Source organism: Pseudochaenichthys georgianus, chromosome 16, assembly GCF_902827115.2.
Source record: "Pseudochaenichthys georgianus chromosome 16, fPseGeo1.2, whole genome shotgun sequence".
NCBI lineage: Eukaryota > Metazoa > Chordata > Actinopteri > Perciformes > Channichthyidae > Pseudochaenichthys > Pseudochaenichthys georgianus.
The window spans coordinates 11030895-11102983 of NC_047518.2; the positions used below are offsets into that span (position 1 = coordinate 11030895).

At 42.0% G+C, this 72089-nt stretch overlaps 4 protein-coding genes across 6 annotated transcripts in view; 3 read left to right on the plus strand and 1 right to left on the minus strand.

Annotated features, from left to right (window-relative positions):
* The first annotated feature begins 8443 nt into the window (after positions 1–8443).
* dyrk1b (dual-specificity tyrosine-(Y)-phosphorylation regulated kinase 1B) lies at positions 8444–30571 on the plus strand. Its single transcript, XM_071206040.1, has 13 exons — positions 8444–10512; positions 22729–22941; positions 23369–23463; positions 24407–24595; positions 25060–25207; positions 25727–25876; positions 26048–26184; positions 26999–27145; positions 27264–27404; positions 27647–27767; positions 28316–28498; positions 28605–28708; positions 29154–30571. Exons 1-13 carry the CDS (start codon positions 10401–10403, stop codon positions 29667–29669), a joined length of 2256 nt encoding a protein of 751 aa, XP_071062141.1. The 5' UTR covers positions 8444–10400; the 3' UTR covers positions 29670–30571.
* Positions 30572–34509: 3938 nt separating this feature from the next.
* Positions 34510–46365, plus strand: ppox (protoporphyrinogen oxidase). Of its 3 annotated transcripts, none has more exons than XM_034103463.1 (13): positions 34510–34597; positions 35799–35942; positions 36295–36429; positions 36587–36702; positions 38806–38938; positions 39106–39250; positions 39439–39632; positions 40418–40478; positions 42528–42646; positions 42867–42980; positions 45280–45429; positions 45580–45622; positions 45717–46365. In XM_034103463.1, exons 2-13 carry the CDS (start codon positions 35859–35861, stop codon positions 45851–45853), a joined length of 1431 nt encoding a protein of 476 aa, XP_033959354.1. In that variant the 5' UTR covers positions 34510–34597; positions 35799–35858; the 3' UTR covers positions 45854–46365. The 3 variants fall into 3 exon arrangements, with proteins under 3 accessions (XP_033959354.1, XP_033959355.1, XP_033959356.1); XM_034103464.1 differs by having other exon boundaries at positions 35853–35942; XM_034103465.1 differs by having other exon boundaries at positions 35856–35942.
* A 96-nt stretch (positions 46366–46461) lies between these two features.
* On the minus strand, positions 46462–52671 carry rbm42 (RNA binding motif protein 42). Its single transcript, XM_034102494.2, has 12 exons — positions 52311–52671; positions 52014–52070; positions 51175–51304; positions 50919–50985; positions 49227–49289; positions 48914–49068; positions 48617–48787; positions 48363–48497; positions 47852–47969; positions 47286–47383; positions 46769–46865; positions 46462–46683 (listed from the first exon to the last, which is right to left on the minus strand). Exons 2-12 carry the CDS (start codon positions 52067–52069, stop codon positions 46571–46573), a joined length of 1203 nt encoding a protein of 400 aa, XP_033958385.1. The 5' UTR covers position 52070; positions 52311–52671; the 3' UTR covers positions 46462–46570.
* Positions 52672–63676: 11005 nt separating this feature from the next.
* Positions 63677–72089, plus strand: part of LOC117460601 (aldehyde dehydrogenase, mitochondrial-like) — a 41799-nt gene continuing 33386 nt past the window's right edge. Inside the window, exons 1-4 of the mRNA XM_071205803.1 lie at positions 63677–63892; positions 66375–66479; positions 67947–68087; positions 68616–68695. Coding sequence (XP_071061904.1) covers positions 63776–63892; positions 66375–66479; positions 67947–68087; positions 68616–68695 — 443 coding nt within the window. The 5' untranslated portion in view covers positions 63677–63775. The remainder of the gene's footprint in view (positions 63893–66374; positions 66480–67946; positions 68088–68615; positions 68696–72089) is intronic.

Below are 72089 nucleotides of genomic sequence, written 5' to 3' on the forward strand. Positions count from 1 at the left end.
GGGGGGATTCCCCGATCATTTCTAACAGTCTCTCATCAAGGGGGGGTCTCCTGTCCCCGGTACAAACACACTGCCTGAGGAAGGCTATGTGTATTCTTTTTGTCATTAACCTTTTTCGGACCACTTATTTATTTATTTTGGTGACGATCCGACCTCCATGCTGCTACTCGGTTCAAACTGCATCCACCAAACAATATGATTTATCTCCACCTCCCCAAAATAACCAAAATCTGACACGGTGTGAGATGTCTTTTTTAGCTGTTCTGTCGTCATTTCCTGCGATCTTCTTCATGCAGTCAGTCAGAATGAATATTAATACGGGGCGTTTCTTTGACTATTTATAGGCAAATATGGGCGTTACGTGAAGCCCGCAAAAGCTGCACCGCATTTCGAGTCGGTTGTGATTTATAAAGGGAAACCGGCGTAGGAAGTGCCGTACGCACTTTCCTCGCCGGTACGCAATGTTTGGTGAATCGGAAAATGTCTGTACCTATTTTTTGGATTTCTACTACGTAAGCAACCTTCCCACGTGAATCCTACGCACGGCGTTATAAATGAGGCCCCTGGTCTGTTAAAGAAGTAACGCAAACCATTGGCTGGCCACTGTGCGTCGCAATGTGAGTGAAATAAGACAATAACATTTAGTAAGTTGGACTTTGTACACGTAAACCTCATCAACACATCAGAGAATGACTTAATTCTCACTGAAATAGGTATATCTTTTGTGGTGGAACCTCCTCATATGTTCTTATTAGGTACACATGTTACTACGAACTGCTTTGCTTTTGCAAACTGACTTCTTATAAACTAACCAACACACAAAAATGTGTATGTCGTTAAAGGTTCAGCTATTATTGATGTGTATTTTTTAATGGATGTATTCTGGTCACTGGTTTAATTTCATGATAGCCACAAATAATACACTAATTATTACTATCACCTGTCAGTCAGATCTACTGCACCATCTTCCATTCATGTCACGTGATTGCTAAATCAAGAATACTTTTTTTTCCATGTCTCTTCTTTTTTCTTTCCTCAAGTATTTTTTGTTTGTATGTGTGAGACCCTGTTTATGTCCAATTTGTTTGACTTTTCATTTAGCTAGCACCAGCTGCTCACCTGGTGTGGTCAACGTAAGAGAGACAAGAACTAACCAAAACACTTTTTTTTAGTTGTATTTTGTTTCTGTCCAGTGTGAATGCAACGTTTTACGGTTTGATTTGTCTCTTAAATAAAGAGAATAGGTGTAAGAATATTTCCTTTCTTGATATTTTGTGGGTTGAGTTTTTTTTTTATATATACGTAAGAAGCTAAAACAGCTTATGGAACTTTAGTGGATGTGTGGCACAAACAGCTAAAACTGCACGAAAGTAGGGAGTGGGGGGCGCCGACACAACATTTAGATTTAACTTTGGAACAGTTCAAATTGTTTTTACGGAGGATAACGCAAGAGCCGATCTACCAAAATAACCCGGTAAAAGGTCGTATTGAAGCTTGTGCAGTCAAACAATACCTGCATTAAACCAATTCTATTTGTTTGGTTTTGCTGGCCGCCGATCAACACTTTGATGCTTGCTTTGATTCAATACGTGTGATTGGCCCACTACAGCAGCAGCTTTGGGAGAAGTGTTCGTGTTAACTTATTTTACGCCACTGAATACTTCTATTCACATGATGGGTATTGAAAAAAGCTAAAAAACAAGTATCAAATGATGAACTCTTTTGGTATTGGTATATCTCTTAGCATACTAGTACTGTTATGGTAATTTTCTAGTACTGATTTGGTCCTTTTTATAGTACTGATATGGTCATTTTCTAAACGATACCCAGTCCTACTCTCTTTGAATATTTTAACATAATTATTTTATAGAAAGTGTAACAGTAAAAGTGTTTCTGGAATATGGTCACTTTATGTGCAACCTGGATAAATGAATGGAACTCATGTTGTTCCAAATGTTCCAGGACCCTGCGTTTGGTGTGGATTTGGTTTCAACAGTCTTCCATCATTTGATTGTGTGAGGAGTAAGAGAACTTGTCAGAACTTGTCATAGATGCCTGGAGAAAGATCATTGAATACATTATCCCCCCCTCCACCTGTTATCATGTAAACAAAGTCCATTAACGGCATGAAGGCTGTGGGATGCAGTTGATGGCTTGTCAGTCGGTCTTTTAGCTTTGATTATTTTGTTACAGATACTGTTCCCGAAGGTGAAGAATGAACGTCAAGGCTCAAGAACAATGTTTTTACTGGCTAACTTTGTACATGATGCTTAGATGATAATAAACGTAACATTAACGTGTGCTGTAGATTCTATGTGTATGTCCTTTCCTTATTGTTGAACATATATCCTTTCGTTGACATCTATTACATAGTTACATTTTGTGTTGTGCACTTAATTACTAGATAGACTACATGTTGTTTATATTAATATGTTCGTGCACAATAAATGTTCTACAACTGCAGACATTATTGGTTAAAGTGAACTGCAATTAGTTTTTTTATGAAACATAGTACCATTATTTAATAATCTTAAATTACATTAAAAAGCCTTGGTATTGGCAGAAAAACTGTAAAATTCAAAGTTATACTTAGTTAATGTCTTGACATTACACTGAAGTAAAAATAGGTTGGTATTTTCATCACTTCGTGCACACTATTTGTGTCCGAAAGATTTACAAATCTGTTCACCAGGAAGAGACTCTCTGTCCTTAGACCCTTGCAGCAGCCAAGAAAAAAACTCCCTAAAAAATATGTATGAAATGTGAAATACCAAATAAACTTGACTTAAAAGTTATAGCACTGGCCTCTGCCAAAATCGTTATGTTATGCATTTTATTATTGACCTATTGTTACTAAATGCATTCATATCACTGGGGCTGCCTTCTGATAGTCTACCAAAGGTTAGTCTATTAAAAAAGTCTTAGTGTAGCCATTTTGTTGCCAAGTCGATGAAAAAAAGTAAATAGAAATTGTCATTCCTTAAAGAGGGCTTAGTGCTCGTAGTGTTTATACACACATTAAGAACCATTACCATACTTAATCATTTTATATGTTGCCACTAGTTACATTTTTAGGGCAGCCCTACACATCATGCAGCTTTTTGTTGTTGCTTTTTGTTCAAGTATTTTAAATACTTTTAGTTTAATGTACTAAATAACTCTGCATCATATTTGATATGCATATTATAGGATCTAGAAATGTGATCTGCAAACACTTGCTAACTGTAATGTGTCAGGGTTATAGTCGGACTTTCTTTTAAAATAATACATTTGAAAGGGTGTGGTCTGATGGGTGGTGGTTTCGCAAAAAAATAGAATTTGTCAATTGCAGCCCCCACAATTGGGACATGGAGAGAGTGTGTTCTGTTGAATTAAACTGGCTCCTTTAGGGTTTAAAAGGATGAACTACAGTAAACGGTACTTGAGTAAATGTACTTACCCATAATTACATTTTCCAATGCACAGTGATAAACAAAGTCTGATATGAATTTGTCAAAATTAAGATTTTCTTTTCTTCTTCGCTACTGTCCACATGTCTACTTGGATCCTTTTGGAGTCACCATCTTCTTATTCTCACTTATCACTAAGGATGTTCAACAAGAGTCTGTACTGTGTGTGTGTGTGATCACATCGCCTTGACTTTATAACTACACGCTGTATACACATAAGGATGTTTAGTAAGCTGCCCCAGTCCTCCAGGCCATTGTCTTTTGGTAATCCAACAATCATGATTGCTGCTATCAACACAAATTGGCATTTGATTCTAAACGTGTGTGTGTGTGTGTGTGTGTGTGTGTGTGTGTGTGTGTGTGTGTGTGTGTGTGTGTGTGTGTGTGTGTGTGTGTGTGTGTGTGTGTGTGTGTGTGTGTGTGTGTGTGTGTGTGTGTGTGTGTGTGTGTGTTAAAATACTACATATATATACTGTATATAATTTAAATAAACAATATTACTTACATGGGATAAAAAAATGATGTCTTACTTTTGAGCCCATGGGAATTAGGATCCTGAAATTGAGGTCATTGGCAGTTAAGGTTAAGAAACTGTAACCTACAGTTCAGACAGCATATTGAAATATGTTTTGGTCTGATAAGAGCCTGTCTCTGAAATCCTGAATAATATCTTATCTGAACAATAATCAAAACATCAGCTCATGAACAGGGAATTTGAAAACACAGTTACAAAGGAGGGTCATCCATACAATGCACTGTGTTTAGTGCTGATGCTGCTGACTAACTGAAATAAATGACTAGAGACTTTATGTCCTTTGCATTTGGTTGTTTAAACTATATGATTTTGATAAGTTGTTAATATGTATTTATTTACATTATTAGGTCATTTTGTTTTAACTGTGTTGACTCAGTTATAGTTTAGACACAGCATAATTCAAACCTTTATTTAATTTAAATTAAGTGTCTCAATAAATCATAATATCAATAACCATTATTTGGGGAAATTAATGGCAAATTGGTTGCTCATGACCCTACTGGCTCTCTTCTTCTACATAAATGGCATTTGTTTGTCAAGAACTACCATTGGCTGGAGCATTCCAACAGGCTTTAACCAAGTCTTCTATTTTATTCCTCTTTGCCTGTGTCATTCCTGCTTCATTTTGTTTTTGTCTCTCTGGCACCGCCAAGTGAGAAGGGTATCTCCTAGTGTGAAGTGCTCCCTCCCTCCTCCACTCTTTGCTGAAAGCACCCTGCAGTAGCAGCATGGTAATTCTCCTCCTCTATCTTTCCTCTGCATCATGTTTACCTAGCAACAAGCATCACCCGCGGCTGGCCATCCCATTGGTCATTTGAAAACGCACCGGGGACCAATGGCAGAGCTGTTGCCATGGTACAGTGTATAGTTGCCGGGTGGAATTTTGCTGCAAGGCACGTGAGTCTCAGAGTCTGCTTGCCTCCTCGCACTGCCGTTGTAATCTCCGCTGTCTGGTCGTTAGTACAGCTGAACGTGATTTGGTGGAAGCTTGTCAGTAATTCTGTGATGGGAAATGCTAATCAGTCAAATAGGCATAGCAATGCGATTCAGAACTATCAACAGACAAAGAAAGACAACAGGAAACGGCTGTAATAAATTCCACAGCCTGTTAAAGTCTGCTAATGCAATGTGCTGTATCACTACCTACGAATGAACTGAAGCAGTTTTCAAGCTATCAGAACGATCTTTAGTAGGCTTATTTCAAATCAAACAAAACCCAAGTAAAAAAATATATATGAAAAAATACAAATATGAAACTACTTTAATTCAGAATACATTTTAAAAAGACAAAGCATCAGAAATGCACAATGATTTATCTTGTGGCGGCACAAAAGAGCTTTAAACACGAGGGGATATTAATTTAATGCATATTCATTATCATATGGGATAATATATTCATTATTGTAGATGCTATTCATTTTTAAATCCAGGTTTAAAGTTTATCATTACAATTTGAATGTGAATTACAGTAAATCATTTGAAATTATTTCTGTTGTGTTGTTAAACCGGTAACTCAAGAAATCCATTCAAGAAAATATATTTTCTTATTATCTTTTAAATACATTTAATAAGTGGCCTATTTGTTTCGACTTCTATACTAGATATGTTGCTTTATTCTCTCCCGGACAATGTAGTTTCAGTCCTATTTCTTTGTCCTCTTGATGAAATCACTTTGATACTTTGCAAATTATTTGTTTTAAAGGGTATGTGGCTGGTAACAGAGAATCATTTTAGTGAACAAACCAAATCTCTTTAACAGACACATAGTTGTATCTGTTGCTTATCTCTGTGTTATTGTGTCGTACTGTAGGTTATTGTATGAACTAGTGTTGTATTGGAGCTGAGATAATTGTGTCGTTTGCGAGGCATGATGACAGCAGAAATGTGGTAAACAACATGTTTTTCCTGAGTGCAAACAGACATATGAACACAGTAAACCAGCGAACATTTGACAGAATACAGTTAAGCTTCTGTAGTTCCACGGCACCCTCTTGCACCCTCTTGGTTGTGTATTTTATGGCATGCAGAAATATATTTTGACATCAAATCAAAATGACGAAATGATCCTTTTATGGCCTTAATGGCGTGTCAGCTTGTCTTCACTCACTGCAAAGTCAGTTTAGTTAAATTGGCACAGCTTTGGCACTTTGAACTGTTTTTTTGTTGCAAAACTCCTTTACCTTTATAACACATAATTTCCAGTTGATTTTCCATTGTATTCACTGTCCTTTCTGTGTACATTCCCTGTGATATTTTTGATGAAAACAATAATTTTTTCATTCTTGTATTTGCACATTTTCTGAACTCAAAATGATATGGTGAACACGATGTACAGTAGCAGGCACTGCATATGGTCATGAAGTCCATTAAGTAAAAATACTTCTTAGAAAATGACTCCTATGGTCTCGTGGTTGTAGTGCTTGTTCGTGTATAGTCAAGGTATGGGCCAGTGCCTATTGGGCTTTAATTTATACACCATGCATTGTCTTTCTATGGATCTGTGTGTGTGGCGTGCACTGCTCTTTGCAACATGCTTTACATTATCCTGGCACCCTCTACAGACCCAGTCAATCTGAACTGGTAATTAGGTATTTTTAAAGCAGACCACCTGTAGTGATACATCTGCATTTGATTACCATGCATAGCCTACATTACTGCTGTGCTGTTATGTATATAAAGTTAAGTTCTGCTTGCTTGTGTCTTATCTCTTTGAATGCAAGCCCTATAATTATAGCATGTTATTAGGCCATGCTATCTTATTTTAGCTGTGGCTGGTCAGCTGTGGCTGGTCAGCTGTTTTCAGTGTGTGGGAGTGTAGTGATTTGAACCATGGTTTTCTGGAGCAGGGTTTCCAAATAATTTAGCTAACACTATACTAACAATACATTTGTGTATACCAAAAAAAGATTTCTCAATTATTTTGTACAGCATTTTTAAACAAATGTGTTGCGATTGCAGCTTGCCATTATAGCGCTTTATAAACAGTATTTGCTTGGCACAGTTTGAAAGTGTACTGCTGTACAGTACATAATTATCAGGGGAGACCTTACATTTATCCAGTACATTATGACAGTGAGCACACGTTTTTTATTTTATGTAACTGAGTGTTTATTTTGTAAAGGATAAAGATAAAAATCACATTAATAAGAACTGCAGTGACACAGTTCAGTATGAGTTGTATTTTCCTTTAAGGAGCTGCTTTATGATATTGTGTGTGTATGTGTGTAGCTGTTCCCAGGCAGCCTTGTGCCTGATTTAGCCGGAATGTTCGGATAGCAACAGTAACAACTTTTAGCTGGAGAAGTGAGTCGCACATCTCAGCTGTAGAGTCACTCAGTGACCATGTTCTGCCCCCTCTCCCTCCCTCCCTCCCTCCCTCTCTCCATTTCTACCTGACATCTTCAAACTATTTCCGCGTCATTCCTGCCTCGCGCCGTTTGAAGAGACACTGTGAAACTAAGCCGACCGCCCCGCCCACAAACTCGGCCGCTACCCAATCACAGCCAAGTATGGGACTTTATATAGCCAATTGCAGTGCAGCTGCCATCGCGTCGGGTAGCAACAGAGCCCATAGAGGGTGCTTGCTGAGTGAGGATAGAGCTGCATTTACCCAAGTACCCAGAAGTTCTATCATTTAGAAGCACTGAATGAACAAAATGTAGCCTTTCGGTCTAACATGGTGACAACAATAAAACCTAGTTTAAAACCTTAGCTTATTATAAATGCAGCTCTGTCATATGTGCCTCAGTCACATACATTATTGTAAAAACGTTCATAATCATAGTCATCTGTGTGAAACCTTGTCCACTTTGGGAGGCATTAATCAACCCACTGTCAACTCGTCCCTTTCTCCATGCCCCTGTATCCAGGCAGGTCTTCCATGAACATTACAAATTGCATTTGTTAGAAGAATACCACATATATATTTTTTGAGATCCTGAACTGTATATAATATGACATCAAAGCTATCATTTTGAAAACCATTGTTTTGTGAAAGTGATGATACCATTTTCAGACTAATACATACAGAAAAGTAATATGCGCCTAATAGGAAGTGGTTATAAGTAGGCTATGTAGCAACCCATTTTGATTTTGGCCACGCTTTATCTATAAAACTGTGTAACGGATTTAAGTAAAGGTTGTCTATGTATGCGTGAATATAAAGTTCCAGTATATATATCCCGCTGTTACTATAAATGGCCAGGACAGCAGAGGTCTGCTGGAACAGACTAAGTGGTCAGAGGGAAGGTTACTGTCCCACTAACTCACGTTGGTTGTTGATAACGTGCATTAAAATCAGCATCTGAGTGGTGGTTTAGGTGGACATCCACGTGAAATATCGCAAATGTCGTGTTATCACACTGTGTGTGTATGTAGCGGTTTCACCGGTACAAAGTGAAGCTGCGCCAGACTGAGCAGCCCCGACCCCCACTCTAGGCACATGGTACAGTCCATATCGCAGGGTGGGGGAGCTGTAAGGGAGAGGGACACAGATTCTTTCTAACGGAGAAGCACGAAAAGGGAAACGGGCGAGAAACATGAGTCGAAATCGCCCTTGTGAAGGTTTCCACCTTGAAGAATTAAAACAATTATCCCTAAATTGTGAGAAGGACATGTAAAGGAGGACGTTTAATGTGAGAAAAGAGAGCGGAAGCAGACAGAAGAAGAGGCGCGTCATGAAGCTATGTACGTCGTCTGACAACAAGCTCAGGAACTTTACCGGATCTGCTTTCTTTACTTTGACACGACTTTAAAGTGTTGCTTTGTTGTTGTTCTGACGCTGTTAGTATTTTTGTTTTAGTGGGATTACCTCAGAGGCTGACATTTTTCTGGATCGAGTTCTGCTTTGGTGAACAGAGGGGACTGTGGGAGTTTGAAAGTACAATGCAGGCCCACAGCGGCTTATTTTTTCTATTTCTTCAACACGGATACTGGATTTAAACTTTTGTTCCCGGATTTATTCCCTTGCATTCCCCACAACGGAAAACAGTACACTGTCCCTGTTTGTATTGGTGCGTCATTTTGTTCCTGTTAGCCCGTGAGTGTGGATCTCTAGCCAGCAGAACTTTCTCTGGAGCTGCACGTCTCTCTGAAATCAACACGTTGCACTGGAACTGTTTGTTTACATGTGTCTGTGCATTTGATTGTTGTAACAGAGGCATCCCGTCCAGTGTATGGGGATTATATTATTGTCTGGCCTTTTAAAAGGGCTCCTTTTCACCCTGGCAGAGGCCAGCCACCTTCTGCTGTAGGTGGGTGAAGGGGAGGCTCCTGAAGCTGGCTGGACAGGCTCTGTGACATTGGCAGCGGAGGGCTTTGTGTGTCACTGGATTAATCTGAGTGGTAACATCACTCTACACTGCCCTACTCTGTCCAGTGACCAGTCCCCCTGAAAGCGCCTGTAATTGGAGCTATATTTAGCTTAAGGGATGGGGTAAAAGCGGTCAACTGGAAACCCAACTCCCCTCCACCTCCTTCTCTTCCTATAACACTACCTCGCCCAGCCCACCTGTCAGCATGCTGGGCGAGCCTGGTTAGCACACACTTGACTTTCAGCTAGTTAATGTGTTTTACTATCTTATCTTATCTTACTAATAGTGTGGGAGAATAACAAGTGGATTCATTTATTCTGCTGAATAACATGAGATCAGTTGGGAATTTACTGACCAGAGAATACTAGCTGTACTGTATTCCCCTGGTTAAGGATTTACTGGACACACAAACCTGTACTGGATTACTATTAAGATGTCTGAAGAACTATTAGCTGTGTACTTTTGGTTCGAACTGCTAGGGCTTAGTAAACCTATCATAAGCGACTAGAGTTTATGCCTTTACCCCTCAGACATTTAGCTCAAACTATTCATTATAGTGGCTACTTGTTCACAAACTGTAAGAAAGCTCTACTTTTGACTTCTTCAAATAAAAGTCACCAGCCACCTGGAGCACTACAAATCTCCAGCACACAGAAAGAATGCATGATACTGCCGAAACCAACAAAACAAAAAGCTAACCTGACTAACCAAATATTCTATATTTCCCCATTCCCCAAACCTACAGAGGAAAATAATATATATGTAAAATGAGAGATCTATATCTATAGTTAACTCCACAGAAGAAAGAGATTACATCCTTTATATTTTTACTTCAGAGAGACAAGCTGCCTGTACACCAGTTGGTTGCCTTAGAAACCACAGTCACAAAAAAAGAAACAAGCCAGAGAAGACGGTGCCTTTTGATTGGTTGGTCGGTTTCCCACCATTTCAACATTCATTGATTTAGTTGGATGTAAACTGTTGAAACGAACTCTGGGATTGAAGACACGTCTCATGAGGGACTAAACCCCCACACGCCCACCTGTCAAAGTGTTTTGATTGACAGTTTTTCCCTGCTGGATTGAACTATTGCCAAGCATTTCCATGGTGATCACATCATCATCATCATCATCCGTGGAGGACAAGCCTGTGCCCTCTTGCAGGATGGTCCAAACAGAACCCTGGATCGCCACCGGCCTGCTGCGCAAGAACAAGAGTCAGTACACACACACATACTCACCTGAACATAGAACCACACACTCACAATCCCAAGTCATAGTGTAAACTCTCTTCCTTAATTGACAGATCAGCCACAAGTGTGTAAGTCTCAGAGTTGATACCTGTGTTTTTTGTGTCTGCAGTTTGTCATCATAGGATTCTTATTATTTAGTTTCTGTCAGTCATTTGGCAGAGATGCTATGTGTGTACAGTATGTGTGTGTTTGTGTTGCTGTTGAGTGGTGATGCTGACGTTTTTCTATCCCTGTCAGTGTGAGCTGCAGCAGGAAGCTTTGCTGTGTCAGACAGTTTGACGTGGTCAGTCAGGCAGTGGGACACTGAGCTGAGAGACGGGATGTGAGGATGCTGAACAATCCACACTGTGATTAGATGTGTTGTCACCTCACACATGTTGGATTATAATTTGGTACTCTTTACCCATTATTTCATTTACAATATGAACCGTGGCCAAAGGTTAAAACTGGTGTGCCATAGCCCAAAAGTGCTATGGATCAGCTTGTCAACTTGTGAATTTCCAGGACAGCTATTACTTGGCGCCACAAGTGCAACAAGTGGTCTGTCAGGGCTGGCCTGCGTGTCCATTGGCTGTCTTCAGTAGTTTACCATTCTCAAAGTACAGGATAAAAGAGCTAGCTTGCTCCACAACATAACCAAACACAAGTTTACAGAGAATACAATAATTTCAGTTTTACGTACTGTGAATACTACACATAATTGCTGACCTAACCTGAAACCAAGCTCGTAAATCAGTTTTCTATATTATTCTTCGCTAAGCAGCTGTGTTTATCTTCTTTTTTAATCCGGACCATTAACGTCGTAAGATTTAATACTTTTTTAAGAATGTTTAATGTTGTTTTTAAACCCGACACTTTTATCTAAAGCGACAATAAGTGCAATCAACAATGAGGATACATGGTCGGAACAACAGGAATCCTGGAAGTACATTAGCTCCAAATAAGCCAATCTATTTCAAGTCCTACAGACAGAGATATGTTTTTCTTTATTGGACAAGGTGCAGATGAAACAGCTGGGTTTTGAGTCTGCGAGATAAGATGTGTAGAGTTTCTGCTCAATGGGGGAGCTGGTTACATCTTTTTTATTGCCATGATAGCAATCAGGGGTGTTCTTGCTAAGGGATACCTCGGTCCCAACTGCAGTAGGGAAGGAGCAACCGATAGGGTGTATGGTTTAACCGTGTTCTGGATGTAGGAAGGGTCTGATCCATTCACGGAACGGTAGGCCAGTGTCTTGTAGTGGATTCGCGCAGCTACTGGCAGCCAGTGAAGGGAGCTGAAGAGCGTCGTAGTGTGGGAGAACTTAGGAAGTTTGAAGAACAGTTGGGCTGCTGTATCCTGGATGAGCTACAGAGGTCGGATGGCACCTGCAGGTAGGCCAGCCAGGAGGGAGTTGCAGTAGTCAGGGCGTGAAATGACAAGAGCCTGGAAGCTGTGCCACCTTCTGAGTCAGTAGTATCCCCTTGATGTTGGGAAGAGTGTATTTGCAGGGCGGTTAGTCGTCCAGCGTCACAACGAAATTCCTTGCAGTTTGAGTCGGGGACATAACATAGGTGCCCGTCTTGATAGTCAGGTTACAGATGGGGGTGTCCTTTGCTGAATGGAAAAGCATTTCTGTCTTGTGAACGTTGAGCTTCAAGTGGTGTGTAGACATCCACTGAGAGATGAAAGCCAGACAAGCAGATATTTCTGCAGCCACCTGGGGGAAATATTCAGTTGTGTATAATCTGCGTAGCTGTTGTAGGAGAAGCTATGAGAGCAAGTGAAAGAGCCAAGTTAATTGGTGTAAATCGAAAGAAGGAGGGGACCAATGACAGAGCCCTGAGGGACCCCGTTGTTGGGTTGACAAGGGCCGGACACAGACCCTCTCAAAGTTACCCTGAAGGTCTTTGAGGTAGGATTTGAGGTGTACCACAAGGCTTATAGAAGAGGTTTCTTCAAGTCAAAGAAGTCAAGGCTGCTTAGTATAATTGTGCCCTCCACCGGACGTAATGTTAAGATTCGCATCTCTTTACTCGCTCGAGTTTCAAACTAGACGTGCTGACGAGGAGGCGGGGCTTATCTCCATGTAGATACTATGGAATATACCAATTGCAACAAAATTAACACATTTTACCGTGAATTAATTATAATACATGTATCAAAACGATGCCAAAATAACTTCAAACTGATACAGATTAGTAAGAAAACATGAATTATTGCTTTGACAACTGTGCTTACAAGATGGCAGGCGAAACACTTTTAAAATGTGTGTTTTCTGAATGGAGATCGGAATGATCAGGCTAGGCTAAGCTAACATGTAGTTGCTCTGTCCACACTCACAACAACGTCATACAGACATAATTAAATCAGCGATGCCATAGACAGTCTGGTTTGTACATTTATAACTATTCTCCAGTTTCTGAACAGATATGAAGAGCTGTGAGCTCTGTCTGCTGTCGCCCAGCGACAACAGCTACTGTTTGGTTTTCTTTTCAACGTCAGTGACGGCAGGCTGAGATCTGCTCCGTGGATTGGCTAACGCGAGACAGTGTCACGCAAATTTGACGCTTAAGTTGAAAAATGTTAACTCGTGAAGCCGCGGCAATCGCATCATTTGCATCTATCCGCGTCTTTGCATTGGCTTGACATGTAATTGCGACGCGCTAAAAATCACTTTACGTCCGGTGTGAACATACCATAAGTAAGTGATCTCAACAACTTTTAGTGCTTCATGAAAATGTATGTGAAAATGCAACACTGTTAATGCAAATAATTAACAGCAGTTGAAGCGCCCCTGTGTCTTGGAGAAGATAATACGATATTGACACATTCTGTGCCGCTTTGCTAAGGTAAACTTTCAAAAGATATTTACATATCTGTTAAAACATTAATTTGTCCTTGTTAATCAGTTGTTTTCATTTGTATTTTTTGATTATATTAGTAAATTCAGCTTGAAATAGTGTAATAATAATTATATGCAAAAAGAATTAACATATGTAACATTATGTTACAGACAAATCTAGATGTATAGTATAATTAAATGTTATTGTTTTCAAGAATCCCGTGGTCCAGTTCCAACTGTTCCTCCTAAATCCTGAACCCACATAGACTTTATCAATGTAGCTTGAGGGCTACCAATGTCGTATAATGAATGGTACATAACTAAGTGAAATCCTGCTTCCTGGACATGCAAATCTTACACTGTATTATGTTTAATGAAGTGATGTTTTTGCTGATATGTTATAAAGTTCTGTCAGACTAAAACAAATTTGATGTCAAATCTGACTATTGTAAGAGAGATATTTAACACATAGTTCTGGTACACTACATGTACGATTAAGTTTAGAAGGAAAACATCTTGCCGACCTCATCAATGATTTATTCTAAACACTTAAAAAGTCTGTGACGTCGTCCTCAAACTCTGATTCCACGATGAGACGGCCCTGAGCCCTCACAGGAGTGAAAGTCTGTGAGTTCACAAGGAGGCACATGGGGACCAGCCCCATCTGTTACTCATGAGGGTCTATCACAGCAGCTGTCCCATCATGTTTGCTGTGGTAAACTACTGTTTGTATATAAAGCAACTGGTTGTCAGCTCTGTTCCATCTACATCATCACTACATTGAAATACATATAAAAAGTGTCAGGTTCACCTTTTTTTTTTTTTTTTTAATGTACGTAACTAACTTGTCATACTAGTAATTATATTTTCATTCTGTTGAATATGCTGATCACAGATCAGAATAACACTTCTTTTTTATTGACTCAAAGCACTCATGTCAACGGCTGGGGTTGGATTAATTCAACTGTTAGTTTATGTTTAGTTTAGTTTTATGAGTCCTACATGGTCAGTATTGGTCTCCATTGTGTCACTCATTTTCTAATTCCTTAAACATAGTATTTTGAAAAAGAAATTTATTCAGTCAATATCCTTCGACTGCATCAATGTATTGACTGTTACCTGTGATTTACTATGGCCTACAGAGTGTGCAGTGCTCAACAGAGCCCGGGACTTTTATCAAAGCCAAGAGGTGTGACCATAGAACACTTGTTTAATCTTTACACTGGCTAAGGAAGGGTAAAGGCCATATGATCGTATATGTGCAGCAGTAAATCAGTTCCTTTGTTATAAGAAGAAAAAATAAATCCCCCAGATGACGTAAATGCATCAAATGACAACCAGCATAGTCAATGCATTATATGGAAACCAGCATTATATAGAAACCAGCTACAATGATTTATCGATCCATCAGTCGGAGCAGTGATGGATGCGGGCGCAGTTTAACTCGTATCAATTATGATAAGGGTTATTTTCCTGCACAGAAAAGTGTGTTGTTTCTATATATAAAATAGCTGAACGACACGTCTGTAGTAAATGGTCTTACTCTTTATTTTCCATAAAAGCGAGTTTGTTAATAGCAACATAAGAAGGACATTTATAACCGTAAATGACGTGGCTTTATCTAAAAACCGGACAGCACAAGTAGTCACAGGCCTACGGAAAATTAATACCCAATTTCTCTGGTCCCCTTTTAACATAATTTCCAGAATATGGAGAAAACTGGGATACATTTCATAACCGTATTCTCCCTAAAATATAAAAAAAATATTGCAAGCTGAAATCATCATATCTAATCTGAGTGACTACTGTGAATACTGATACTCCCAAACTGTCGGCTGTAGTTATAACGTGTCAGTAGTTAAAGCTGTGACTTGGGTCAGTCTGGCCTTCAGGGTTGCAGACAGCACAGGGAAGAGCACTGTCAGACCAGGACCAACCAATACTGTCAAAACTAAGAGGGGTAGCAGTGCCCTCTTCATACATAGACCAATCCTGGCTCTGACTTAATGTGATTGGCTGAGTCGTTTTCAGTTTGTATTTTTTTATTTCATATTGAAAAACATGATGTATCTGAGTGTGTGTGTGAATGTGCGAGCAAGTGTAACTATTTTAGCACTCTAATGTATGACTGCACGTTTTGCAAGTAAACTGTGACTTAGTGTTTTTGTCTGGCGGGGCTTGTTTTGATTCAGTGCGGCGGTAAGGTGGCTGGTGTCAGCATGACACCCTAACTAAAAAACAGTTTTATGTTGAAACTACTGCCAAAATATATTGGGCCTCTCAGTCCTGGGTTGCATTTTAGTCCCAGTATATCCCTTTTCGCTGCTCATGGCCCAAAAACTTCATTAACATTACAATGTGTGTTAATGGCCCCTCGGCCATATTTATATACACAGCACTCCCTCCCTTTCCCTTTGAGTGTGAAGCTGCTGTAAAGTCAATGTTTTATGTCTCTTCAGTAAATGTAGCAAATTATAGTTCAAAATACTTCATTCAAAATATTGCTTAACAAAAATTGCAACGGCATAGGGATCAAAATGTACCAAAGCAAACATTTTCATTATGTAAAAGACCCATTACAAAAAAAAAAAAAAAAGTATAATATATATTATTAAATTATACTTAGGGACATTCGTGTGTTCGTCACTTTATGGTTGCAGCTGGTTAGATTAAGGTTATCTTAATTACATTATTCACTGCTGAATTGCTTAAAGCCCCTGTCACACTGTCCCGAAATTGACACCCGATGGACACACGATAAAGGAAATGTTCAAAGTCGGCTCTGGTCGTAACAACATCGGGCCATTCGTGAGGGCATCTTAAGCCATCGTATGACGACCGGTGGAGTTTCTCAGGCTCCGGCAGCAACTTCGTGAGCGGTTGCAAAATCTTTGGCATGACAAAAAATTGCCGAAGGACCTTGCGAAGGTTCATTTTCGTGTTGAATTTGTGTGTCCATTTTGCCCTTCGTAAGGCACTCGTCAGGGCATCTTGTCAAATCGTGTCATCTTCGTCTTTACTTCGTCTGATCATCGGTGCCATCGGGCATTTTTCGCCTCACGAAGACAATACGAAGGAAAGAAGAAGCTGCCCGATTGTCTTAGGAAGGCAACACGACTACGTGAAGCCCTCGCAATGCCGTCGTGTAGCCATCGTATTATAGTACGATGACATCGAGATTGCTTTTATTGCACAACAAAATCATGTAAACATATTATGTAAATAACCCAATTTGTGTTCTGTGAAACTGAAAAGGATATTACATTGTTTTTCTTACTTTCGTTGCAGTTGTATGTCTTAAATGTAATTTAGGTTAACTTCCTGTTTTATTTAGATGCTTTTATTTTGAAGGCGAGTTTACGCTGTTGACAGGAAATTGTTGTTGCTATGGAAACAACATGACGGAGATAAGTAATATCTTAAAATCTACATATAAAGACGGAGAAAGTAAAGAACAAAGTGTATGTTTAAATGTTAGCACCCCCCGAAGAGGTACAAGCTCTTACGTTGAGTCTGGATACATTCTAAATCATCAGTAACGTCTACGACCATATTTCTGTGTGTGGTTCGGGTGCCATCGTGTGGCCTTCTGTAGGCATCGTACTTGCTTCGGCTGTTGCTTGGCTGTTGACCAACTTCGGGACCAACTTCGGGACCAACTTCGTGCGAAATTCACAATTCCATATTCGTGTGTCCATCTGGTGTCAATTTCGGGACAGTGTGACAGGGGCTTAACCTGAACCCTTTTCATTTGACTCATTTGACAACAAAAAAATAAACATTGATAGAAGACTAGAAAAAGTTAAATCTAAGAGTCCAAATGCTAAATGAACTTGCTAAAAATGATTGTGCTACAATTACAACTGAGGGGCCACAAACATAATTGAAGTTTCAGCAACTAATGTCTGTCTAGAAAACATCATGTGAGAAAAATGGCCTAAACTTAGCTGGTTTATCTGTTTTTGTAGAGGAAGCGCTCTCTTTTTGTGAAACCCTGCAAATAAATAAACAGGCGTGTTAGCAGTGGAATCAAGACCCGACCTATCGGGAAATGGGGAGTCTGGGATTTATGAGGCATTCAGCTGTCAGCTGGCTGGCCCACGGCTGGGAGCGAGAAACCTATCTGGCTGTATGTGATTACCAGCCTTTTGCACAGTATGTTGTTAGATTTTAACAAAATAATAACAAAACCTGCAGAAAAAGTCCATCCCTCATTCCCTCCACATCTGACATAACAAATATACTCTATTTGTGATCAATAGAGGTGTGTTCACCAGGTGTAAAGGCTGTAGTTGTACTCGCACTACACATTCATGAACAGGATCTCCAAAGCATGTAATTGTGCACCCTTTTTTATATCAGAAATGTTCAGCTTGTGCATAAAACTGATCCAAAAGTCTTTCATTGTGTAGCCTTACTGACACTAACCAGAGAAAACACCAAATTCAGACAATTTAACAAAAAGGAAAACTTGTAGTTGACACACGTAAACAATGTCAAGTAGTAGTTTACACTACATACTAGCAATATCTTTTTTCTTGGATGTATATTGCTTTATGAGAAAGAAAAAAAATGGCACAAACTGGCATTAATCCGAGAGCAACACCGCAATAAATACTGTATGTATTTATATCATATTACATACTACCAATAAATGTGTTCTCTAATACACCAACATAGGTAGTTAATTGTACCTATACCTTTTACGTGGTGATTTAACCTTCCCTTAAGGCCCCTCCAATCAAAATGTGTTCTTACGGGTACCTCCCTTTTTATATGTTTGTGTCTCAGTGAACACAAACAGCCTGTGTACCAACAGTACACATGTTTGCTGTTAACTAACTGTGTTTATACGATAGCTACGTCTCTGACTTGCTGCATCAAGTATCAGGTTTAGAACAAGTGGGAACATTTGGATGAAGATGAAATGTTTTCAATGCTCAGGTGCATCTTGGGCTCACTCCACGCCTAGTGTGTATCCATGTGCATTTGGATCTTTGCCCTTCCTTGTATGCACCTGCTGTTTACTCTGACCATATCTTTAGATTGCAGCTCCATGTCACTCTTTACCAAGAACTGTCTTACTGAGTATGTTTATATGGGAACTAGTGTCTTTGTTTTGATCTGGATTATTTACATATGCAATCTGGTTATTCATTACCCTGGATACTTCATTCTAACTGTATCCATCTTTCTGATCACTTTTGTCTAGTTTTCCCTTCAAGTACACCAGGTCATTTAACAAATGCAGGTTCCTAAATTACAGTATCCAAATAATTTAGAGCCTTACGGGGGGAACATGTTATCAAGTTTAAAGTTGAATGCATCAGTTGGCCTTTGAGAGCTCAATTAAGAAGTTCCACCTTTTGCTCTTAGAAAATGCAGGTTAACATTTTGGGCTTTATATACAGTTGTAAACACATTGGTTGTGTTCTGTATAATGCACCTATGTAAAAAATATCCCTAGTTTTGTTTATTAGTTTTGTTGTAAGCTGTCCATTGTTCTATGAAAGGAAACAAAAATGTTTCCTTATATAGAGACTAGAGTTCAGAGTCAAGAATGTCATTGTACAGGGAAACTTGATTTAACTGTGCATATGACAATTAGCGTTTACCCTTGATAGGAATGGTGATTACCTGATCAAAAACAGTCACAGCCACAAAGGAATGAAATACAACATATATATGCCTTAATTATAATGTCCTGAAGAGTCAGAGTTAAAGCATATTGTCACCACATTGATCAAGCTATTATTATCTCAATTAGCACCGTTTTTTAATGATGGACGCAAGCTTGGGCTGAAGTGGTATTGCATTTGAGTTGGACACACCAGTAGTAAAGAGACCCTTCTTTGTGGCAGTGTTGCACAACTGTTGGTCCCCTCTGTTGGCTCAGCATTGTTTTTCCTCGTCTAACATCATGTGAGCAGGCAGTATTAGTTTGTAGCAATACTCTGCTGCCTGGAGTGACTCCTAACTGTTGCCCTAAATATTGTTGCATAATAATGTAACAATATTTAGCATTTAACATTGATGGAGATGTGACAGTCTGCAGAAAACGAGAAACATGTATCTTATAAAGACATACTGAGCAGTCATCTGATTAAAGTCAGGAAAGATGGGAATAAGGGATGATGAATAGAGGAGAGAATGATTTTGAGGGGTTGAGGGGTTTGAGATGGGAGGAAGGATGATGAAGGAAAGGGGGAGGAGAGAGTGGCTGGTAGGGTGGGTTGGGTTGCTAGGGGAGAGTATGTCAGACTGCTGCTGCTGAGAGCCTGCCTGCTATTGGAAGCTACTTGCTTAGCAGGAGAGAGGCGGAAGAGGAGAGAGAGAAGTAGCTAATGAGTATTGTAGGCTGGTTGCTGAGACAGCACTGGGTTTATTTATAGAGTGCTGGCCAGCCAGCCCTTAGATACCAACAGCGAATCAGCTGACAGAGAAAGAGGGGGCCCCGGCCAATGGCAGCGCAAGAAGGGGGATGCCAGATTGAGGAAGTGCTGTGAGTGCCTCTCAGTCTCTTAAAGAGGCGGTGCAGATTTCTCAGTACTAGGCAGATATTCTCTCTCCAGCAGTGTCATATCTCTGAGCAGGCCAAGACCGGAGCACCACAACAGGCCCAGAGACAGTGATTGGTCTACCCTCTCTATCTTATCACAACACACAAATACATCTCCATTTAGCCACAGAGCTCTTAAATTAAATTCATGTGTGGCAAAAGCTATTGAATACTGAATAGGAACCTATAATACGTGTTAAATGTAATGTTAAGATTGATAAAATATAGCCCTGAAAATGTCTTTTCCGTAGACTGTTCTAATCGATCTATTTACATCTACAAAAACCCAGTTTTGCCATGTAGGGCTTTCCACAAGAGACCCAGTACAGCAAGTGTTATCTGCTCTGATGTTGTCAACCAGCTTGTTAGCAGGGCCCATCCATGCTGGATTCTCCATGCTGCCTCTCAATACAATCTTAATCCACATAGATATAGATTTACTGTAATGACAAATTGAGCAATGCCCTCTAGTCTTCCCCTGCAACTGCACCCCTGTACATGGTTTAAGCACGGTTACCAAGTGTGAAAATGACAGCAATGTGTTTCCTGGCACTTAATACCAACAAGACAAAGGATCTTATTCATATTGGAACTGAGCTTTAGCGTGTTGCCAGCATCAAGTCGTCCACATCTCCAAGAACCTCTGTTGAAGCCTCAACACCTTAAACCTGGTCACCCTCAAATTCTGCTTTACCACTTTTTGCACTGGTTCGATCCCTTATTCATTTTGAGTCGTAGTACTTGTATTATGGCTGGTTGGTGCCAATTACAACATGTAGTTTCAGATTTTGCATTGCTTTGAGACAACCAGTTTCCATTCCTCACTTTAAACACCTCTTCCAAATGGATTTGTGAAATTCATCATCTTACCTTGGTGTAATGCTTAAGGCATTTGATCAGATACAAATGATGAGATGAGTTGTTGCTGATAACCAGTTGTATCATTGTGCCATTCCACACAACACCATACTACTACACTGCTATGTTGCACATCAGTCTATATATCCAGAATCATGTAACCGTTCAGCATAAACTAGTTCAAAGTGAGTGCCATATTAGAAGTTGATATTTAGGCACATTTATAAATATTGTTTTTCCCATTTGTTGTTGGTATTTCCCAGCTGCCAGAATGGAACCATCACGCCTTGAAGCCTTTAACAGTAATTCACAGGTTGCTCATTCAGACAGAGGCTGCCACCTCCATCACTCCTCCCAGTCCAGCAGCTGAACTGGAGGAAGAGAAGTGGTCAGCAGCTCAGCCACTCCCTGTCCACTGTAAATCAAAGCATCATTCATTATGCAGTAAGCCTCTCTGTATTCTTACTCACGCATGTCCTCTTTTGGTTGCTAGCTCACTTGCTACGTGAGGTTGCAGAAAGTGCTTGCATTGGCTGATGCATTTAAATAAACAGATAACATATCAATCCTTATCATATCATCTGCTCACTTGCCCTTGAGCCATGATGCTCACACAAACTGCGTTACACATCCACCGTCCACCAGCATATGCTTACGTTGAAAGGTCAAAGAGCAGCTGATACTGCTCACTGATTGGCTGTAGGAATGTGTTGATTTTCCACCTCTTTCCTGAGAAAGATGCAGACTTGTGGTGTTTGCTTTACAAGAAGAGACACAAGAGACACACAACTCAACCACTATCATGTGGTTTTGTTGACCACATGTAGCTTTGGGAGTGGTTCTCTTTGCTCGGCCCAGTTGTGGCCCAGCATGTTGAGGGGCTGAACTCGCATAAGAAGCCGGTAGAGATCACTTTGATTGGTTGTTGTGAATCACTGTTTCAGAAGTCTTACATTTCAGGGATATGGGATAATGGTGCAGACTGGTGTGGCTGCCTTTTTGGTGTGCTTAAATGCAACTTTTCATTTACAGTATTATTTGCCACCTCGTAGCACCCGCAAGATTAATCTTAATACCATCCAGATCTTGAATAAAATGTTACGAAACAACAATTCTGCCATGTCCGTGTTAGAGGGATGACCTGTTTACTATACTGGTACTCTTTTGCTGTTCCCTTTAGTGTTCACTTCCTGTCTGTCTTTTTCTGCTGTTCCCTTTGAATGTTTTCTGACAACTGTTTGTTTACCACAGTCCAAATAGACCAATTAGAATCAAGCCATTTAAAAAGAAGCGGAGAGAAGCTAATTATCATATTATTAAAACAATTAAATTGCCTAAATAAATATATAGGGCTCTAGAGCCGTTATCTCTCAGATTTGGGATCCTCCTGTGCTTGTTTTAAATCTGTAGAAAAAAACCTGAAAGCAAAATACATTTATGGATTTGGGAATTGAACCATCGGATATTCATTTGTTGTTTTAGCTTCGAAGTCTTCAAAGATGTATCAGTAGTGTATGCCGTCTGTTGGCTGCGTAACGGGAGAGGTCAGTACAGAAAGGTCAAATGTGTGTTAGGTGTCATTTTAAATATCACTTTGCAGTTTTTTTGATGACCAGACTAACAACGTTCATATTATGTGATGATATAAAAGCAAATCAACTCAGATGTTGTAGCTGCCAGTATCGGCTGGAGCTTTAACAACTTCTCCTCGCTTTGATTTTGTTACGTTTTTTGATAAATGTGTTGTGCCCTTTTGGAACCTTGGAGCTTTTGGATTTGTGTTGTGGAGTATGTATTGCCAAAATGTCAAATATTAGCGAGTGACTTTTTCTGATTGGCTGTGGGGAAAACAGAACAGCTACGTGTCAACGATGGAGGCAAATGATTAGAATGTCTGAGGTTTCCCTCTCTAATCATCTCTCTCTCTCCCCCCCCTCAGGTGTTAGCAGCTCAGGATGTCCGCCCACCTCCTCCTCCTCCTCCTCCTCCTCCTCCTCCTCCACTGCCCAGGGATTCTCCCTCGCTGAGCCAGCCATGACCAGCCAGCACACACATACACACCCCTCCTTCAGCTCCATCCACTCCATGGCCGAGCAGCAGCAGGTAACACTCACACAGACACACACTCACACAGTGACTACCTGTTTCACCTGTTGATCGTCATGGCAGCACTGCAGCAAGAGCGATGTGTTTCAATTATTTTGCATGTTTTTGATATAGAATTTGTTGCCAAGCTACTGACAAGAGACTGCTGCAGTAAGATCCTCAAGGGAAAAGGGCTAGATGTCATATCTTTCATTCATTTACTCTGCTAAAGAACGACTGTTGTACTGGCAGAACGTTTGCAAAGACGATAGCCTCTACTAGTTAACCGGATATATCTATATACATAAGTGTTACTAAAAAAGGCCAAAATACTTCTTGAATTTGCCTAAAACAGTCGTAGTAATCTCAGAAACGTGATCAAACCATATGATATGTAAATAAAAGTATGTATTAGTATAAAGCCATCCTTGGTTGTTCCATAACAGTGGAAGTAAAGTCCCAATGAAGTATCTATGTACACATGGTTCACTCAGATGTGAAGCTCATGGAGAACAAGAGGAGCAGAGCGACTTCTTGTCCTCTCAAAGATAATCCAGGAGTCATGGGAATTTGCTTATCCCATCAACATGTGACCTTTGGATTGGAGCATGTTCCACCAGCTGCAGGCGCAGGGGCTGCAAGCATTTGACTCCAACAAGGTCTCATCTTGGTACCTCTTGTGGTTGCTGCAAAGTGTGTATGGCCAGGACCGGAGGAGCAGCTTTGATCTGGAGAGGAGACATGTGTGTGGCATTATGGTGGTGTCAGCACCTCTAAGATATAAAACCACAGCATGCTCTCAGAGGAACACGTGACTTCTGATCAGGTTGGGGGGGTGCACGAGGGGCTCTAAGGAGCAGATGAAGAGGGGTGCAGGCCCTGAGCTGACAAAAACACACACACACACACACACACACACACACACACACACACACACACACACACACACACACACACACACACACACACACACACACACACCACCACACACACACACACACACACACACACACACACACACACACACACACACACACACACACACACACACACACACACACACACACACACACACACACACACACTTTTCTGGGTTTAAACAATTTTAGGTATTGAAAGTATTTACCTTTTTTTTTGTGCCATACGAAATGAGTGCCTGCCAGATATTGTATATGTTGGCTATGGGATGAAAAAAATGCAGGTCCCTGCCACCTTGGGTTTTCTTTATCTAAGGAAATATATATATATTTTTTAAGTAATTCTTAAGTCAACTATCGAAAGCAGACCTTTACAAATGCTATTCCCTTAAAAAGTAGAAAATGATCCTTGTTTCCATCACAAATTGTTTCGGTTGTTCCGCGGCCCATGCTACACGCCTACATCATTTCCATGAAAATTGGGACAGTCATTTTCTCAACTCAGCTGATTTAACCGGCTCCTAGTCCCTGAGAAGAATGATGGTAGTTGGAGGTTTGGGGTCTTTTAGATGGACTATGAAGCAGAACAGGGTCCTGATCTGTTCTAATCCCCAGGTGTACTATACTAAGAAGAAGCGACGGGCCCAGCAGGTCCCTCCAGAGGACAGCAGCACCAAGAAGGAGAGGAAAGTCTACAACGATGGCTATGACGACGACAACTACGACTACATTGTCAAAAATGGAGAAAAGTGGCTGGACCGCTATGAGATAGACTCGCTGATCGGGAAGGGCTCCTTCGGACAGGTGAGGCGAACATCTATCTGAAGTCAACAGTATTGGCAGCAGAATAAACTTAAAGTAGCAAAAATAAAAGTACTCGTGCGTAAAAGCCCATATTGAAATCATATTTATTCTATATATCATATCATATTTTGACTATTGATGCATCAATGTGCTCATCAAAGCTAACAATTCCGGCTAGGAGCTACATTTGATTACTTTCGATACAGCTGCTGGATATTTGAACCTATAATTATACACCATCATTTGTATTGTGAAAACCAATACAAATGAAATCAATAACAACTTCAATTAATAATAAAAAACCCCGCCCTGCTAAATTGTTATGTTAAACAAAGGAATTGTTGGCACAGTGGAGAGTGGGACCATTCACTGTAGTTGAATACAAGGCAGGCTCCAGTTTTGCTGCATGAAGGAAATGCACGATTCTGGCATGGCGTGACGAACGTGTTGATGTGTGTCTGCAGGTGGTGAAGGCCTACGACCACCATGAGCAGGAATGGGTCGCCATCAAGATCATCAAGAACAAGAAGGCATTTCTAAACCAGGCTCAGATTGAACTACGCCTGCTGGAGCTCATGAACAAGCATGACACTGAGATGAAATATTACATAGGTAAGAAGGACAAAACAAAGGGTTCAGGGGTCAGGAAAGCGCTGTCGGACCCCAAGCAGAACTTTGAAGAAGGAAGCTCAGCAATATATTATAGAAGTACGCAAAACAATAAAGCGATATCAAGGCTTGTGTACTGTAGTCGGATGACGTGTTTCTCAAATGCACCTCAATAACTTTGACCCGCTGATAAGGACTGCTTATATAAGATGTTAGTTATACAGAATCCCAACATTGGAATCAGGGAGGCCCTATTTGGCTTTTTGGTATTCCCTTTCCTGTAGTGTGGTATATAGACCATTTATTGAACACATACTATGACAGCACCACATACTGGTTGGGGTCAAATGTATTATGAAAGAAAACATTCCATGACCCCTTACCTCACCTTACTTGGAAATTAGGAATTCAAATAGCATTTATATATAAAAGCCAACACTCCAAAAGTCTGTGTTGATTTCAAAGTTGTCCTGTACTCGTGCTAACCTCCTTCTTTGTCTCCCTTCTCCTGTCTGGGTGCAGTCCACCTGAAGCGTCACTTTATGTTTAGGAACCATCTCTGTTTGGTGTTTGAGTTGTTGAGCTACAACCTGTACGATCTGCTGAGGAACACCAACTTCAGAGGCGTCTCCCTCAACCTCACCAGGAAGTTTGCACAGCAGCTGTGTACAGGTGGGGGGCCTCCACACACTCATGAGTCACATGTGCTTTTAGCTTCTCGTTGTCTGCCCCCGAGTGGCGGAAGAAAAGAATGCACTTCTTCATCAAATCATAAAGAAAGACTGTTGCAAATCACATTCGGTAGGTAATAATCAAATGACTTTGGGTTTCTTTTATCCGCAGCATTATTATTCCTGGCCACTCCAGAGCTGTCAATCATCCACTGCGACCTGAAGCCTGAGAACATCCTGCTGTGTAACCCCAAGAGATCTGCCATCAAGATTGTGGACTTTGGATCCTCTTGCCAGTTGGGGCAGAGGGTGAGCAGCGTTCATTTGTCAAAGTGCATTTATTAAAGTCGATGTATTAAATCGCCGTTATTCCCTATGGCGCGTGCTTGCTGGGGGAAGCTCCGCCCCCCGGTGATACTCATCATTTGGGTTAGAAAGATCAATGACTTCAAGTAACACTACAATACCTATGTCAGTATACAATCAAACATCTGTTATGGTTTGGTACAAAATCACTTCACCTTTTTTTGGTCTAATGTGTTTTAAAATTCTGCATTTCGGTCATTTGTATTTGAGTTAATCAGCAGTATTTTGTGTCTATGGAAAAGTTCAATGCACAAACCAAACAAAAAATGAACTAAGCTCTAATATGAAGAGTTCAAGAGGCAGCAACAGACTTCACTGTCGCTCTGTTAATGGAACATGGCTCCTCCTAGTGGACAACTACTGAAACAGCAGGCAACCAGAGTTGGGAGGGTGACTTTAAAAATGTAATCTGTTACAATTACTAGTTATCTGTGATGTAAAATGCACATAAATAATAGAGAAAATAAATATGAATAGGATGTTTTTTACTTGAATGTATTATGTAGAACAACAGAAAAATGTGACCTTAGAAAAGAAGAAACCAAGATATTTAGGATCAAAAATGATTTTATTGATAGGACATCCTGCCTTTCATTCAGCATATTCAGGCGGCAGACACCAAAACTGAAACACATGAGCACATACTACAGTTTAAAAAAAGCATAAATAAAATCTCAGTTTTAGTTTACAGTTTAAACTTTAAAAAAAGCTTCAAGGTATAATAACATTACTGTGTTCATGTCTGTCCTCCTCTCAGATCTACCAGTACATCCAGAGCAGGTTCTACCGCTCTCCGGAGGTGCTGCTCGGCATGCCCTACGACCTGGCCATCGACATGTGGTCTCTGGGCTGCATCCTGGTGGAGATGCACACAGGAGAGCCCCTGTTCAGCGGCTCCAACGAGGTGAGCCCTCAATATTAACTCTGCATTTAACTGTTCAGAAGAAAAGTGAGTGAAACAACTTAGTATTAGAAGATTAGACACATTCTCCATGTTGACATGCGTTTGTGTGTGTTTGTAGGTGGACCAGATGAATAAGATTGTGGAGGTGTTGGGGGTTCCACCCGCCCACATGCTTGACACGGCCCCTAAAGCCAGGAAGTATTTTGACAAGCTGTCAGATGGCCTGTGGACAGTGAAGAAGAACAAGGACATCAAGAAGGTATCTGATCCATGTCAATGTTTTATTCAAAGGTCAACTCACTCTTCAAAGTGAACAAGTGTGTGGGTGCTGCACCGTTGTTTTTGTGAGAAGTTTATCAAAAACTATTCATGACAAATCTATATTTTGCAAATATGTCCATGTTTCAGAGCAGCAGGTACCTCCGTTATCATGTGTGGTGGTAATGGAGCCTGAAATCATCTGTTTCTGTATCTTAACATTTGTGCATGGTGTGTTTCCAGGAGTATAAGCCCCCGGCCACGCGGCGTCTTCATGAGATCTTGGGTGTGGAGACTGGAGGCCCAGGGGGCCGCAGGGCAGGGGAGCCGGGACACGCCCCCTGCGACTACCTGAAGTTTAAAGGTGACCAACACACACTGAGGGGTTCTATTTACATCCATATCAATGCAATCAATATGGCAGTCAAATTCCAGATGAATGACGAGGAACATTTTTGGGGAAGTCACTGTTGTCAGGCTGCGTTACAGACAATCACCATGTGCTACATGTGCAGCAGGAATAGAAAAGAAGTGGAGTCCGTCCTTTTTCCTAAATACTGTGAATTCACTAGCAAAGTTGAAGTTAAATGAATTGTTTTTCATTGTTCCAGGTGATAAATTCATTCAAATGTCAAATGAACACCCATAATTGTCATTGAAACACCACACACACCTGTGTGAGCTGAAGACACATCAGAATTGAAGGGCTGCATTTCATTTAGACAGTAGATCTCATCAGTGTGTGCTCAGCAGTGGCTCATCTCTTTAGCCAGTCAGGAGCCAGAACAAAGCTGTTCATTAAGTGGAAAGAACATTTTGTCAAAAGCGTATTGGTCAACACAATGTGCAGGTAACATACTCCATATTGACTTAGTTCCTGTGGCTAAATATGATCCTCATCATGTCCCGTAGATCTGATCCTGCGCATGCTGGACTATGACCCGAAAAGCCGCATCACGCCATTCTACGCCCTGCAGCACAATTTCTTCAAGAAGACGACAGATGAAGGAACCAACACCAGTTCATCGACGTCCACCTCTCCTGCCATGGACCACTCCCATTCAACCTCCACTACTAGCTCTGTTTCTAGCTCTGGTAAACACACAACTACAACTAATCAGCTCTGGGAAAACGTAGCAGTGTGTACTGCTGTGCTGCGTTTTGTTGTGTTTTATTTAACCTGGCTCTGTTTTGTCTCTAGGTGGCTCCAGTGGTTCTTCCAATGACAACCGCAACTACCGCTACAGTAACCGCTACTACAACTCTGCTGTTACACACTCAGACTATGAGATGACCAGCCCTCAGGTACACACAGCTCACACACACTGTCCTGGAATACACTCACAGCAGTAGTGAAATATAGCACTGCCATCTAGAATACCACATTTTAGTTTAGGGATATATTGTGCAATATTTAAAGAGTAATCGAATTTTGATCTCATTAATAACAATGTGGTTAAAAGTACCACATGTGTAAATGAATTATGGACAAGCCTACCATTATTTAGCAACCTTGGAATAATGGAGAAGGGAAATTTAAATGTTTTGGAGTTGCAAAAATGTGTGAAACAACACCTCATACTGTACCATAAGAGAACAGCGATAACAACACTGACCACATGGTGGTGCTATGATGCCACTCAACCCTCAAATAAAAGTGACCCTCTTGTTGCTCCTGAGCAGGATTTGCCCCCACAGCAGATTGTTGTGTTGCTTTTAGTTTCTTCATGGTTGCATCTCATCCCCCCAGGCTCCCTCCCAGCAGCAGATGAGGATGTGGCCCGGCAGTGATGGTGGAGGTGGGGGTCAGGACCCAGCATACACCCAGTTGCTGCTCCACAAGCCGGCTGCCTCCCAACAGCACCAGCGCCACTTCCTGGACGCGCCCCACCACCCGCACCCGACCTACTCCCACCACGGGAACGGTGGGCGTGGCCTGCGGCAGGGCGGACAGACGGGCATCGGTGGAGTGGGGGGCCAGCAGGGATCCCCGCCCCAGATGAGTGACAGCATGGATGTGGGCGTGTCCCTAGGGCTGCACCACCTGGGGGCGGTGTCTTCCATGGAGGCCTCTCAGTTCGGCTCGGCCTCCCTGCCCCTCGCTCTGCCAATCGGACTGTCTGCCTTCCGGACTCGGACGGCCCCCACCGCCCCAGGGCCACAAGCCCCGCCCCCTGAGGACTACTACCCTGCGTCCAACAACAATAACCCCGCTGGGGGTGGCAGAGGGAGGCCGGACTCAGACGAGGGGCCAGCCAACTCTTGATAAAACCTGAACCATGCCCTAAAGCCATACAATTTTAACTACAACTACTACAACTACACACACAGCCAGAGTTCAGAGACAAAGAGGTGAACTTTGTGCTGCAGGAGACAGTCTGTACTGCATGAGAGGAGGAGGAGGAGGGGGGGAGGAGGAGAGGGAGAGGAGGAGAGGGAAGAGGAGGAGGATGCTCCGAGAACTCTCCTTTTATCCCGTTTTAGTTTTTTGTCTTTTGTTGCGATTGTAATTGGAAAGGAATGATTGTGATAAGTTTGTTTTTATTAATATTATTATTATTGTTGTTTAATATTATTTGATTTTTTTTCTCGGGTTTGAGGAGTTGTGTGTTCTACTTGGTTGTTGTTTAAGCCTGGAGAGGAGGAAGAGGAGGAGGACGAAGAGGAGGAAGAGAGGAGCCATGCTTTTCAATTGGATCTCCATTCAGATCACCCGTTAGTTCCGGCATTACAGTTTTCCATATTAACAGTCAACACACACACACACACACACACACACACACACTGTTGCATCAAGAAGATAGAGGCTGGTGTGAAGGGAGGAGACGGCACCACGTGCGGTTTGGGACTCATGGATGGTCTCTGTGTTGAACTCTTCTTCTCCACCTTTCTCTGCTGCTCCCCCCCGGCTGTGACAGAGGACGGAGAGAGGGAGGGCGGTGGAGGGAGGAGAAGGTGACGGGACACTCGTAGGGATCTCCTTCTCCTCCTAGTCCCCCCCCCCCCCGTCCCTGCCCTGCTTTCTTCTTTCTCTCCTCCTCCTCCTGTTGTTTCTCCTCCAGACAGCTCCTCCTCTCTGTGCTGCTAATCACCATGACAACTGGTCCGGATTGCTGCTAAAGATCCAACACAGATCAATAAAGAAATAAAAAGAAATAGAAACAGAAATTTAAAAAAAACTTTTTAACCCTTCTGCTTAAGAGAAAAGGATAAAGTAAGAACCACTGCATCTCAATGTATTTATTACTATTTAACAAGAAAAAACAAACTGAAAGTAACCCTTTTTTCTGCTCTTCTTTGTTTGGTTGCCTTCTTTCTGCAGGTGAGCTCTGATTGGCTATTGTAACAGTGACAGTAACTGGTGACATGGGAATGCCACCGGTTGTGGGGGCTGGGTGGAGGGGAGGGGTTTGGGGCAAAATAAAGTTGGATATATAATAAGAATAAAGAGTATACTTTTGCACACCAAAGTTAAACAAACATCAGATCTCCGCTTTTCTTCCTACTAATCTGATCCTTTGTTCCTCCTGTAGACTGCGAACTGTGGCCAAAGGTCCTAGGGAGTGTTCAATATTCATTAAAGATAAGACATAACAAAACAATCACAACTTCAATACACACTCAACCAATGTGCCCATCAGACAAAGACTGGTGAAACATTGTTTAAGGAAGAATTCATCATAGAGGCCCATAACACTTCTATAGGTTTCCCTCTCCTGTAGTGTGTTATATTCTATAGGTTTGTGTGCATGTCAATGGTCTGCAAAGGCTCACAACCCTGTGTTCCCTCCAACACCCCCCCCCCCCCCCTTCCTTAAACGCCTTCATTGGACTCCTTTGTTTACTTCTGTGGCATCATACGCTCTGGTTTCAGACAGAGGGTGAAAAGAGGTGCTGCAGCACAGGCAGTATGAGAAAAATAAAGCTTTTACATTCAAATAAACTTATCACAGAGGCCAAAAACACAAATATGAACCTGAAAATTAGCACAATATGTCCTCTTTAAATTGATCAGATGGCCACATTTCTTAAAGGTCTCCTATCATGCAAAATAAACTTTTTGATGTCTGTTATACATAAAGATGTGTCCCCGGTGTGTCAGGGAACTCACAAAGTGGCGGAAAACAAAACCCTCTCTCTTTTCCTCTGTACCCAAATCTCTACAAACGGGGGTACAACGGAGCTGATCCAGATTTGCTGACAATATGACGTAATATCGGAAATGTGGGCTGGCTTTACACCCACTGACCGATCGGAAACGTCGCTACAATGTGTGACGTGTTTTGGAAGTAATATGGTCTTTGTTCACATTAGCAAGCATCGCTAACGCTGTACTGGAGAGAGTATGTGTAAAACAGCAGGATATAAAAAGGTACTCGTCTTGTTGTAAACCCGCAAGAGAAAAGGCATTTTAGCTCGATACTGTTTTAGAAATAATCCTTGATGTGGTTTGGAACACAATATGACATTTAATCACGGCAGCATTGAGCTGTATCTGAGCAGAGCAGCCACTGGAGCTCATAGTGTGCTGCTCCAAAGGGGGTGGGGCCAGCATCAGCCCAGTTCAAATGTGTAGCTGCTGACCCTGAATCAGCACTTCTCTAACAGGGTTGAAACAGAGGGATCTGAGGGATGTCTAAAATGCATGATCTGTTTGGTATTTTGAGCAAAACACGTCATAGACATGTTTTTATATATCTAATCTGAGACCCATAATATATGCCTAAAAATAGCATAATAGGAGGCCTTTAATGTTAAATACTTTTGGACTTATCTATAGATAAGTCTTCAAATGTTGAAACTCTTAAAGATAGTTGGTCACTGTAGGAATAACATTAAGACGCATACAGTTATTTGCAATTGACAATGTTTTGGTGGATTTTGCACCACCTTAGTAACTATTAACTAATGTTTAGCTCTAGGCCTACTGATCTCAGACCAGTGGATAATATGTCATGAACTAATTGTCAGAGAGAATTCCTGTTTTTGTTGTGACCCAGTTTCCATAGAAGTGTATTAGTGCACATGTAAAATGGTGGGAAGTCTAGGCTGTGTTTATTATGGTCCACACACTGGCAGATTCATCAATACACAGTTTACTGTTTGCTTTACTCACATTTATATCACCATGGTAACCAGAGTAGACCCCTTTGGTAAGCCATCAGCTATCACGCTCCTGACACAGGCCTGTGGCACAAAGTAGGACCACTGCTGTATATCACCATGGTAACCTATGCTGCAGGCTTCAGAGGATCAGATCAGACTGCTGATATCACATCTGATCACTGCTAGAATCCAAGGATTTTCTAAACCGGTTTTAAAACATGGATTTTTAAACTAAATAGTGCAGAATACGAAGATTATTGGAAATAAGAGGTCGAATTCTTGTGCATTATAAGAGAATAACACATACTGTTGATTTCTCCCTGTTAATGTAAAAGGAACATTTTGGTCAAAGAGAGGTTGCCTGGCATGAACTAAGTTTCTTTTTCTTTTGGCGTCATGGCGTTTATTGTCATTTTGTGTCTCTTTGCGGTCATTTGTTTACCTTGAGACCCACAGCCTGAGCCTGGTTAGCCCCTCTAGAAATACATCAGTGGCTTACTTATAATATTTGGTACTTTTTTATTCCTTTTTACTGCTACAAGAATATCACCATTTCGTCCCATTTCCAATTTCCTTCTTTAATAAAAGGCAATCATTGTGTCCTGTATATACGAAAAATGATATTGATAAATTAAATTGTCCCCTTTCCTACTTCCTAGCCCCCTACTGTACTTCCTTGCTCGGACCACCAACATCTTTGAACTAGACCTTCATGTTGATCTCAACTAGGCCTACATACCTGCAGGGATTAGAGAATGCATGTTGTGGGTTTTAACGCTTTTGCAGTGACAAGGCTGACTGACAGACAAACAGACACCTGGCAAATAATTCAAACTTCCTCTGCGGTACTTCCTGTTACAGTAGGTGTTTCCAGGAGCACATATTTTTCCTATTTTTAATTTATGAATTTGATTAAAAGCGGCTCCTGCGGAGATGACAGCCCATGTTGTCATGGGATGACATAATGACTTCAGAATCTCAGCATGTTATTGTGAGGACCCCTCTTAGAACTTGGCAATCCTTTACAACAAAAAAGGAGATAATATCTGTAATAGTAATAATATAGCTATATAATGAAATAAGAAACACCACCTAACTCACCAAACGCTTAAATTATTTTTCTACTTTTGATCAGATTCATTTAACAGTAAAGAGCCATGCCCTAGTTACCAACCCCTATGCTGATAGATCAGCACAAATAGAGGCAGGAGAAGAGAGAAACTTGCCCTCGCAAATTGGAAAAGGAAGCTGGGAAGAAAACCAATCACTACAGGATTGCTGGGAATATCCAAGTTCCAGGGGTGTAGAATTGGGTGGACAATGAAGGAATGAACAAAGAAATACTTGCAGCAATAATTGGAATACAGTGGGTTGAAGAGATCAAACCTGATAGTGTGGTGATATGCGCATACTCCTTGTACATCTAAGAAAGCAAACAGTCAGCTACTACTGTCAGAGAAGATTTACTTATTGAACTAAGTCATAGTTTCTTAAAACTTCACATGAGGGCCTTAAAGGGTGAGTTGGGTGATAAACTAGCGAGAAGTGCATTGCTAAAGGAAAACATGTCCAGTTTCACTTGGAAATAAATGATTGAGAAGAAAGTAATGGAAATGCGGCAGAACTGGTAGGAGGAAGACCATAAAGAAAGAGGGCCAATCACCAATTACAGAAAATAGAAATTAGAACGATCTTTAAAGAAAGGAGGGAGGAAATAGTCATAACTAGACTCAAGTTGAATCGCACAGGATTAAATGGCACCATTTTGTATTGAGGAAAAGTGACAGTGAGTATTGGAACTGAGTAAAGAAAATGTGGGAAATATATTAAATTACACCGTGTTTGAAACAGAAAAGCTAAATGGTGAAGTTTGAGGCAATGCTTGGATGAACAGAAGGGGGGGGGGGGTGTAGGATTTAAGAACAACCAGTAAGAAGAAGAATAAAACAAGTGACGATACACACTAGCGTACAGTAGGTGGCGGTATGCACCTGTAGCTGTTTGCGACCCGCGAAAAAATCCACAGAAGAAGAAGAATGTTGTGGCGCTTATGTGATACTCTTCGTTCGTCCTGCGCCTAAAACAAAGGTAACACCGTGACCTTTTATTCTCTTTCCATCACTATCATTAAGTCAGTGTCAGTGTTGGTGTGTGTGTTTGATAGCTGTCTGCGAAGTCTGTATCCTTTTAGCAATGATACAGTCATCCTGTGTGTGTGTTACATATGCTGTGTAACTAACTGTGTCTGCAGCAGGTACAGCTCCCTGTGCTACTGACAGCACTAACCAGCCTCCACAAGTTCACTTCCGATATACATTTCATTTTCTTTTTCTTTAATAGGAGCCTCTTTTATAATATATATTATATATATATATATATAACAATATGCAAACAGTATAGTCCTCCCTGTTCAGCTTCTCTGAGCTGCCCTCATAGTACTACAGTTTTACACAGGACCTTTTATGGCACCATTATATGTCATTAACTTGCACATACATGTGGCCTGACAATGCGAGTTGGACAGGAAGCTATGGAAGTTAGTAGGCTACTATTAAATATGAGCAAAGGTGGGAAAAGTACCAAAGTAATATAAAAAGTACCACGGTGTGGAATACTCTGTTACAAATAAAAGTCCTGCTATCAAAATATTACTCAGGTAAAAGTAGCAAAGTCATCAAAATATACTTAAAGTACTACAAGCAGAAGTGGTAATTCTGCAGAATGATATATGATATGTTTTATAATGATTGATCATTAAAGTGTTATCAAAGCTGGTAAAGGGTAGCTTGTGAATTTACTCCAGGTGGAACTAAAGTCTGATTTAACACTTGATTATAGTTCAATCCAAATATGCAAAGTAACTAAAGGTATTAAATAAATGAAGTGGAGTAAAAGTACACCATTTACCTCTCAATTGTATTTGGGTAGAAGTACAAAGTAGCAACACATGAGACAACAAAAAGTACAAGTATGTCAAAATTGTACTTAAGTACAGTACTTGAGTAAATATATGCCACTGGAAATATGAGATATTACATCCTTGGTGCAAAGAGCAAATATGGGTGAGACTAAAAGCAGGAACTGTGACAGGTATGCAACATATTATGGGGACTCAGAATATTAAATGAGTACTTATTACAATTATTATTGATATTAGTATTATTATCTCTATCTATTATTAATATCTGCAGTTTTACCTAAATGAAACTGTCATGGATGCTAGAAGTGCAGCTGACCTCAGGACAGTTGGTCAGACAGCACAGTGCTGAGTCATTATCTGTTTCAACAGGCTGCGTTCAGCAGACACACCCGGCAGATCTGAACTCTGATCTGTGTTTGCCAGCAGCCAATGACTACAGTTGCAGTACTCGGAGGGGGGATTGGGGGTTTGGCAGCATCCTACTACCTATGCAAGAGTCCCCAGGTTACCAAGGTAACACACACACACACACACACACACACACACACACACACACACACACACACACACACACACACACACACACACACACACACACACACACACACACACACACACACACACACACACACACACGCGCGCACACACTATCTTTAACTAGGGCCTTCTTCAGTGAGGAAAGTGATTGGTGCCTTGGAAGAATAACTGCAGGGAGGGAAATATTTGATGTGGAAAATATTGAAAATAAACCACAGGACTAAACATAATAAGATTTACCTGAAACACCGCACCACTGCATTTGACTACATTTGTCTTACCTTTCTGTGTATGTTTCACGTTTCAAACACACGTTTTTTTCCTCCAGGTAATTGTTCTTGAGTCCAGCAGTCGCTTCGGAGGTTGGCTGAGCTCCACCAGGAGGTCGGATGGCGCCGTGTTTGAACATGGACCCAGAGGGATCCGACCTGCGGGGGCAGTGGGACGCAACACCCTCAATATGGTACGGTAAAAGGAACTTAGGAATCTTTTAAAGTTTACGGAAGGTATAACTTTATCTATATCCAGGAAACTGTTGTTGAGATGCAGGCAGATACGGGTAGGGATTGAAGGGTTCTGAAGACCCAGTAGTGAATTTTCTGTGTGATGTGTGTGTTTAGGTCGATGATCTGGGTCTCGGCGGGGAGATTCTGCCGGTCGACTACAGCCATGTTGCCTCTAAGAACAGATATGTGTACGTGAACAAACAGCTGCACAGGATGCCTTCAGGGATAAGGTGAGACTGTAGAAAAGTGTTGTGCCATGACAGGCCATTCACCGATAATGACATACAACAGGGATAACACCTCCCTGCTGAGTAGCTAGGGAATGCATTGGACCTTCATGAGCTGTGTGATCGTACCTGGTACAGTGGCTGCAGAACTGTCTGAATCAGTGGCGGCGCTAGGGGGTGGCTACTTGGGCTCAAGCCCCGGATGTTTTCTGAAAAGCCCCGGAGTAATGTGCAGTACCGGAGTCCACCAGAGAGGCATCCGCTGCGGGACATTAGCCTGCATACTGCGTAGCCTGCCCTGAAGTAGAAGTGATCCTTCCTAGTGCCTGACGTGTTTTAAGCTAATCAGTGACGTGCGGTGAGGTTCATGGCTGGTGAGGCCCTCACTCTTTCAGAGTCAGATTTACAAATATTATATTTTGACCTTAATCGAAATATTCGGTTATTTTCAAAAGCTTTTTTAGTCTGATACTTCGATTCATTTTAAACAGACCGTTCAACAAAAGGATACCCAAAATCTAAACATTGGATTGTTCTTTCTTAGTAAGATCCCATTGTCATTACAATGGGGGTCTTACCTTGACTTGAAGATGAAGTCCATGCTATCCTTCTGGACAACAATCTCCATTACTTTTTTGTAAAAGTCCTCCTTATCTTCCTCTAGTTTCAAAAGTCTAGTTTGTTGTTTGCGTCTACCGTCTCTGCGTAGAATAACAGTAGCAACAAGAACCTGTGGGCTCACTTGCGCCCCCTTCAGTGCGGCAGAGGTTGTGGCTGCCTCCCCTGGTGCTTTTTTCATTGCCGTTGTATGATGAGACCAGCGAGCCTAAATATCATATATACGTGAAATAAGTTATTTCGAGACTATGGATGGCGAGGATAAATGTAATAAAGGGATCTACAAACATTACATTGGTGACATACAGTGAGATGGTGCAGGCATGCGCTTAGGGCCCGCTTTCCAGCCAGTTTCTGTGGGGTGACGCATTCTGAGGTGAGGCAGAGCTCATCTGTGCCTCACCTCACCCCACAGTAACTGGCTTGAGCGCGCTCACAAAATAAGTGCCCGCGTTAAATTAGTGCCTGCGCTCCAGCCAGTTACTGTGGGCTTACGAGAGGCAGAGCACGTCCCTGCCTCACTTCTCATCGCTACCCGTAGTTGTAGCGGAGCTCGGCAAATTTGCTGATTTTGACTATAAAAAGCGATTGGAATCAAACAGAAATCACATTTACAACACAGATCAGTGGAGACATTTTATTATTATTACTATTTAGTTTTTCTTTAGTTGTTTTTCCGTTACATTGGAGTATGACAGGTGAGGCTCTGCCTCCCCTGACTGCACGTCGCTGAAGCTAATAACCTATACAGTTATGGATATTAGAAAGTTATTGTCATTGAAGCAGGCGCCACAAGCTGCAGCAGCAGCAGCAGCAGTATCAGCAGCTGACAACAATGTCATCACCAGCAGTGAAGAAATGGATGATGTTTGTGAATCTAATGGTGATATCTGCGCTCTGGCTGACTGAGTAAGAAGTGAAAAAGAGTGATTTAATGTTATAGCTAGTAAACATGGAGTAACCACACAAAGTATACCCTTATATGTTAGTATGTATACAGAACATGACTAAAAATTATCCTAAGATGTAACGTTAACCCTTCATACCTCAGTCTACTTTTAAGACACTAAAATAACGTATTCCATTTTTTATTTTGTTTTCGCGCGTCGAATTATACCGGCTCTCGTTTCAGTACACATAACAACGGAACTGACAGGCAACCCTCTGAATCAGACTCCGATTGGCTGTGACTGCCCCCGGACCCCCCGAGAGGAGGCGACGAGCCCCTAAAGGATGTTCGGCCCACCCCCCACTTATAAAAAATAGCACTGTACCCCTTCCCCCCCCAACAACTCCTGGGCTAAGCCCCGGATCTCCTACAATCCTAAATCCGCCACTGGTCTGAATGTTCAGTTAAAGGTGAAATGGACATGATGGTGACATTACAAGGACATTTCGGTTGCTAACTAACAATCTGATCCTTTGCCTGATTAATTAATTAATTTCTATTTCTCTCTCTCTCTTCCCATCTCTTCGTCTCTCTTTCAGTGGACTTCTGCGCACTGTGCCCCCTTTCTCTCGTCCCCTACTGTTGAGCGTTGCCAAGGAGATACTAGTGAGGAAAGGCAAGGAGGACGACGAGTCCATCCATTCATTTGTTTCTCGGAGGCTTGGAAAGGAGGTGAGGGGATCAGAATGATCTTTCTCAAAGAATATATAGGATAGACTTACATAAGATGAACTCATTAACCAGAATGAAATCAGATTCACTTTTATTTGACACCAGTAGTCTGTCTCATGTGGTGATAAATACTGCCATTGTCTGACCTTTCCTTCCTCTGTGTGCAGCTGGCAGACATAGCTGTGGACAGTTTGTGTCGGGGTGTGTTTGCGGGCGACTGCAGGAAGTTGAGCGTGCGTTCTTGTTTCCCTGTCCTGTTCAATGCAGAGCAGCGCAGAGGCTCTCTGACGCTGGGCATGCTGCTGGGCTCAGGTACCGCTGCTACACTCTTGTTTTATTTTTTTGTTATGTGAGGGGAACACAATGTACGCTCTCATACAAGCACCTTAAAGAGGCCCTATTACGCTTTCTGGGTTTTCCCTTCAGCTCAGTGAGAGTCATGGTGGTATAACATTGTCTGGAATCTGTGCCTTATAAAGTTGTATGTGTGAAACGTGCAGGTCCCACTCCAGCGCTCCCCCCCGGCCCTCTGGCTCAGAGATCCCAGACAGAGTCGTGGGCCCAGTGGTCTCTGCGCAGTGGGATGCAGTCCTTCCCAGAATCCCTCAGTGCGTTCCTCCAACAGAGCGGCAGAGTGCAGCTGCACAGAGACGCTGGCGTGCAGCACATCACTCCTGCAGCCTCTGGGTGGAAGGTCAGTGAGGAGGAGACTCAACCTTTAACTCTGCAGTGTTTGCTCTCCAGAGGGGCAGATCTGGAAATCTCCTTCTTAAGAGGGACACATTCCAGATTACTGAACCTTTTTCAAACCAAAGGGTTAACGGAAAAATCTCTAAATGTGGGTTTAAAGAATATAGGAAGTATTAAATATGTTGTGTTCGTACATTTTGTACAATAATAATAATGGGTTTCATTTATAAAGCACTTCATATTTGACTTCAAATCCCGAAGTGCTACAAGCAGTGAGCATGAACAGTATAAAAACATTACACAACACGGTAGAATTAATAAAAAGCAATAAAAACAAACAATTAAAATAAAAGGGTGGTAATAAATAAACATATTGTCCCCCTTATGATGATTAGTTATAACATTAGTTAGCCCCTGACTTATCTAATATAATCATTAATGTTGTTACTTTGTGAAAGACACCCTGACTTCCTGCTCCTACACCACTTTAACTTCATTACCTACGATACCATCTGTCCCTTTCAGCTTATTATTTGTTAACACGGTGTCGTAAGAACAAAAAGACAATATGCTTTTTATTTAGGATATTTATTAGGATTCTCCTTGATTATTTTGTTTAGGTATAGTACTTGAAGCTAATTGAATTGATGTGAATTGCTATATTTAATGGTTATTCTGTGGTGCTACATATTTGTGTAATACACATCTAATGTCTTTCTAATACACGTTTTATTGTGATAAAAGACTGTGTGTGTGTGTGTGTGTGTGTGTGTGTGTGTGTGTGTGTAGATCGAATTAGAGGATGGGGTCATATCAGCTGACCACATCATCTCTGCAATGCCTGCTAAAGGTAATTTGTCTTACATGAACACAGAAGAGAATTCATGATATGCCACACACACACACACACACACACACACACACACACACACACACACACACACACACACACACACACACACACACACACACACACACACACACACACACACACACACACACACACACACACACACACACACACACACACCTCTTCTGTGGTACCTTCTGCAACAGTAGGGGTCTCATGATGACACACACAATCTAAAAGCACGACATACAGTGCATCTGGAAAGTATTCATACCCCTTAACTTTGTTCACAATTTGTTATGTTACAGCCTTATTTCTAAATGGATTAAATTCATTTTTGTTCTCAATGTCCCACACACAATACCCCATAATGACAAAGCAACAACGTTTTTAAAGAATTTTTTGCAAATGTGTTAAAAATAATCAAATGAAATATCACATGTACATAAGTATTCACACCCTTTGCTTTGACACTGAACATTGAGCTCCGGCGCATCCCGTTTCCACTGATCATCCTTGAGATGTTTCTATAACTTGACTGGAGTCCACCTTGTGGTAAACTAAATGGATTGGACATGACTTGGAAAGGAACACACCTGTCTATATGAGGTCCCACAGCTGACAGTGCATATCAGAGCACACACCAAGTCATGAGGTCCAAGGAATTGTCTGTGGACCTCAGAGACAGGATTGTATCAAGGCACGGATCTGGGGAAGGGTACAGAAAAATGTCTGCAGCATTGAACGTCCCAACGAGCACAGTATTATTATCATTTGCAAATGGAAGCTGTTTGAAACCACCAGGGCTCTTCCGAGAGCTGGCTGCCCAAACCAAGCCATGGGGGAGAAGGGCCTTAGTCAGAGAGGTGACCAAGAACCCGGTGGTCACTCTGACAGAGCTCCAGTGTTCCTCTGTGGAGATGGGAGAACCCTCTAGAAGGACAACCATCTGTGCAGCACTCCACCAATCAGGCCTTATAGAGTAGCCTGAAGGAAGCCAACGACACATGAAAGCCCACATGGAGCACCGAGAGGACTCTCAGACCATGAGAAACAAATTGTCTGGTCTGATGAAACCAAAATGGATCTCTTTGGCCTGAATGCCAAGCATCATGTCTGGAGGAAAGTAGGCCCCGCTCATCACCTGGCCAACACCACCCCTACAGTGGAGCATGGTGGCTGCAGCATCCTGCTGTGGGGTGTTTTTCAGCAGCAGGAACTGGGAGACCAGTCAGGATCAAGGGAACGATGAATGCAGCAATGTACAGAGAGATCCTTGATGAAAACCTGCTCCAGAGCGCTCTGGACCTCAGACTGGGGCGAAGGTTCACCTTTCAACAGGACAACGACCCAAAGCACACAGCCACGATAACAAAGGAGTGGCTTCGGGACAAGTCTGTGAATGTCCTCGAGTGGCCCAGCCAGAGCCCAGACTTGAACCGGATTGAATATCTCTGGAGAGATCTGAAAATGGCTGTGCACTGACGCTCCATCCAAGCTGATGGAGCTTGAGACGATCTGCAAAGAAGAATGGGAGAAACTGCCCAAAGATAGGTGTGCCAAGCGTGTAGCATCAGACTCAAGGAGACTTGAGGCTGTAATGGCTGCCAAAGGTGCTTCAACAAAGTATTGAGTTAAGGGTGTGAATACTTATGTATGTGATATTTGAGTGTTTTCTTTTTAATTAATTTACAAAAAGTATTTTAAAACTGTTTCCACTTTGTCATTATTATGTATTGTGTCTCGAATGTTGAGAAAACAAATGAATTTAATCCATTTTGAAATATGGCTGTAACATAACAAAATGTGTAAAAAGTGAAGGGGTATGAATACTTTCCGGATGCCCTGTATCTGTCGCCTGCAGCTGGTTTAAATGGCATAGTGTTTGAGCAGTTCAATTACAAATGCCTTACACTTGCTGCAACAAAATAATAAACATAGTGGTGCGCAGTTTTCTATGTGTGAAATATCCAAATAATTTAAGTAATTTTAACACGGTAGAATCCACACAAAAACAGCAAGAAAAACAAAGTAATCTCTCTCCCCCAGCCCTCTCCTCCATCCTGCCCCCCTCCTGTCAATCTCTCAGCCAGCTGCTGCAGGACATCTCCATGGTTACGGTTGCTGTGGTAAATCTGGAGTATGAGGGTTCCATCCTGCCTGTCACGGTGAGAGCTGCAGTCAGACACACAGCACTTTGAATGGAGTGTTCAGGGACCATTAGTGGTAGAAGATGACTGAGTCCAAGAAAGAAATCTGTGCTCAGCAACATGTGTCATAAACAAACCGTCCTGTTGTCGAAGCATCCCTCTCACTGTGATGTCTTAGTGACCACACCCCATAACCATTTCAAAAGCAGTGTTTGTGACATTGTTTTCTGTGTGACAGGGCTTCGGTCACCTGATTCCATCTTCAGAGAATCGAGGTGTTCTCGGGGTCGTCTACGACTCAGTTCCCTTCCCTCAACACAACAGACCTGAAGGACACACAACAAGACTGACGGTACACACACACACACACACACACACACACACACACACACACACACACTGTAATATGTCTCATAATGAAACACATGATCATAAGCTCTGTTGTTGAATGATAATGGACTACTTATATAAAGCTTTATTAGGTATTTCCGACCCCTCAAAGCGCTTAACATACTAAGTGATTCACCCATCCATACCCACTACCCATGTACTGAGCAGTGCCACTCGCTCTCAAGGTTCAAGGTTTTTTATTTTGTCATACGAACATAGCTACAGTGTAGTTATGACGATTAAAATGTGTTGCACCTCCAACAGTGCAACACAATAAAACAGATAAACAGAAACATATAGTGCAAGTAAATAGTAAATACAGAAAGAAAAATAGTTTAAAAAAGTGAAATAGTGCAATAAGAGTCTATATGCAAGTTATTTGAATATATTATACGAATATTGGATAAATAGATAAATCATTTCTAAATAGCAGCCAGATGGATGTTGTTTCAACAGTTCAGGTGTTTAGCAGTCTTATAGCCTGTGGGATGAAACTGTCCCTGAGTCTGGTGGTTTTAGTCCAGATGCTGCGGTACCGCCTGCCAGACGGCAGCAGGCAGAACAGTTTGTGGCTGGGGTGATGGGGGTCTTTTGTAATCCTGAGGGCTTTCTTCCTGAGCCGCTGGGAGTAGAGGTCCTCCATGGATGGCAGCTCCGTCCTGGTGATGTTCTGTGCAGTTTTCACCAGCCTCTGTAAAGCCTTACGGTTGAGGGCGGTGCCGCTCCCGTACCAGGCCGTGATGCAGCCAGTCAGGATCCTCTCTAGGGAGCACCTGTAGAAGTCGCAGAGTATCCAGGAGTCCATGTTGAACCTCCTCAGCCTGCGGCGGAAGAAGAGTCGCTGTCGAGCTGTTTTGGTGATGGTGGTGGTGTGAAGAGTCCATGTCAGGTCCTCAGTGCTGTGGACACCGAGGAACCTGAAGCTGCTGACTCTACAGTAGTCCCATTGATGGAGATGGGGGCGTGACCCTCTCTCTAGGAACTAACACTCTCACATTCACCGTTGGCCATGCCATTGGGAGCAAGAGCTTCCAATCCTCTGTTTAAATAAAGTTAATTAGGTTATGACTCCATCCTCAGCTAGTGTTGAAAAACCCAAACCCAGGTTGTGTGGCCGCCCAGCAGAAAACATCTGATATATTACTGGGGTGAATGCTGAGTCAACACAGTAGCTCCTTTTTTTTTTTTTCTTTAAATGGAATGGACAATATTTCAAAAATAAAAGCCCCAGAATGTGATTGTACCCTAACGGGGAATACTCAGAACAGGGGCCATACCAAGTTCAGATGAGCCAGGGTTTCTCTGACTTGGCTGGCTCGACTAAACTCAGACTCCTAATCAGAGATCACAAGAACCAAGAAGCTGGTTATCAAGTGTTTTTGTGATCCCAGGCTCTCTACTCGGGCTCTGTGTGGTTCTCATGAAAGGGGGCGTTTGAAATACAGTATAAGGCAATCTGTTTAATCAAATTAGAGAGGAATGCTAGAAGTGTACTTATCAGTAAGTAATATATTGTATTAACCACGGTGCGATCTGTGCCAACTGCACATTTTACAGCTCTTAAAACTTCATTTAAACAATATACTCAATCTGCATTTAGGTCTGACACTCAATAATACTCAAAGAATCAAAATAAAGAATATGTTAAAACTAATTTATGTTTTGGCCAGATTGTGAAATAAAACGTATTGAAATGTATACCAATAGGCTAATACATGTTCCAATGGGCTTTCGATTAGCTGCAATTGACCAGCAGTGTAATATGGACTTCGCATATCAGGACGAGTCAGGAAAACACATAAGTGGCAAAATGATGATTGGAAAAGATTATACTGTATTCCATATGCAAGTGTACGTCATACTGATGTAAAATAGTAAATTATAAATGTATGCCACCTGTGAATTTATAAGAGGTATATCTTAGAGCAAGTGTGGGCAAATGTTTAGATAACACCAGAGGAGATATTTTATGAATATTATAAAATACACTCAACTAAAGAGATGAAAGAAACTGAAACAAATGAATATACAATGATGCCGTCGGTTAAAATACAGACATCATAAACAGTATTCTTGTTCAGATTTCTTTGTTCAGAATTGAGTTATATTTTCTGATTTCAAGCCTAATCTCTGAACATAACCATGTGGGGATCGGGTCTGCAGCAGAAGTTGCCATGGTGATCTTGCCCTGTTACGGTAACACACTAATCTTCACACACACTCCAGTCATCTGGCTAACCTGAGGTTGCCTTGTCTTCCAGGTGATGATGGGCGGGGCCTGGTTCCAGGAAGTGTTTGGGTCCCCAGAAACTGTAACCGATGAGTGTCTTTTAGCGAGAGCCACTGAGGCGGTGCGGAGCCAGCTGGGAGTCACCTCAGCACCCTGCTGGAGCTGGGTGGCCCTGCAGAAGGTACAGCACCAGTGTGTGGAGATACACCCGTTTCTAAGTCCTGTCGGAAATGCATTTAGGATTCTGTGACATCCGTTATAATATTTGTCATCTCAAAACAAACTGCATGTTTTTAATAGTGATGCAATCGTGCTGTTCTTCTCTCTTCAGGACTGCATACCTCAGTATTATATGGGACATTTTCGAAAAGTTGGTGAGTATTGACTCACACGTTAAAAATGCTCACAAGTTGTGGTGAAGCATTGTTTTTTTTTTTTTTTTTTAAATCCGTCTAATTTTCTTTACAGAGTCCATGCGTCACTTGATAAAGGAGAACAACCTATCGCTATCTCTGATTGGTTGCTCGTATGATGGAGTGTCAGTGAATGATGTCATCTTTAGTGGACGGACAGCTGCGGAGGAGTTGATAGGAGCTGCAGTTTGATGGAGCTGGTCGCCACGGGAACAGAACAGCCAGTGTTGCTCCTCAGGTGTGAGAGCAAAGAAGATATTTTGATAATGACGTTGGGAGTACAATTTCTTTTTTCAAACCCATTCAACATGAATTGTTACTCGTGTATCATCAGTGACCAGTGGACATGTTGTGTGTGGATCAGTGCAGTCATGCTACAGCGCTGCATCAAGCCTCACCTGGGCATGCCAACACTGATCATACATTATGCTGAAGGTACCACAGTGTAGAATTCAGATGAAAGTGTAATATTCTCACATCATAAAAGAATGAAGATGTGTTCATGTTGAAATGCTCAATGATAGAGATTATTGCCCACCTGATGCCCACTGAAGACTCGCACTTTAAGTAAAGCCTCATTTGTCCCGTCCCCTCATTACTTGAAACTGATGGGCAATATGACCTGACTTCAAATGATTTTCATATTATTCTGTCATTGCATCCGTGTTGGTATTTTGGGCTCATGAATAAAAGGGAAAGACTGATTTGTATTTGAAGTAGCATTCTTTCACCTCATGTCGCAAGATGATGTAAATACAGCAACTCCTACAGTACTTCAATGAGTAACACAGCCAGTCAAATTGAAAGTGACCATATCAAGAACTAAGAAATGGTTTCATTTAATGAAAAAAAAAAAGAGTGAAAGCATTTACAATGTCATACTTGTACACCGAGCAGCACACACAGTCTCTACCGGAGGCCCAGCTTCTTCTTCTCTTTCTGCTTCTTGCGTACCGTTTCCATGTTGCGGTCCCTCCACATGCTCTTCCTCAGTTTGATGGGACGACTGCCGACGTACTTCCCTGGAAATCACAGAGCAGAGGAAGAATTTAGTACGACTGTTGCCTTCACCCACTGGATCCTCAAAGACATGAATAAAGGACTGACCGTTCATCTCTCTCATGGCTCTGACGTAGTCGTTGGGATCTTTGAAGCTGACGAAGCCGTAGCCTTTAGTCTTGCCTGTTCGTTTGTCTCGCACCACCTGACGACAATCATTCTTATTATTTATGTGTCCACTACATACACAGAGCCGAGAAACAGACACATCATCGACTCTGTTAACGGCTCAGTGAGCAAAGGCCATATGCCAAGGAAGTCTGCAAACTGGGAAAGCTATTTAACTTCATGTATCTGGGTTCATTATCCGTCTCTCACATATATATATATATCCTGCTTTTGCCTCCGGCATTACTCAATTATTTGTTTTGCAGTAACAACATTTACCTGCCTGATCAAATGTTGTCATGTTCAGAATGTCTCCGATAAGCTTAAATAATACACGTTGTATTCGCATGAATTCATGGGGCTGGTGAGTAAAATGCCCTGATAGGAAAAGATGTTATTTTTTAAGTAATTAGTGCCTTAGAGTGAAAACAGGATGAAAACAAAAGAAACGGCCAACCTTCGCTTTGAGGAAAGACGGGTATCTGCTGAAGGCTCTGGCCAATATGTCATCATTCACCTCATTGCCAAGATCACCGCAAAATATACGGAAATCATCTGCAAACATTTGAGAAAACAAGATTACACACACGTTAGCCTCATCCTGCAGCAGCCAATCAAAACAAAGAATTGTGATAACCAACCAAATATAAGCATTGGAAACAGTGACAGAAAACCCCAGTAGATATTCATTTTGAAAATGTTATAGTTTATTACAAAATGCAAATACATAAAGAGGGACTACAAAGCTGCAGTAGATGCACACGGCAGCCTCAGAGGTTTTACTGTGCAAACCTCTCCTGCTCAGACTCCAGATGGGCTGCTCACTTCAGAAAGCTATTCAGCATCTAACATGTCTAGTTGGTAAATGTATTGTGTTTTCTCATACTGCCTGTGCTGTAGCTCCTCTGTTCACCCTGTCTGAAACCAGAGCCCAGTCTGCTCTGATTGGTTACCTGGCAGGCTCTGTTGGGATTGGTCAACCGCTTAGAGATTTGTCTCCATCTTTATACTGATGTTTTGTACCTGATTCCCAGTCCAGCAGACTGGCGTCCTCCCAGCTGGTTCCTGCTGCCGTACGGATACACTTCTTCACCTTCTCCGACTTCCCTCGCTTCTTGTCCTCTGTAGCACTTTCTACAGGCTGACACACACACACACACACACACACACACACACACACACACACACACACACACACACACACACACACACACACACACACACACACACACACACACACACACACACACACACACACACACACACACACACACACACACACACACACACACACACACACACACACACACACACACAGTTTAAATAGCTTCACCAGCAGCAATCATACAGAGGAGGGGGGGGGAGTAATGTAGCCTGCTATATCATACTACAGATCAGCCTTAAAGTGAAATGTAACAGAGTTAAATGTCTGATCATTTCAGTGAAGCAGGCAGAGAAGAATTTCAGACTGTCCTAATGTAACTAGGGTAATAGGATTTATCAGGCGATACGGTACACAGAGGACTGTGTGTACCTCAGTGTGGGGGGGCTCGGGCTCAGGCATGCTGGGTCCGATAACCGTGCTGCTGTCTTCACGCTCCTTCTTGTCCAGTAGACCGGCTGCCATCACTGCTGCCTGCTGCTCTGCAACCCGCGCTGCCAGCTCCTCCTGAAGCCCAGCAGGAAATGCCTTCTTTACAACACAGTAACACACAACCCCAACAAACAGACAACCAAGGCATAACAAATGTAGAATTATTTGTAAGATATCAATCAAAAAGCAAATACCATTCTGGCCTGTCTCTGAGCTCTGACATCAATCCTTTTCTGTGCAGCGGGGGTGGGTGGAGCAGAGTACACGGTCGGTGCCGCCTGGATAATTGATGGGGTGGGTTTGATGGGAGGCGGGGGTCCCTGTCTTATGGGCGGAGCTGACCCCATGGAGACCATATCACGGACCTGAGAGAGAGAGAGAAGGAGCAGACGCAAGATTTACAATTTCACCCCATGTGGAAAACAATAAGCAATGGTGTTGACCGAGAGAAACGGCACAGTGTCATTTGGGTTTATAGGAAGAGTTGAGACCTGGGGGGGGGCAGCCATGTGTTGGAGGGGCTGAGGAGCACCCTGAAGTGATGGGCCCTGCATGGAAGGAGGCATCATCATGGGAGGAGGAGGAGGAGGCCGGGGCATAGGAGGTGCCATTGGAGGACCGCGCATCATCGGCATCCTCTGACCAACTGTCAACACAGGTAGAAGCAGAGGTTGACTCTTTGTCAACAACATCACAAACCCAAAGAGAGCTTCCATGAAAGAACGCATTTCCATGTCGGTCTGATTTATTGATTATCCCCAAAACATTACTTGGAACAATTCTCCTGAAAACTGCCAATCTTACCCGGTCTATGCAGGATATGAGGGACAAAGGCCGGTCTCAGCATGGGAAGACGCATGGGAGGGACTGGGACAGACAGGAGACACAGTGAGTGATGAACACGCGTAGGAAATAGCAAATGTTTACATTTTAAAGAGGACATATTACACAAATTCTCAGGTTCATATTTGTATTTAGTGTCTCTACTGCTACATGTCTCCATGCTCTAATGTTCAAAAAGCTCTTTATGTTTCCCATATTGCCTGTGCTGCAGCACCTCTTTTCACCCTCTGTCTGAAACCAGAGCCCAGTCTGCTCTGATTGGTTAGCTGGCCGGCTCTGCTGTGATTGTTCTACCACTTAGAGGCTGAAGTCGAATAGTCCATTTAGCTTAGGAACCTTCCTAAAGGAGTGAAATGACCCGGAAGTCCCTCAGTGGCAGCCATGATAAGTGCCGTTCGAATTCTCTAGAATGATGAGAATGAAAGGAAAGGAGGTTTCAAACTTCCTTTATCACCTCCTTTAGCTTAGGAACCACTGGATCTCCCTTGACGAGAGGAGAGGAGAACATGCTGCCCCACAATGCATTGCAGTCGCAGCATTTGCCGTCACTCAACAGTCGGCCGTTCACGGAAACAACCGATTATGAGAAATGATATCATGAAAGTTACGGTGCTTATTAAGCATTTTAAAACATAGGTGGTAAGTTGCCAAAGTGCTTTGTTTTGAACATTCATCAGTATTATAATCAAAAAGAGAAATATGAACGTTAGTTTTTACTGAAATGATCAAATAAAGTCAACATTTCAGTCTTTACTGAGCTGTGTGGGGTTTGTTCAACTTTTAAAAGATGTTTGAATGGTGATATACACAGTGATAGATGTTAAGGACTAACGTTTATAATAAATACATCTGTATTGATTTTAAGATCTTTTCATAGTTCATACAATCTTTGGGATCATTAGTATTAATGTGGACTGGAGGGAGAGGGAGACGAGCAGAAGTTTCACTTTCCTTTTTTATTTCAATTCCAACTTTGGTCCTGAAGAATATGTTTCTCTGTTGTCCACGTTCATAAAGCATAAGCATCAGAGCACGGTGCAGAGTCGCTAGATGAGTTACAGTAGTCCCTCGTTCTTATTAAACATCCATGTTGTAGTCCGCTGTATAGAAAACTGTGGTTTCCATAGTTTCCCCCCAGCAGCAGACGCACACAATGACGTCCGCTGGCGCATCATAAACACGTCGGATAGTGAAAGTGCATTCGGATTCTCTAAAGTACCGCAGTCTCTTCTCCTAAGTCCTTTTAAATTCTCCTATCCACTATCCCTTAACCCCGTGACGTTTCACTCAGAGGTCAAGGAATAGACGATAGGGTTAGAACTTAGGAGCTGATTTTTAAACTATCCGACTGCAGCCAGAGATGTTCCATCACTTAGCATAGCATTAACAATGTTTTGAAGTGCTAGCCAATAAAAGCACAAGTGTTACATAGTGATGTCACTATGTTAGAGAATTATACAACGGAGTCTAATAGAGGCGTTTCAGGCAGCCTCTTTAATATTTATTATGATTTGGGGGAAAAACGACATTAGATTGTTAGGTTAATTGCACTCTTTGGCACACCCCTAACTTTAAATGATGATGAGCAGAGTACTTCCTACATTGTATGCTAATGCAAAGCCTAGTTAAGGAATGCGGAGAGTTTATGTTCACCTGGACCGGCAAACACCGGGGGAGGACCAACAAAAGTAGCAGCTCTGGCATCTAATGTCTGCTGGACCTGAGAGAGTGAAGAGGGGGAGGGTCAGTAGACAAAATAATAGAATAATAATCTCAAGACATTGCCTCGATTAGTGGCTCTTTTTTCAGAAAGACGAAAAAGCATTTTTGTTTCCATAGATCTGTCACCTTACAGTGAGCAGGGTAGATAGGACATTACTATTCAGAATGATATTAGAAAAGCACAAACCTGATTGTAGGTGTTGGTGCCAATAATGGCTCGCATTACTGGGACAGAGAGAGCTACAGGTATTCCCTCTCCCGTCATAGGGGGGCTCCCCGATACTGCCACCGGACCACCAAGGACCTCCTGCTCAAAACTACAGCGAGACAGACATTGGTGAGAACATTCACAGTCTTGTATAGGGTGCGCTTCTAGTTAATTCCCTTCTGGGTGGAAGTAACATATTTTAAAAAAACAACACAAGAGCAAAAATAGAATTGCAGTCAAAGAAAAGCCAAGTGAAGTGGAGCCATAGAGTCAAACTGCAGAAAATACTACCAAAGCTAGAGGCTAAACACACATTTGGTTAAATTATCAAGATTGTTGGCAATGAATTCCTTTTTGATTGACTTACAGACTAATGAATGTATCCTATTAGCACTGATTTGGCATCATCAAAATGATCATGACCTATTAAAGAGTTTGTTGGGTTAAAACCTGGCATCGAAGCGTCCGTGTTACTATTTGTTTTATACATACAACATATGCTTGATGAAGGATACATCCTATCTGCAATCTGCCCCAGAGAGAGTACCCCTCCAATGCATTTCTTAGAATATGTGATCATTTAATCCGGTCATTGATTTTCCAAAGTGCCCTAATTCTCTCAACTGGAACATCTGACGTCACCAAAACATCATCAGCACAACAGATACACACTTGGGGTGTGAGCCGGAGAAGGCTTATCATCTGGGTGTTAGGACCACCTGATGTTCACCTAGAATATAATTGCTAGTGTGCTCGGTAGAACTAGTATTACACGTATGTGTTTTTGGAGAAGGGATCTTTGAAACGGTGGTACTCACAGAGCCATCTCAGCCTCCATCTCTTTCAGACGCTCCTCTCCCGACTTGAGCGCCATGCTGTGAGACGGAAACAAACAGAAAGCAGCCAAATAAAGTCTCAGTCAATACTGTGACCACTGAATACATAGATCAAATATGATCACTGCCAAACACCCCATTATTGTTAATACACCCACATAAACAGAAAGCGACCTTATAGATTGTAACGCACTTAGAAAAGGAACAGTAATAGTTTGCACTGTGAATCATTATATCAATTTCAATGATCACTTTAGGAACGTATTTACTAATACACACCTCTATAATGTAGACGCGTTTGATGTGAACTGTTACCTCTTGCAGACTAAGCTTACTTAACACACTTTTAAGGTTGTTTAACTAAGCTAAGTGGAGTTAGCAACACACCAGAAGAAGCTAAGCTAAGTTAGCAGTGGAGCTAGCTCTGCTGTATCAACCAGCACACCGCTAATGGTAGGGCTTAGCACTGGGTGGTCAATGTTACTAGGGCTGATAGTAAACCTACTGAACAAGAAGGGGAAAACATATTTAAATATAAAAAATAAGTCTGCAGTAGCTGCTCTGCTTCTTCTTCTCTTTCTTCTTCTTCTGCTTCTTCTTTGAGGTTTATTGGCGGTTTGCCCCTAACGATTAGATGCATCACTGCCACCTACTGTTCTGGAGGGGGAACCATTCTTCTTCTGCTTCTTCTTCTGCTTCTTCTTTGAGGTTTATTGGCGGTTTGCCCCTAACGATTAGATGCATCACTGCCACCTACTGTTCTGGAGGGGGAACCATTCTTCTTCTGCTTCTTCTGCTTCTTCTTCTTCTTCTTCTTCTTCTTCTTCTTCTTCTTCTTCTTCTTCTTCTTCTTCTTCTTCTTCTTCTTCTTCTTCTTCTTCTTCTTCTTCTATTCAATATTGTGGACTTATACCACTATGTTTACATTGTTTTAAATTCTTCCAATCAATCCTGTTTCACTCAAATACTTAATAATGGCCTTCCTAGTAGCTCTTACTCCCTCACCTTCTGTTCCCAGTGTCCCCATCAGGCTCCACTCCCTTCCTGCCTCTCTGACCCTCTCTGTTTTGTACATGTTGCAGTGTTATATGATGTGTTCCACATTTTCTTTCACTCCACACCCCCTGCATTCTTAAACTTCGCTTTTTCCCATTATAAACATTGTGCCATTTAATCCTGTATGATCCAGTCTGAGTCTAGTGATGGTGATCTCCTCCTGTCTGTAATAGACCTTTAATATGACTGATTTCTGTAACTTGTGGTATCTCCTCCCTTTCTGATCTTCCTCCCACCTTTTCTGCCATATTTCCATACCCTTCTTCTGAATTATTGCTTTTCCTTCTCCTTTTCCAAGTAAAACTGGTATTGCTATTTCCTTCTGTAACGCATCTTTTGCTAACTTATCAGCATGCTCATTCCCTTGAACCCCCTCATGTGCAGGCACCCAGCATAACTGCACATCTATTCCCCTCCTCTGAAGTCTCAATAAGCAGTGGTTAAGTTAAATGATTACATCTTCTCTAACAGTTATTGTGGACTGTATGCTTTCCAAAGCAGATAGTGAGTCTGTGCATATCACTGCCCTATCAGACCTCTTCAACCCATTGTAGCCCAATAATTGCTGCGAGTATTTCTGCTGTATAAACTGATAAGTTATTTGACACTCGTTTTGAGATTGATATTTTGAATTCTGGTATATACACGGCACGCCTATCCCCCACACATTCTTGCTTCTTAGATCCATCTGTATAAATGTGTAGGTAATTGTAATACTTTTTGTTCAGGTACATACTCATTTTAATTCTCTCTTCATTTATTTGCCACTCTTTTTTCCTTTCTATGATACTCACATCTATGTTAGCATCTGGGAAAAGCCATGGGGGAACACGGCTAAATGGGCTTGCTTTGGCAACATATGCCCTTGTTCTCTCCTTACTTGCAGCCAACCCCACGCCCTGGAACTTTGTATATTCACAGCAGTAGTATTCTGTTTGTGATATTTTCCTCTCCACTTCCTTGTAGCCTGAACCAGTAGGCCTATGACAGAGCACATTTCTCTCTTCTGATCTCCAGAGGTCTCTCTCCTCTCTGAGTCGGTTTGACTCGGTTTGCATCCATAAAGAATGCACAAATGTGTTTAATCGTTAATGTCAGATATGTACTAAGTAATACATTTGTTCCTGCTCAAGATTAGATTCAACTTTATTGTTATTGCACAGATTACAGGTACTGAGACAATGAAATGCAATTTAGCTTCTAACCAGGTGCAACAAGCAGTAAAGTGAAGAGTAATGTACACAATCTACAGAATAAAATATTAATTAATTGAATGATGAATAAACAGTGAGGAGTATGAATACCCTAGATATACACAGTAGCCAGCAGTATGAACAGTATTAACAGTGTGTATGAATATGCTAAGATATGTAAAGTATGAAAACGGTAAGCAGTGCAAGTATGGTATAAAATATAGATGTTCATTTCATGATGATAAACATTGTGGAACAATGATGAAAAATGTGAAGGCTGCCGGCGTCTTTGTCCCGTGAGATTTCAACGTCTCATAGTCGAGCCAGGGGTGCCGTAAGGGGGTGAAAAGTTAGGACGATTCTAACTAAGGGCCCGTGACTGACAGGGGCCCAAGCCGCCCAAACAATTGTAGAACATTAAGAGAAAATAAATGTAAGTAACCAATGTGATATCTTTTCATGGGGCCCAAAATCCCTGACGGCGCCCCTGAGTCGAGCCTCCAGACAGACCCGGCGCCAGAACAAATCTAAAGGGAGGGCATATGATTTTCATGGGAGGGCACAACACCGTCACGTGCTGCGGGCCTGCAGCACAATATATATATATATCAAACAGCAAGGCCAACAGCATTGTGCAAAGACGCACACTTATCGCAAATACATACACAAATAAAGGGCAACATAGAAACCACTTTTGAAACATTGTGTGCGTGGCAGCACAGACACCGGTAAATCACGAGCAAGGCACACTGGTTAAGGATGGCAGCTTCCTCATCGCTGCACTCGGAGAGAAATAGACGGAGACGATGAACTGCTGTTAGCTCTATTATGGCATTGTGCATGTCGTGAGAGGTGTACGTTGCTATGTGGGGAATGCTTTCCATTATTTTGGCCAACTCTGCATCTTTGTACTGCAGCGTATACTCAAACAGCGATAGGAAGAGCCCACTGCCTGACTCGGACATGCTGTGGAGTGAATCGTGGTCACCTCTGAGAGGGAGTTGGTTGACAGAGCAAAGCTATAATATCAACGACAGCTGACACGTAATAACGGCTCCGTGCCAGCTGATCTGCACCAAAGTACTCATTTCCTTATTTGTTTCCTCGCTTATCTGTCTCTCTCTCCACACATGAAAGGATGGAGACGAGCAGTGGCCGGAAGTTTTCCTGGATATAAATAGGGGTGGCCGTGGTTCGAGGCGGAGTTTTAGGCGTGGCCATGCTCCTGAACCTATGTTAACAATTTAACCTCATTTCACTAGCAGGAACCACGCCACAAATGAGGTTAAATTGTTAACATAGGTTCAGGAGCATGGCCACGCCTAAAACTCCGCCTCGAACCACGGCCACCACTATTTATATCCGGCAAAACTTCCGGCCACTGCTTGTCTCCATCCTTTCAACCCACCCTCCCTCTCCCTTCTACCCATACAGTTCCCCTTCCGACTCACACCGAGCGATACATCCATCCATCCCTTCTTCCCTCCCTCAACATCCCTACAGCCCCCCATCCCTCATCCCTTCATCCCAACATCCCTACATCCCTCATCCCAACATCCCTACATCCCTCATCCCTACATCCCTCATCCCAACATCCCTTCAACCCAACATCCCTCAATCCCTCATACCTACTTCCCTCATCCCAACATCCCTCATCCCTACATCCCTGCATCCCTTCATCCCTCATCCCTACATCCCAACATCCCTCATCCCAACATCCCTTCAACCCAACATCCCTCATCCCTACATCCCTCATCCCTTACTTCCCTCATCCCAACATCCCTACATCCCTTCATCCCTACATCCCTCATCCCAACATCCCTCAATCCCTCATCCCTAAATCCCTCATCCTATACATCCCTCAATCCCTCATCCCTACATCCCTCCATCCTCTGCCCGTCACCATTTATATTTAAACGGTGCATGTTTATATACTGCGTATACTAACACCTTAATTCCAGGTACCGTCTGGAGGGCCGTAATCAGCCCACACAGATCATGCCGGAGACGGAACCCCCACTCTGAGTCTCCCACTGCACGGACCACAGCTCGTCCTCCCAGATCATCTCTTCCCCCCCCTCATATCATTCACATGTTACTTCAATAAACTTACAAACATCACATTGTTGTGGCGTGGTTCCTGCTAGTGAACAGTGTGGAATTAGATGAAGATAGAAATACACTCAAACTAAATTAAAAAAGACAGGCAATTCCACTTACCAAGTCACCTTTCAAAAAAGAAAAATGGCAAGAGACGCCTCGAATTGGGTTTAATCAGCCTGTGTGACAATTTACCGCCATCCGTCCGGAGCGCCAGTCAAGAAACGAATGCAGCAGCAGTGCGGGGTTCAGACGCCTACAGCCGAAAGATCTGTGCACAAACTTATCTCATGCCCTCTTTTGGTCATGTGCGCACGTTCAAGTGTGTTGGAGGAGGGGCTCTGTGAGGAAGTGGCAGATTTCTCCCGGTTGTGTATTTTCTAATTCTAGCTGACTCGAGATGGTTTCTCCAAAATGACCTACCCCTACCTTTAAGAACAATTAACACACACACACACACACACACACGCACGCACGCACGCACGCACGCACGCACGCACGCACGCACACACGCACGCACGCACCACACACACACACACACACACACACACACACACACACACACACACACACACACACACACACACACACACACACACACACACACACACCAACACGTTCTCACTCCCATCCCGTCACATATTGACGGACGGTCATGGCCCCTCCCCGTCGCTATATTACGTACAGGGTACCCCTTGCCCGTCAGGCTTCTACGGGCAGGGCGTCCCATAGACCTTCATTGCGGACAGCGGACCCCTTGACCGTCAGGCTTCTACGGGCAGGGCGTCCCATAGACCTTCATAGACCACGTGATCAACAACGATGGCCGACCTTCGTGTTATTCTCGGTGGAAAATGCCTATTTTAAGGTTCAATTGGCCATTAAAATATGTTTTGATGTCATTTTATGCGAGTAATGAGTTTTTATTTCTGATTATTTGTGCAGTACATGTACATGATGTTTAGTTTGCTAGTTATGACGAAGATTACTTCATGAATGCTAACGTTTTTTTGGTGGAAATGTGTTTTTTCACAGCAAAGTCACCCTCTGTACTTGGACTTATTGGGAGAATCTAAAGGCAAGAACATCCCAAATATTAATTTAGGTCTTTATTGTAGACCTTTAGTGTTGCCGTCTGTGAGGAAAATACATGGGGCTCAGAGCCTCGTATTTTTAAAATCTTTTTTTCCTTCTAATTTGTTATTCTTTTCAAAATAACACACTGTTATTTACTCACCAATAACACACAATTATCCTTGCTTTTATTTATTGGTTTAATTCCATAATCTCGGTCTTTTTTGGTGTTCGTCAGCAACTGAATTTCAAAATAAAAATAACCGGAAACAGACGTAGCATTTCGAGCGATTACCCAAGATTCTCATCTACGCTGATTGGATGTTTTAGCCGCAATGCATGCTGGGATTTGGTGTTTATATTATATGAAATCCGGAAAACATTTTAAAAGAATAAAATAATACTTAATTCCGAGTGCTCTTGCTTTTCTCTTTGAAAGTCATCACATAACGGCATTGTAATACACGGTTCGGCTGCATTACATATTACAGATCTGCCGTAGTTCTTTATTTATAGCGCCCTGATGAGAAGACCTTTGGAAAAACTGAAGAAATGCCGCCGAAACTGAATACTTGACGTGGATCATAAATATATCAACAATTAAAAAACATCTTCAATTTCTCTTCACACAATACGTCTCCTTGCAGTATCAACACTAATTCGGCTGACTTTTACATTTGATATAATTCATAGATAGGTTATATTTACACCATAACGGTGCACAGCTGATATAAAAGGACTTGTAGTTTTTAAAGATATTACTGATTTGAATTGGATTGAATTTTGAATGTAAGAATGTAAATACTGAGTCTGAAATAGTATAGCAATATGCTGTAAAATGATGTGAAAGCATGAATAAAACTACACATCTTCAGATGTTGTACAGACAAGTGTCTGTGTGTACCTTGTGTGCCTATAGTGGTTAAAGCACGTTATTGAATTATTGTTTTTATGTGTTATATTTGATTAAAAAAATATGAAGAGTACATATACTTTCATAGGGGGAAAGTAGAAGGTCTGTGATAGAAATATAGAATATAAAAAATCAAGAAGATACTATAAGTGATCTCTTCAATAAAACAGTTTAGTGCATGATGTACAAAGATATTAATAGGAGGAGGTGCAAAACAGAAAAACGAATTAACCTTTATTTAAACATTAAATAACAGATTAAGGTCTTGCTTTCCTGCAATGTTAACTATGTTGAAGCACTTATTTTAACTGATATTATACATATGGATTATACTCTTATGTATGTAGATAGAATAAGAAATGTGCAGAATATGACAGTTTAATGGTGGAGGTACACACATATTGATAGATGTCTTGTAATGCACTGTTGAGGAACCTGTGACCCAAGTTTTTCATTCATTGCATAACTACACCGTAGTTGTGTATATGATGTCAATAAACCTTTAAAATCTTGAAATCTTGAAAGGGATGTGCAAAATAGCCATAATATATAGTCTTTAATTAACTATTAGTAGAGAATAACGAGTAATTAATATACTTTATTACTCGTTTCCATTAATGTCAATTGCAGATACATGTTTAGTCTTCTCAAGCACCAACTATCAAATATCTCATTTTACTCAGGTGTAACTAAAGTCTGATTTAAGGGTTGTTTATATTTCACATCATTAATCAGAATCTGCAAAGTAACTCAAATAAGTGTAGTGGAGTAAAAATACCAGGTTAACCTCTGAATTGTAGTGGAGTAGAATTACAAAGTATCAATGAGCTGTCATGTGGGTATATATTAATGCTATATATTAATGCTGCGCATTATGGACAGCGATTTTCACCCATTTATTAATTATATGTTTTACATTTGATAACACCAATGTGTTTAATACTGGCAACTTCTAATTGTGGGAAAAACGAAAACGTTCAGTAGAGACGTCCCATAGAACATTTTGCGAAACACAATAGTGTAGTGTGTAGTTCTGGGGGGCGTTCGATTCCAGTTTTGGATAGTCTGGCGTGGTTTCGTTCCATTTCAAACAGCTGTTTGACGCTGCGTAACCTTGGCGCACTGCCACTCCAACATCCAATCCCAGACCTTGAAGAGTAATCACGGGGACTGTAGTCCTAAACGATAGCTGGGGATTATGGGTAGTGTAGTGTCTTCGGCCATCCTAAACTCAAAAATGTTGACAATCGCAATGATGCTCGAAATGGCCCTTATAGGCCTACGTCTGTTTCCGGTTATTTTTATTTTGAAATTCAGTTCCTGACGAACACCAAAAAAGACCGAGATTATGGAATTAAACCAATAAATAAAAGCAAGGATAATTGTGTGTTATTGGTGAGTAAATAACAGTGTGTTATTTTGAAAAGAATAACAAATTAGAAGGAAAAAAAGATTTTAAAAATACGAGGCTCTGAGCCCCATGTATTTTCCTCACAGACGGCAACACTAAAGGTCTACAATAAAGACCTAAATTAATATTTGGGATGTTCTTGCCTTTAGATTCTCCCAATAAGTCCAAGTACAGAGGGTGACTTTGCTGTGAAAAAACACATTTCCACCAAAAAAACGTTAGCATTCATGAAGTAATCTTCGTCATAACTAGCAAACTAAACATCATGTACATGTACTGCACAAATAATCAGAAATAAAAGCTCATTACTCGCATAAAATGACATCAAAACGCATTTTAATGGCCAAATGAACCTTAAAATAGGCATTTTCCACCGAGAATAACACGAAGGCTGGCCATTGTTGTTGATCACGTGGTCTGGGAGCTGTTGCAGCGTCCATAGCAACCACCTTAGCAACCATGAATGTGTACACATTCATGAAGTAATCTTCGTCATAACTAGCAAACTAAACATCATGTACATGTACTGCACAAATAATCAGAAATAAAAACTCATTACTCGCATAAAATGACATCAAAACACATTTTAATGGCCAAATGAACCTTAAAATACTCATTTTCCACCGAGAATAACATGAAGGTTGGCCATCGTTGTTGATCACGTGGTCTATGAAGGTCTATGGGACGCCCTGCCCGTAGAAGCCTGACAGTACACGGTGGCAAACTATCTGACCGCTGTGACTGATCCCAAACTGAGGAAGACATTAACAATGTACAGACTCAGTGACCACAGCCTGGCCGTACAGACTAGCCGACACAGGCATACCTGGCTGTCTAAAGAAGAGAGGCTGAGTCTGCTCTGTCCTCAGAGACAGGTGGAGACAGAGCAACACTTCCTGCTGCACTGTCAAACATACCAAGACATTAGAACAACGTTCTTTACAAAGATAACATGTAAACTCCAAGATTTTGAATCACTGTCTGACCAGAATAAAATGCAACATGTACTTGGAGAAAATAGTGCCAGCAGCATAGAAGCAGCGAAATATGTGAGCGCATGTCACAGCCTAAGAGACAACAACAACAACAACAACAACAACACATAACAGCTGTTCCTCTCAGCTCACTCCGATTGCTCCTCTACTTCATGGGTCTTTCTTTTCTTCCTTTCTTTCTTTTTACATTTGATTCTTGAGGTTTTCTAATATATTGTTGTAAATTGTTTAATGAATGAATTGTATTTGTATGTTTTTCTTATCATATATCCTTGACGCTTTGGCAATATTGTTCACCTGACATTCATGCCAATAAAGCATATTGAATCGAATTGAAATTGACTGGAGCATCTGCTTGCTGCGAGGGTCAGAGAGAGAGAGATCGGAGCGTCTACTCGCTGCGAGGGTCAGAGAGAGAGAGAGACCGGAGCATCTACTCGCTGCGAGGGTCAGAGAGAGAGGGACCGGAGCGTCTGCTCGCTGCGAGGGTCAGAGAGAGAGAGACCGGAACGTCTACTCGCTGCGAGGGTCAGAAAGGGAGAGACCGGAGCGTCTACTCGCTGCAAAGGTCAGAGAGAGAGAGACCGGAGCATCTGCTCGCTGCGAGGGTCAGAGAGAGAGAGACCGGAGCGTCTACTCGCTGCGAGGGTCAGAGAGAGAGGGACCGGAGCGTCTGCTCGCTGCGAGGGTCAGAGAGAGAGAGACCGGAGCGTCTACTCGCTGCGAGGGTCAGAGAGAGAGAGACCGGAGCGTCTACTCGCTGCGAGGGTCAGAGAGAGAGAGACCGGAGTGTCTACTCGCTGCGAGGGTCAGAGAGGGAGAGACCGGAGCGTCTGCTCACTGCGAGGGTCAGAGAGAAAGACCGGAGCGTCTGCTCGCTGCGAGGGTCAGAGAGAGAGAGACCGGAGCGTCTGCTCACTGCGAGGGTCAGAGAGAGAGAGACCGGAGCGTCTGCTCACTGCGAGGGTCAGAGAGGGAGAGACCGGAGCGTCTGCTCACTGCGAGGGTCAGAGAGGGAGAGACCGGAGCGTCTGCTCACTGCGAGGGTCGAGAGAGTGTCTGTCTGAGAGTCTGTATATAATATTATACATATGATGTTTATTATTTCTTGAAAATATTTGAAAGAAAATGACTGTGGTAAGAGCGCGTCCCGGGGGCGTTCCTTCTCTACGTCAGGCACTATGCTCACAGGGGCGGTTCTATGGGGGGCAGGGGGGACCAGTGCCCCCCTAACACTGACTTTGGACCCCCCTGTGGCCCCCCTGAAAATGAAAAGAAAAGAAAAAAAGTTTATGATTAAACAATTTCTTGGCTGACGGAATAGGCGTAACTAACGCTATTTGTCTTTCTAGTCGGACCCATTAGAGCAGGGGTCTCCAACACATTGATCGCGAGCTACCGGTAGCTCGCAAGCCCTCAATAAGTAGCTCGCCAAGCAAATCCAAAATGTAATAATTAGGGCTGTCAAGTTAACGCGTTAATAAAGCGTTAACGCATTTTTTTTTTAACGCCACTAATTATTTTAACGCGATTAATGCATGTGTATATTTTTTCCTCGGCCGCCCCTTAGTTTCAGAGCGCATCCAGTTTAAAATACCATCTACAAGCTGATGCTGACAGCCCCGCTCCTGCTGCCCGCTTGCAGCAGACCACACTTCCACGCTCACCGGCAGGCACCGACTGGCTATTGGGAGGACCGGGAGGGTGTGTGTATGTGTGGCCCGAGCGAGCGAGAGAGAGACCTTACGTGCATTGTTGTTGTTGTTAGCATCTGGTGCTAGCTAGCTGCGCTAACGGATATAAGGAGCTGTTTAAATGAAAACAGAGGAGTGCTCTATCCACACAACTGCGCCGAGCACTTGACTTTATGCAGGAAGCCAGACAGTGGGACATTGTACGAAAAGTCAGCATACTCAGTGCGCGCAACATGATTGCAGCGTCCAGGCAGCTCCCGTTCGAGCATATGCCTTGAGTTGCACATAGCTCCAATGATCCAACACACACACACACACACACACACACACACACACACACACACACACACACACACACACACACCACGCACGCACGCACGCACACACACACACACACACACACACACACACACACACACACACACACACACACACACACACACACACACACACACACACACACACACACACACACACACCATTTGTATTGTATTATTGTATGAGAGAGGTTCCAGGTTGAATTGAGGCGAATATTTGTAATGTTCAGAGGTTGTTGTGTTTAATATTCATGAGTATATTTGTCATTGTTCAAATGATAATAAACATTAGCATAAAGCATATTTGTCCACTCATATGTTGATAAGAGTATTAAAAACTTAAAAAATTAAAAAATATTCCTCTAAGGTACATTTAGAACAGATAAAAAATGTGCGATTAATTTGCGATTAATCGTGATTAACTATGGACAATCATCACGTTCTTGCAACAGTTTAAAAGGGGAGTGATTAGTAAATTATGCATAAATACAAAGAAAGAATGCTAACTATAGGTAACATAAGATAAGAATAAACTAGTTTAAATGATTTGTTATTGGTCATATTCTAAAGATGTTTGGATTATTGAAAAGTATACAGCTCCCTTTCATGAGTGTTGAGAGCTGTATCCATAAATTCATGTTGTGCTCAAAGTGCACCAGATTGATGCATTTCACTTCAACATTTAAAAAAATGTTGGAGCATAAAAACTGTAACTATAAGTATCTGAAATAAATATGTGTACTGAAACAAATACCAATATTGCATTGTTTTCTTATGTGCAATTACTTCATTCTGTCTTTGTCTTTTTCGTCCTGCATTTATTGTGCCCCCCTCAGAAAATAACTGCCCCCCCCCAGTCAAATTGGTCTAGAACCGCCACTGTAAGGTCAGGAACCGCCGCGGGCACGCAGCGCGCTCCCTCGTGTGTGTTTGTAATAGACAACCGACTCGACACTGCTGGTTTGTGTCGTGTGTGCCACAAACAATCATCATGCTCCGCACCGTGATTTCTCAAGCCCTTCCTAGACTGAGTCGGCCCGCTGTGTGTCACTTCTCTGCGGCCGCCATCCCTGCACCCAACACCCAGCCTGAGGTCCACTACAAAAAGGTAACAACGGTAGCCTCCATACTGCCAGTACTGTGACTCAGCTGAACTTTGGTCTGCTTCAAAACCAACAAGTGCTTGTTAATGCAGAACTGTAGAAGTGGGGAGTTGTTGGTCACTGGAGTTGTTGTGCTCATTTGTGATTTTATGTCGGGAAACGTGGATCCAGACTCACTAACTCTGATAAACTTCCTGCTATGATCAATGGGCTGCCAAACTACGGACACGTTCAAATGTAGGCCAACTGCACAACCCCCTGGGAGATAAGTTTCACATGGGGAGGTTATATAAGGATTAACAGTAAGACTTCGTGCTATGAAAACGTGTGCACTGTCCACTCCTGTTTGCAGACTTTGCTCTTCTGACTCCTGCCTGTAGAATTCTGGCCATGCAAGTTGACTTTTCTATGTAATCTAAATAATTTTCTTCCCTATCACACACATTCTTTATTTCATACGGGTTAGGGTTGATCTGCTGGCCACAGAGCAGCCCCTGGACCAGCTGGAGGGTCAGATCCAAAATCCCTGCAGATTTGCAAATATACAAAGAGATGTCTGTCTGCAGAGACTGTTAGTTGTTGCATTGTTTCCAGCAGGTGTGTGGATAAAAACAACCTGTTACTGGAAAAAGATAAGGGCTGGGCGTCATTGCCAAGTATTTCCTTTGTCCTGTATGAGATATGGAGACATTATCTTTTGTTTTGACAATGCCTTTTTGTCATATTCCCCCACCCCTGAAATAAGGTCATATGAGGTCATATAGAAATTGTATTGATTGGTGTAAGGGAAACTTCTGTGTAGCAATGCAGTGGGAGTCACCGACTCATGAAGGAGACACAGGACGAGCAGGAGTTCTGATGTCAAACACTGAGATTTAATACAAGCATCGGCCGGAGAAAACCACATCACAAGTCACACAGTCAAAAGTTCTGACTGCTCAGGTGGGTTGCCATGTCAATTCTGACTCTCTTCTCATCTTGGCAGACCTTTTGATTAGCTTCACTCAGAGTCAACCCCCATATTGGGGAAAGCATCTGTGAACACCTGGGGGGCACTGAATCACTTTATCTGACTCTATGGCTCCTATGCCACAGCTGACCGTTCCCATTCCTTAAGACAGATAACAGACTTCGGCTTGGTCGTAAAACGTCAACAGGCCGAAAGGTCAAATATCTTAGGAGTAAGGAGAATTATTCTTTGACACTTAGGAGTAAAGACAAAATTAATCCCTCACAATTGGGATAAACCCCTTGAGATGCACCATCTCGTTTTCAAGGGGGTCCCGACAATAGCAACAACTTACAGACATACATAAACAAAAAGACAAAAAGCAAAACATGACACACAAGACAACCCACATACAGTCTGTTAAGTGAAATTCAAGCAATGCACACAATCATTACAATTTGAGACAGTTAAGCAAATCAGTTTCATCAATATCAGTTATAACAAGTACAGACCAGCTGAAAGTGAGATAACAATGCATGTTTAAATAAACCCAATGATGCAAGAGATCTAATAGCAGCAGGTAAAGTGTTCCAGTCTGTTGGGGCTTTAAACATGAACGCTCTTCTGCCAATCCATTTTTGTGCAGAGGGGACAGAGAAATACATCTGAACAGAATGTCTAACTTGATGTAGGGTACAACATACTGCTTTAAATAAGGGGGATAGTTAAGATAAATGCATTTAAATATCAGCTGAAGCCAATGCGTGTGTCTTCTTACATTTAAAGAAGGCCATTTAAGTTGGTTATACATTGTGCAGTGATGTGTACGAAAAGGACAACCAAGAACCAATCTGCATAGTCTGTTGTAGGCTATGTTGAGTGGAGCAAGATCTGATTTATATGCATTTTGGTAGACAACATCACAACAGTCCATAATCGGAAGAATAAGTTGAGAAGCAATTCTCTTTCGGACACTGAGCGTAAAACAATTGCGAGAGCGGTGTAAAACACTGATTCCGTAATTAACTTTTTGTATTACATGCTTTATATGTAGTTTTTAAATGAAAGTTCAGAGTCTAGCCATACACCAAGATATTTAAAGCTATCAACTTCATGCAGAGAAGTGCCATCCCAGTTACATGTTATTACTACATTAGGTTTGGATTTGAGCTTCTGCCTGGTACCAAAGACCATGTGTCATGTGAGCCATGTGCATATTTTGTCAGTTGACCGTTTGTCGGTATGTCGTGGCAGTTTATGGCATTATTATTTGGTTACACCCAGAGCCAGTCTTATCTCTATAATAATCCAAACAAAAACTATTCCTCATACCTCAGCCCATATAACATGTTTGATGCATACATGACAGATTGGTGGTTCCAAGAAAATTGCATTTACTTTATTGCTCCACCTGTAGAGACTGTGACATGAAACAGACTAAAGTGGTTGAAACCAGATCTGTCATTTTTTAAATTTCAGTTTTACAATGACTTTGGTGAGAGCTCTGCCTATTAAAATCATCAACTTTAATGTTTCAGCTGTTCATCAACAACCAGTGGCACGATGCAGTGAGTGGGAAGACCTTCCCCACCATCAACCCAGCGACTGGGGAAGTGATCTGTCAGGTGGCAGAGGCTGATGCGGTAAGAGACATTCATTTCTGTCCCAGTGAAGGGGGAGCTTTGACTGGAACGGGAAAATAACATTTAAAGGTCCCACGTCATGCTTTTCCGGTTATTACCCGTCCCCTTGTGAGTTATGTAGCTTTTTCTGCATGTAAACTGTCTGCAGAGTCACAAACCCTCAAAGTACACCCTGTAGTGAGTAAAACTCTAACACAGAAAATACCTGTCTCTGCTGCCCCAGAACGCCTCGTTGGACATTTCTCTTTTTACATTGTTTTCTTCTTATAGTGTAGTCAGTACAGTGACGTATTGGGTATAGTGACGTAACATCTCTGCAGATTGGTCCAAACTTCTTCACACACACTAAATATAAAGACGGCGAGACGCGGCGGGGCTCAAGCTGGGCTCAAGCTAGGCTCGTTCTGAGCACACACCCAACTTCAAAGTGTGTGTGTATGCTCAGGCTGAGTTCAGGTGAGTTTTGTGGTGTATCGCTGTCTCGCAGCCCCCACGCAGCAACCAGGAAACGACCCCAGTAATCCAGCTCACACTGTCCGCAGAAGCGAGCCCCGCAACGTGTCGCCAACACGGCACCCAGACCCCACGCAGCATTCTCATCTGTTTGTCATTACTGGTGTCATTTCCTGGTTGCTAACAAACGCCATTGTAACACATAAACACTGATGTTCCGCTGTAACGGTGGTGGACTCATCGGAGCACAATGGGCTCATAGGGAGGGGGGGTGCAGGAGCTCCAACAAGCCGTTTAGGACAGAGAGTGAATACACACACTATACAGAGATGCTGTATGTCATGAGAAACCAATGTGAGTTTGGAACATTGAACAATGTCAATCTATTCTAGTAGACCTCAACAATGGAATTAGGATCAGTAGAAATGGCCATGACATGGGTCCTTTAAAGGGTAATTGTACGGTTAAAAACTGTTCCTCAATGGCGTCTTTCAAGCAGGTTGCCCATCACTGTCACTTTAGAGGAGGCGCTGTGGGAATTGTAGTCTTTTATAGTGTGTTGACTACAGACGTCAAAATTAGGTGGCCTTTCTTATCAAAACAAAAATACTGGCTCTAACACATTTTATTTCTATGGATACCCACACCTCTTTACAGAGTGCCCACTTCATGCTTATCACATGCAGTATTTTGCTTAAATCAGGCAGTTTTTCTTTAAATAATAAATGTGTTTTTTGTCGCCTTTTCTTAAAAACTGCACATTTGTATATTTCTGCATGCTGCTTCCTAGAGAGTCTTTCATAAACCGGGCATGGCTGTAAAGCTGAGACTCTGGTGGATTTGATGAGCCCAAATACTCTAGGATAATCACAGCGTCGGAAAATATTTGTCTATTAAGTTTCTATGAGAATTTAAATTAAATGTATTATAAAACTTTACGACCACAACTTACAGACAGAGCGCGTTTCGAAGGATGTATGGCTTTTCAAGAATGATCTTTTCTTACATTTCCAGGCCGATGTAGACAAGGCGGTGCAGGCGGCACGTAATGCCTTTAAACTTGGGTCACCATGGCGACGGATGGATGCCTCTAATCGCGGCCTGCTACTCCACCGATTGGCCGATGCCATTGAGAGGGACGCTGCCTACCTTGCTGTGAGTAATTATTAAATGTTGAATCCCAGAACAAATCTGAACCCATTTCATCCTAAATTCCAGGATAGACCAGAGAAGAACTGCGATACTATATTTCTTGTAAAGTGTTATTTCTTTCTTTTGGTCATGTCGTTATTGAATGCATATCTTTTTGCACATCATTAAATCAAAAAGAAGATGGACCAAGAATCAAACAAAATTATCTTTTCTTTTGTTTCAGTTAAACAAAATTGGTAACATAAGTATAAATGACTTGAATATATACTTTTTATTTGGGAAGGGGAAACCTTCTTACTGATTACTTTATGTTACTTTAGTATAACCTCACTATCAAATGCAATGCAAGTAAATGCAAGAAAAAATGAATTACCTTAAGATGTCACAAACTATTTTATAAACATATAGGTTCACCTATGAATTAAGATAAGAACAAATGAACCAAAGAAAGTGAAAACCATAAAGCAACAAATGATTGCGCAGTTTAAATATCGTCATGCATCTTAAATTGATCCAGCGTTGTTTGCACAGGCGCTGGAGACCATCGACAATGGGAAGCCGTACGCTGTTTCCTACATGGTGGATCTGCCCAACGTGATCAAATGTTTCAGGTAACAACACACAGCACATGTCAGAGCTTGATTTGGTGTTATGTAACACTGCTGGCTGCCTCAGCATAGGCGGCGCGTGAGGCTCAGGTTTGGGAAGGCTAAATCACTTTTTTTTACCTGACGCTGCCCGCCTCCGGCGTCTATAGAAAAGAGATCAACTCAGTGAAAGCACCGCCTGCTGAAAAATCAGAGCTCAGTGTGCGGAGTTTAAATCTATCAAGTCATATTACAGGATAAAGCAAATACAGTTTAAACTGCTGTACAGAGAAGACGCCGACGTGTCGCACTTATCATTCATATCACATTCAATCAGATCATATAATATCATAGCCTATATTATGTCCTTATCTGACTCAGCTGAGCCGTATCTGGCCGTGCAACACTCACAGTATCACATACTGTATGCAGAAGTATTATTTTAAGCAACACATTAGGTTGACGAAACACTCAACTCAAATGTAATTAAAGTCAGATCCACTCGTGTCTTAGACGGGGCAGTGATATCATAAAACTGTTACGCTTTCAAACACTCTGTAGTTTATTTATTTTGTAACCAGTTGTTCTGTATTCACCTTGCAGGTGGCTTGTATCCTGGATTATTATGTTTAAGTCATGGATGACTAATATTAGACAAATATGAACTTTAAAGTTCATATTTGTCTAATATTAGTTTACTTTTCATTGATGCCTCTAAGGCTTTTGACCGAGTTAACCATCATAAACTGTTTTTAAAATTGAGACAAAGAGGTGTGCCTAACAGTATAATTAGGATCCTGGCTTATTGGTATGCCAACCAGAGCATGCGGATCAAATGGGGGAATGCAGTCTCGGCGCCATTTGGTGTTGGTAATGGAGTCCGCCAGGGGGGCTCCTCTCACCGTGCCTTTTTAATATCTATATGAATGATCTATCAGATGATTTAAGTGTCTGTAAAACAGGGTGTGTGATTGGTAATGTGATTGTAAACCATCTTATGTATGCCGATTATCTGGCAATTGTTTCTCCTAGCAGTGCTGGTTTTCAACAGTTGCTAAATGTTTGTTCTGATTACGGAGTCAAATTTGACATTAAATACAATGCTAAGAAGAGCGCTGTAATGATCTGTAGAGCAACAGGGGATAAGAACCTTTGTTTTCCAACATTCTATCTGTCAGGACAGGTGCTGTCTGTTTGCTGTAACACGAAGTATCTGGGACACATCATCACAGATGAAATGGCTGATGATGATGACATGTATAGACAGCGGCGTGTCTTATATATACAAGCCAACATGTTGGCTAGAAAATTCTCTTGGTGTTCAGATAAGGTTAAGGTGAACCTCTTTAGAGCGTATTGCACTCCTCTCTATACTGCCCCCTTGTGGGTCAAGTATAAGAAGGCGAGCCTCCGGAAGCTCCAGGTTGCATATAAGAGAGGCTTCTCAATACTCAAATTTCCCCTCCTCGACTCCTCGACTCCTCGACTCCTCCGGTAGTGACCCGGAAATGAATTTCAGCGCGCCATTTTGAAGGACGTCTCATTTCTCTAAATGCACACCGAGGATCGAGCGTCGAGGAGGCTCTCTGGAGGAGCTATAACCGAGGATACACTGATGGTTCCTCCACGGCTCCTCCGCGGATGCATTTCCGGGAACGGTGGAGGCGTGACGCACGGCCGGACTTATCTCAGCCAATGACAGCTCTGCATGCATCCCCTGGATATTATTTTAGAAACTGCTCTCATCGCAACGCGATGTTTACAGTGAGAACAGCTGTGAGGTCCTGCAGAAAGCAGAGCAGTGTGTAAAATATATCACTCAGTATAACAGGCCTACTCTCTTTATTTGCTTTAGTTTAGTAGATATCTACAAACAAAGAGTCGATATTTTTCTAAAACCATTTAGTGCTTCACATAATAAAATACACAACGGCTGTAGCCTGATTATGCTTTAGGAGCTGTAGGTGTGTGTGGTACAGTGTGTAGGTGTGTGTGTGGTAGGTTACAGTGTGTAGGTGCGTGTTGTACAGTATGTAGGTGTGTGTGGTACAGTGCGCAGATGCGGCGGACAGACAGGTCTCCGTTGGTTTGGTGTCCTCTGCTTACTTTTAATACTTGCAAATACAACTTTTGGCCTGTAATTTCAATTCCCCATTTCAGCGACCAGAGAGAGGGGGGGGGGATATATCCAGTCTCTGATTGTGTTACGTTATTATGAGAGTGCTCTCATACTTTAAATTGCATATATTTATATAAATATATTTGTGTGTGTGTGTCCGCATCTGTAGCCTGGTATTGCCTCATTATACCGCACTCTCAATGAATTCAAAGTAAATATGTGGGGGAACAATGTTCAGCTGATCTAACAGAGATTATAAAATATGACAAAACACTCGACAGCTGATGCAGCTGTTGCCACGTAATAATGAACGGACGTCGCTTTAATATGACCGCTCAGAGGAGAGGAGTTCTCATTTTTTTAAACGTCTGCTGCTTCCCCTCCTCTCTCCTCGGTTCCCCTCCTCGGTCCTCCGCTCGCATCTCCTGTGGGCGGGTCTAAGTATCGAGGAGGGGAGTCGAGGAGGGGAGTCGAGGAGGGGAAATTTGAGTATTGAGAAGCCTCTATTGACTGTTTGCGTATACTGCTTAGAAAACCAAGGTGGTGCAGTGCAAGTGAAATGTTCTGTAATGCACGAGTCAACACGTTCCATGCTCTTTTGAGAGGTCTGATGTACAAATTCATCTGTCGATTGAATGTTTCTCATAACTCTGTCATTATGCTGCTTTCAAATCCGTGTCTCAGTGCTGTACGATACCAGTCACCTCTGTGGAAACATTGGTATGGCTGCCTTTTTTTAGTTTGTATTTGAGTGTTGTATGTTTTGTAATAATGGACCAAGAGTCTCTTTAAATAAAGATGATGATGATGAATGAAGTATGACGCTGCGCTGTCAGTACACTTGTCCCTGTTTGTGATTGGTCAAATGTTGCTAACCCCACCCCTTTCACGTGAACGCGCTCTCAGCTGATGAGAGAAGCCCTGGGCTGAAGTCGAATAGTCCATTTAGCTTAGGAACCTTCCTAAAGGAGTGAAATGACCCGGAAGTCCCTCAGTGGCAGCCATGATAAGTGCCGTTCGAATACTCTAGAATGATGAGAATGATAGGAAAGGAGGTTTCAAACTTCCTTTATAACCTCCTTTAGCTTAGGAACCACTGGACTTCCCTAACCGGCAGGAGAAGCGAAAATGCTGCCCCACAATGCCTTGCAGTCGCAGCATTTGCCGTCACTCAACAGTCGGCCGTTCACGGAAAAAAACGATTATGACGGAGAAATTATATCATGAAAGTTACGGTGCTTATTAAGCTTTTTAAAACATAGGTGGTAAGTTGCCAAAGTGCTTTGTTTTGAACGTTCA

Excerpts from the sequence above, each read along its gene's own strand:
- rbm42 (XM_034102494.2), bottom strand. The coding sequence starts at position 52,069 with ATGGCGCTCAAGTCGGGAGAGGAGCGTCTGAAAGAGATGGAGGCTGAG. Across the intron at positions 50,986-51,174 it reads GCACCAACACCTACAATCAG|GTCCAGCAGACATTAGATGC; the intron begins GTTTGTGCTTTT and ends TCACTCTCTCAG. Across the intron at positions 48,788-48,913 it reads ACATGGCTGCCCCCCCCCAG|GTCCGTGATATGGTCTCCAT; the intron begins GTCTCAACTCTT and ends TCTCTCTCTCAG.
- ppox (XM_034103463.1), top strand. The coding sequence starts at position 35,859 with ATGACTACAGTTGCAGTACTCGGAGGGGGGATTGGGGGTTTGGCAGCA. Across the intron at positions 36,703-38,805 it reads AGGATGCCTTCAGGGATAAG|TGGACTTCTGCGCACTGTGC; the intron begins GTGAGACTGTAG and ends TCTCTCTTTCAG. Across the intron at positions 42,981-45,279 it reads GACACACAACAAGACTGACG|GTGATGATGGGCGGGGCCTG; the intron begins GTACACACACAC and ends CTTGTCTTCCAG.
- dyrk1b (XM_071206040.1), top strand. The coding sequence starts at position 10,401 with ATGGTGATCACATCATCATCATCATCATCCGTGGAGGACAAGCCTGTG. Across the intron at positions 10,513-22,728 it reads CCTGCTGCGCAAGAACAAGA|GTGTTAGCAGCTCAGGATGT; the intron begins GTCAGTACACAC and ends CCCCCCCCTCAG. Across the intron at positions 27,768-28,315 it reads CGACTACCTGAAGTTTAAAG|ATCTGATCCTGCGCATGCTG; the intron begins GTGACCAACACA and ends CATGTCCCGTAG.